The following is a 72,089-nucleotide window of genomic DNA, read 5'->3' on the forward strand; positions in this document are numbered from 1 at the left end:
TTGATTTCTGGGCCAAGTAATGTGAAAGGGAAAGGACCCCTGAAACCCCTCAAGGTTTTGTACCACAAGGAAGAGGTCAAGGATGTGGCTAGTGAGATATCATCATTTCCTAGTAAGAGCATTGAGATATCACCTTGGATTTCCAATCCTCATGACATATAGCCAACTTCTATAACCTCTGATTCAAAACTCGTTGGTGGTTCCCAAGTCTCTCAAGCCAGTTCCACAACCTTACCCACCCGGGTATGACCCAAATGTGCAATGTGGATATCATGCTGGATCAGAAGGGAATTCAACCGAAGACTGCAATGCTTTCAAAGCCAAAGTATAACAGTTGATTGACAACAGGTACATAGCCTTTCAAGAAGGAAGCTTGTTGGTAAACGTTAACCCATCGGCCGGATAAGTGCGAAGATCTCAATGGGTGTCCCCCTAAGTTAATGGATCAAGTTTGAAGAAGTCATTCCCTAAAGATGGCAATCATTTGGTTGTTTCAGCATCTCTTTTGGAGTTTCCTCGCATGTTGATTGTTAGTTGCTTTTAAGCATTGTTGTTTTCTTTGAATTGGTAAGATTAATGAAATGTTTATGCATCTTTTGAATTAATCCATTCGTATTCACTCGTTTTTCATTCATGTTAAAAACAAAAATACTCCTCTCATTCAATTTTGTTTATCAAACCGTTGTGCTAACAAAGATTGGAAGGAGGATGATGAAAACGAAACACCTGAAATTATTGTGGTATGCTTTTGAGTAAAACCTTGTTGATGATGTAAGGCATTGTTTCAAATCCCCAAACACTGAAGAGATAAGGAGTTAATCCCTAGTCAACCACTTTGAGCCTAGAAGTTGGTGTTTATTTCGGATCTAAAACACTTAATCTTAACCTGGGGCAGAGTAGTTGTGTTCAGATAGTTTGACCATGCATTCGATCTTTCAAAAGAATTCGTCCATATGTACACCCTTCAATGAGGTTCAATCACATGTTATCCTTCACACACATGTTGAAGTTTCGAAGAAGTTGAGAAAAGCTAAAATTAGTGTTGGTTGATCCTCATCCACCAATAACCTGGCATTCAACACGAAAAAAACAGAAAAAGTCCGCTAAGTCAAACACCACAAAATGACTTAGGCAAAAGTCAGGGCATCCCGATGGACCGAAAGCTTCAAAGAAGCAGTCCAGGAAAAACTAGGGATAAAGAAAATCAATCAAAAGAGGTCATTAAATCCTCAACAAAAAAATAAGGTGACTGCCATTTCAAGAAAATCTCACCTTGAATCCTCATTTTCACTTTCGCACCTTCGAGGTCGAATGCGTGTATTGAACTAACTGAACATAGGAACTGGAGATCATCAAGAAGAAGGGGTGGGTAAAAATAAATTTTGAGCCTTATATCCTTTTGTTTCAAAAAAAAACCGTGAACCAGACCACGTTACAAACCTTAAAAGACCTAATTGAGACAGGGTCTATTTTGAAAGCATACTACAACAAGGTTGTGTTAACCTGACTCCAAATGATCTTTGTTAATCATTTGATCGCCCAACTTGCATACTGTGAATGACTTGATCACCATTGTGTTCTTATCAACGACTCGTTCACTGTATTTCACCCATTCATATCAATAAACTTTGATTTCAAATTTTCGCATAAGCATTGAATTAAAATTACCATTTTTGAATGAACAATCTTATTTGCGAGTCAACACTTAGCATCAAAGGAATTCCAAATACAGTTGAGGAACTTGATAAAGTGAAAGAAGTCTAGTCAGGGGCAAATCACTTTGAGCATCAGTTAATTCGAGCTAATCACCCTAAGGGTCATCTAGCCAAAAGTAATTTGCTTCAAGACTCAGACCGGGGCAAGCCACCTCAGAGCTCAATAAGTCCAAAGGAAGTCAATCAAGAGTCTACCATTCTAACATTTGGTTAGTCATGTTCAGACCATTGCAAGTTTCAAACACTTGGGGCAAGCCATCTCGAGGTAGTCTCATGGCAAGTTGTTTCCAAACTCACTTTCAAGGTGAACATTTCCAAAGACCCGACAGACTGGGGCAAGATGAGCCACAGAGGGGCAAAACCTCTTTCTTCATGCTTTCAAACTGCTCAAACAAATTCTGCCATACGTCAACAACTATTGAGTTTAAGACGAGTGCCCGAAAGTTATGCTAGCACGATTCATTAATCCTCCGAAAAGATCCATTTGGCTAAGTTGTGGCCTTCAAGATTGATAGAACTCTCCTTTGACAACATCTATCACAAAATATTTGGTTGATTTCTCGGTGTTGAGGAATCATGAGCTTCCATAAAAAGCCTCTACAACTCCCAGTCCACTCAAGTGTCAGCATTCTCATAGTCATGATCATTCACATATCATGCATAAAAGAATTCAAATCATGCATAGCCGAAATGTACTTCGTGCTCATTTTGCATTGACCCAGGTCTTGTTGTCGATCCTATATCCTTTGACCTTTAATTCCAATTTGTATTTGGTGCCCTTAAACCATCATCCGGTTTTCCCAGTCATTTTCAAGTCCGACTCAGTTGGCAATTTTGTCCAGGAGGTTCAATTTCTTTTTTGGATTATCCGATGAATTTCCGGATTACTCCTTTGTTTATTGATGTATTTCCATAACTTGTCTGATGTGTTTCCAGATGTTTCCCCACCTATCGAATGTATTCTCGAATATGTTTGTTTTAGATTCTGATGTATTTCCATAATTTCCTTGATGTATTACCGGATGTGTCTGTATTCTGATGTATTTCCAGAATGCCACTTATAATTCTGATGCATTTCTAGAATTCGTTTCTTTTACTCTCTGATGAATTCCCAGACATGTCATTTTTGTTCTGACGCACTTCCAGAACCCTTGTGTCACTCCCTGGAATCATCTCAAGACTCATTGGTGTCTCCTAAAACCCCGTTGTCACTAGCATTATTCCAAGCTCAGTTGTTACTAGAACTCACTTTAAACCCAATTTTTATTGGCATCATTGTCACTCTGTTTATAAATACAATTGTAATTGGTATCTAATTTTGGTTTTCACCAACCTCATTTCAAGTCCAATTGTTATTAGCACCAATCCGTCAAGCTGGTTGTAACCCATTGCTTTCGGTCAAAGTCCAGTTGTTGTTGGCAAGCTGGTTGTAATCCATTGCTTATGGTCAAAGTCCAATTGTTGTTGGCAAACTCCGTTAAAAGCTGGTTGTAATCCATTGCTTTCGGTCAAAGTCCAGTTGTTGCTGGCAAGCTGGTTGTAACCCATTGCTTTCGGTCAAAGTCCAATTGTTGTTGGCAAAATCTGTTAAAAGCTGGTTGTAATCCATTGCTTACAGTCAAAGTCCAATTGTTGTTGGCACCAATCTGTTAAAAAGCTGGTTGTAATCCATTGCTTACAGTCAAAAGTCCAATTGTTGTTGGCAAAATCCGTTAAAAGTTGGTTGTAATCCATTACTTACGGTTAAAAGTCCAATTGTTATTGGCACGTACAGAGAGTTTAATTACCCTGTCTTTCCTGATGGTTCCGTGAAGGTCATGTATGACTTATCATCTTGAGGAATTTCCAGAAGCTTGGAGGTTTTTCGTGTTAGAAAACTCCAATGATGTTGGTTTTGTTTGATTTCTTTGTAAAGAATCATCATAGCCTTTTGCACGGATGATCTACTTATAAGAAGACTCCTGCTTATCTTTGTTTTGCATAAATTCCCTATTAGGAATCTCCAAAATCTTTGATTGGATGAATTTCTTGTGAGAAATCTCCAGAATTGTCAGATGTATTCTAAAGTGTCAGGTCATGTATGAACCTATTGATGAAACTTGATATGTTTGTTCTTCAGTATTTTCAGGTCATGTATGAACCTATGTGTCGCAACCTGAAAAAAGGAATGCGAAAAAAACAACCGGCGAGAAAAGAGATGACAGAAGAGTCGCCATCGTGCGTTATTTATCCCAAAGGAGGGAAAGGAAACGCTCGAAGTAAACCTGAAAAAAGGAAAGGAAAAGACAAGGTCTCGCAACCAAATCTTGGGTTCGAGAGCCGATTATGCGAAGGGAAGGTATTAGCACCCCTACGCATCCGTAGTACTCTACGGGATCCACTTTTGTTGTTCTTGTCTGAAGGGTGCGTGTATATCTAATGTACTACTTACTAAAAGGGGGGTCAAAAGAAAATGACTCGCACGGATGTCGCATCCACTGCATACGTATCTCATCTGAATATGAGAATCAGAGTCTTCGTAGCTCGGCTACCTAGGGGTTAAAGAGGAGTGTGCTCGCTAAGACATCGCGTCTTATGCCTACGTATCTCATCTGGAATGAGAATCAGAGCAAGCCGTAGTTCGGCTAACTACGGGTTATGGGTTGTGTTTTTGGGTGAACGACGTTACTACGCAATCTACCAGATGCTCGACCTTTGGAGACTTACTCGCCTGTAGTAGAAGGAGTTAACGTGTTCTTAGGAGAAGAAAAATCAATGAGTTTGTTTGTGTTTTAGGAATGCTCATGCAAAAAAGGAAGTCCTAGACGAAGGAACAGTGCTACCTTAATTGACATGCAAATGAGAGACTGTACGAAGCCTAACAATCTTATGGGGAAACGATCACATCACACAAAACATGTATCTTAAAGTAAACGCGCCAACAGGGGGGCTCAAACATACATGGGTAGGGCTTTAGTCAAGAGGGGTCATATCAACCTCGACAAACAAGCCATGGAATAGGTAATCAAATGGGCTCTTAACCACTGACATTGAACGTCAGGGTGAGCAAATCAAAAGGGTAATGAGGATAAGACCTCATAGCTCTTAACCCTGGACAAGGTGAGCTCATGACAAAAAGTGGGGATTCAGAAAGGTGGAACCCTCTCCACTGACTGACCGGACAAAAGATTTTGGGCTTTTGTTCTGAAGCATCGACACGTAGTGCGAGCATAAAGAACGACACACTGAATAACGGGGGATTGATTACTAATCCCTTTTATCCGTCAATTGCCTCTGCATGGAGGTCTTTGGGCACAAAAGTAAACAAACAAAAGAAAAAATTGCCTCCTATTGAGGTCTTCTAGCTAAGAAAGCGGTAAAATGCGGGAAAGATAAAGGGATCAAGAGATCTACCACACCGATAAAGATCCGAAGTAACAACAACTCAAGAAATAAGAAACCCAGAGATCTCTCAGGCTAGCACCATCAAAGAAAACAAGTCAGCAAAGCAATCAGAATAAATCTCCAAATGGTATCCCACAAATAAAGGGGAATACCAAGCAAGCTATCTCTTCAAGGTTCATGTGAGTCCTCACAAAAAAAAAACTCGACAAACAGGTTAGAATAACAAGGTGGGGCGCAATCAAGAGTTGCCCCAAATCAAAATGTAACCACATGAATCATTCCATTAAAATTCACAAAAAGAGCTCACAAAAAGCAACCAAGTGTAGGAGGCCTAAACCTCTTGTTAAACACATGCATCAAAAGGGTATCAAAATTCAAAGTCAGGGGCAAGGATCCACACATCAAGACATGACATACATACTAAAACATGTGCCCACATGCAAAACCTAACGATAATACCTCATACATTCAGAGCATTCAAATTGAAAGTATAGAGTAATGGAAATAGGGCAAACCTGATTGGAGAGATCGAATGAAATTGAATTTCCCGGTTGGGTTTGCAAAGCAATCTGAGGGTTATATGAGAAGGAATTGGCTCTTTGCAGATGAGTTCCTTTCAGTCTCCGGAGGTTGCTCTAAACTCTGTTAGCTCTTCTCTCATATCTTTTTTCCAGGGTTTTTTGGGAGATGGAAGTCTAGAATTTATAACCTGATTTTTGTGACTTTGTGGGCTCAAAAGAGAGAGGTCCAAGTCCAAGATTTTTCTGTTATATTTTATTTATTTATTTATTTATTTATTTATTCGTTTTTATTTTTATTTTTATTTTGTTTTTTTCGTTTTTTTTTATCAAAACGCGTGGGCTTCGCCTAGCGAGCATGATAGTTCAAGAAATTCCTCTGAGCGTAGGTGATTCTGGTGGCTTTTCTTGGGACTCGCTAGGCGACCCATTCTGCTCGCCTAGCGAGCATGACAGCTCATGAACAAACTTTTGCTCCTTCAAGATTAACGTTTTGACTGATGAATAGACCCCATTTGAACATGTTGGAAGTATCTCAAGTCATTCCCTTGTGTTGACTGATCACCCAGATAGGACCCACAAAGTGTCTTGGATGATATTCAAGCTTCTTGGATCTAATTCTGATTGACATGATGAAATGCAATATGAAATGTTAAATGACCTAAAAATGAATGCATGAATGAGGGGGGGGGGGGAAATTTTGAGGTATTACACTATGGTTGAAGTTTTCTTTGTGTTTTCTAGTTTGCCAGGTCACGTCTGAACCTGTTATTAAATTCTTTGACTTTCTCCAGAATCGTCAGGTCATGTCTGAACTTGTTGTTGAAACACTTTGAATTTTCCAATGTTGTCAGGTCATGTTTGAGCCTGTTGATGGAACTTTTGTTTGTTTATTTTCTAGTATTGTCAGGTCATGTTTGAACCTGTTGATAAAACCTTTTGATATCCCCCAACATTATCAGGTCATGTTTGAACCTGTTATTGAAACTCGTTGAATATTCCAAATGGTCAGGTCATGTATGAACCTATTGATGAGATTCTTTGATTTTTTTCCAGTGTTGTTAGGTCATGTATGAACCTGTTGAATAAAGTTTCCTTGATATTCAAGTTGTCATTAAGTCATGTATGAACCTGTTGGTCAAACCTTCCTTGTATGTTCCGAAATGCTGCCAGGTCATGTTTGAACTTGTTAATTGAACACTCATTGAATATTCAAGTGTTGTTAGGTCATGTTTGAACCAGTTGTTGGAAATTCTTTGAATATTCAAGTGTTGTCAGGTCATGTTTGAACCTGCTGTTGAAAACTCTTTGAATAGTCAAGTGTTGTCAAGTCATGTATGAACCTGTTGTTGAAAATTCTTTGGATGTTCCTGTTTTGTCAGGTCATGTATGAACCTGTTTTTCAGCCTTTATTCCAGTATTACCAGGTCATGTCTGAACCTGTTTTGAAGAATCTTTCTCTATGATTATTTCAGTGTTCTCAGGTCATGTATGAACTGTTGATATACTCGTTTTGAACTTTTTCTGATTTTGTTAGGTCATGTTTGAACTTGCTGTCAGAACCGTTCTTGGTATTCCCCAGCATTGTCAGGTCATGTATGAACTCGTTGCTGTTGAGCCTTTATTCCAGTATTACCAGGTCATGTTTGAACCTGTTTCGAAGAATCTTTTCTTTGATTATTCCAGTGTTGTCAGGTCGTGTATGAACCTGTTGCTGAACCTTTTGTTCCAATGTTGTCAAGTCAGGTATGAACTTGTTGTGGAAATTTTCTCAAAATGTTCAAGTTGGTCATCAGGTCATGTATGAACCTGTTGATGTACTCTCTTTTGAACTTTTTCTAAGTTTGTTAGGTCATGTTTGAACTTGTTGTGAGATCTTCTTGATATCCCCCAGCGTTGTCAGGTCATGTATGAACCTGCTGTCGAGCTTTCATTCCAGTATTACCAGGTCATGTATGAACCTGTTTTGAAGAATCTTTCTCTATGAGTGTTTCAGTGTTATCAGGTCATGTATGAACCTGTTGTAGAATTTTTTTTCTTATTCGGGTTTAGTAAGTCATGTGTGAACTCACTACCGAAATCTCTTGTATTCTAAATGTCGTTCATCGAATTTCACTTTGAGTGCTCTCTAGTATGCGTCCGATTCTCCAACAGGATTGTTTTCCCCAGAGAGTTGGTTTTTACCATTTGTCTGTCTCCCTGTGGACCGTCAGCATCCCCCACAGATCTTTGTTTCATTTTGTATCTATCATAAAGCATCATGTTAGGGTTTATCTTATGTCTGATCATATCCCTAGAAAATCAAATAAAAAAAAGTCATTCATTCCGGCATTCATCTCATATCATATCCTATCATTTGCATTTCAGGATCAAAATCCGGGTCTTCTTAGTATTTAACTATCTCCCACTATGATCATATGAAGAGTGTCCTGCTTCATATTCTCTAGTTGAAGATACTTAAATAGGGGCAACTGTCATACCCTAATTCTGACCCTGAATCGTTGATTCAATACATTCATCATAGTTATTGCATGTCTACATAGCATACCATGCATTCCATACCGCATAGTGCCTAAAATATCAGTCGAAACAATTTTTTCGGATCTACAAACAAACCGGTTGAATTAATCAACGGATGTGCGTCAAATCAGTGGACGAAATTTTTAAAAATCAAGCCTCTTGACATCAATTTTATTAATCTATGTTTCGCGTAGTTTAATCTGGTATGCTCGATTTATTTTTCAGCTAATTTTTCGACCACTTTTTTATCAGCTCAAGCCTGTTTAACCGGTCAAAATTTATTTCAAAATTAAAAGAAATGTTGTATTTTTCCAATAAGTTTATTTCGCACTAATCATTTTGGTGCATTCATGTTAATTTTTCAAACATTTTTGTGTCCGACTTTTATTTATTTTGAGTCCTTTTATATTTATTTCTTTGACTAAATTTTCAAAATAATTATTTAGAATTAGTTGTAATGTCATTTCGGTTTTGTTTAGATTATTTTAATATGTTTGATTTTATTGACTTTAATTATTTATTTTATTTTATTCTACGCTAAAATTATAATAGATGGTCCTTTTCGTCATTTATAAAATTAAGAAACCCTAGTTTAAGTAGTATATATAGTTTAGGATGATTGAAGTTAGGTGGAGGCCGGTCCAAGGACCTAGCAGCCGCCCCCATTTAGTTCTCTCCTCACTCAAATTTTCGAAAATGAGAATAATAAGAGGAAGAGAATGACCACAAAAAGAGGCATCACATGACCGTTAAGGGGGATTTTCTTCTTTCCTCTTCTTCAGTGACCAAAAACCCACATCCGTTTTCTTCTTCTCCTTCACGCCTCACTTCCACCGCTCACAAACCACATCATCTCCGCCGTCGACAACCCTTAACCCACCGTCGCACCTCCACCCAACGACACCAAAAATCCGGCGAGCAAACCCTCAGCCGCCGCAAACCCACCATCTGCCGTCAAATCCACCACCACTAGAACCACCACCAGATCCATAACCCCTCTCACCACCTCTCATCTTCCACAAATCGAACCAACAACCCTCCGTTTTCGTCCTCAACCGTAACCCTCACTTTCTCCATTTTCCTACGCTGTCGACGCATAATCGATCGAGAGGAGTTCGCGAACTTACTTCATTCAAAAGTGAAGAATCAAGAACGAAGGACGACTTTGCATTCAGCCTTATCATCGAGTCATAACTCAGAAATCACTAAAAGACTTGTTTTTTAGTTGCGCACGGAATCGGGGTGGAAGAGCCATGGATGAAGTTGATGGTTGAAAGCAAAAGACTTACTGAAACATATTTTTGATGCGACGATTTCAGGTTCCCGACTCTTCTCTTCTGATTTCCTCTTTTGTTACGCGTTTGTGAATTCTCTTTCTGTTGTGTTGTTGTTCTGGTTCGCTCTCCTACAAAGTCGTATTGCGAGCTGGTGCAATTGTTGGTCGGTTGGAAGAGGTTAGTTTTGTTTGTTGTTATGCGGTTCTTTTAGTGATTCCTCCGGTGGTGGTTTTCCATTGAAGGGTGTTGTTGGTTGGTTGTGGGAAGATTGAGAAGATGGTGGGGATGATTCTGCAGGTCGCAGAATGATGGTTGAGTTGGAGAGGGTTATGGGTGGCCGAAAATGGAGCTCTCTTAGAAGAAGGAAAAGAAAGGTGGTTCCGAACTGGAAGATAAAGAGGGAGGATCTATCAGTTACATGAAGCTGGAAGTTGTTATGAGTTTTGGTGTAGGTTGGCTCGTTTGGTTCTTGAGGAGGGTAATGATTTTTGGTTATTCGGTAGTTCTGTTTCTATTTAGTTGGTTGAGCACCTTTTGGAAGAAGGTTTTTTTTTAGGTTCTGTTACGGTTCAGTTGTGGCTTGTTATTGTTTTTTTATGCCGTTTCTGTTGCGGTTTTCTTATTTATGTTGCAAATGAATGGTAAGAGAAAGGAATAGTGGTTTGTAATTCCATCCAGTTAGAAAGTTGGGAGTTCACTTGGAGTTAGCTAAGGAGCTTCAAGTTGGAATTCGATTACGGCGGGTCGAGTTCTGTTATGTGAATGAATTGTAGTTGGTTTTGTGTAGGTTTTTTATGCAGGCTTCTTTTCCGCTGGTTTCTTCTCTCCCTTGGGCACCATAGCAGACGAAAAGATTGAAACGAAAGAAAGGATTTCTGGAAGAAAGATTGAAAATGAGAAAGAGATAATTGGAGGTGATTTTAAACCATCCTCGGTGATCCTTTCGTGCACTGAAGACATCGAGTGATTCTTCTTAAATCAAATATAATGTCAAATATGTTTTCTCAAACCAAACGCAATATTAAAACCTTTTTTTCTTAACAAATTTGGACTAAAAAAGGACCGTTGGAATCTAGCATTCCAGTGTAACCCTTGAACAATTGAGTCCAAAGCACATGTCTTGTTCTTATTGAGCTTTCATTTTCCATTAAACCATTTCAATTTCGACTTCAAATCATTTTTGTAACCAAGCCAAACTGTCTCAAATCATTTATGTGAATCCATCCTCGATCACATATCGAGAGATTTTTCTTAAAATCAAATACAATGTCCATTAAATAATTTTCTTAAATAATCCGAATAAAAAAGGACCATTGGAATCTAGCATTCCGGTGGAACCCTGAATTTTTTATCTTAGGGCTTATGCCTCATTCTTATAAATATTCGTCTTCCAAACTCAAAAAATACTTGATTCCTACCTTAACACTTTTTCAATAAAAATGGAAATGGAACATGGTGTATACCGTGCACTCCTGAGATTAAGATTCAAGGTGGATGCCTTGCCCATCTTAGCTCTCGCTATCGTCTAAAATTGTCAATGCGGTTTCTTCAAACCCCTTTCTCAATCAAACCTAAAAATACTTAATCTTTATTAAACACTTTTGCCAATAAAGATGGAAATGGAACATGGTGTATACCGTGCACTCCTGAGACTAGGATTCGAGATGGATATCTCGCTCATCCAAGTTCTCGCCATTACTCAAAATAAATCCAACCAACCAAACTCTTTCTCGCCGCCGTGCGACTAATCAAAAATCTTTTCATAAACGAAAGACATATTGTCTTAAGGTGATGCAAAGCAATGTTTCGGCCACGATTGTTGAGTCGAGATAAGTGACGCTTTTCCGAATGTAGATTTGTAAATCCATTCGATGTGTGGTATATGTCCGCTCCTCATCTGTTTTGGGTAAAATAATGTTTTTCATCGATTAATGCAATATAGATTTCGCTAAAATCGACCAACAAACAAACATTTTCTACCCAGAACTACGTAATCTTTGACTTCTCTATTGAGATACGTAGGAGCAGGATTCGTAAATCTTGTCAGGCCCACTAATAAAAAACTTAGGTTTAGTCCTTCGTCAAAAATCCAAAAACATTTCTTCTCTCTTCTATTCTTTATGTCCCTCATTATAACTTGAGAAGACTAACATAAGCTAACATTCAAAACGAAACTAACTAAACGGTTCCCGTTGAATACAACGGACGTGAGGGGTGTTAATACCTTCCCCTTGCGTAACCGACTCCCGGTCCCTGATATTGGTTGCGACGACCATAATCATTGTCGTTTTGTCTTGGGTTTTATCGATATTTCCCCTTTCCTTGTTAGGAATAAATAAAGTTCGGTGGCGACTTTGTTCAGTCCATCAATGCGAGCGTGCGATTGCGCTTCGCTTAAAGTCGTAACCCCATTTTTCGAGGTGCGACAGACACCCATTGAGACCGACGAAGATGTCAAGTCGATGTTTTAGTGTCATATAAGATTATCTCAATTACCCACCATTGAGATATATGTTCGTCTAGTCGAAAATCTTGAAGAACAACCGAGTCACAATGAAAATATTGAAGAACAACCGACTCACAATGAAAATCTCTATTATCCAACGCAATCTGTACAGTCACACGACTATGGAATGAGTCAAGCCATTGACGAAGAACCGACTCAAAATAATGAACCTTTCATACCAAATGAAGAGGTAGGCGAGAATAGTGAGGATGATCTTGAGGAGGTTCGATTTGAAGATCTATTTGGTGTTAGCGGTGACGATGGCAATGAAGACATATTCGACACACCGACCGTTGCACTAAGAGCGCAACCAATTAGTTTGTACAACCCACCTGTGCACATGCAAAACATAAGTTTGGATGATGTTGAACCAATCTCCATTTTCAGAAGTCTCATACCAACTCACAATGCTGACGAAATAGAGGAGGGCATCGAGTACGAAAATAAGGAAGAGTGTGTTCTGGCGTTGCAACAATGGCATATAAAATGCAGTCTAGATTTTTCTGTGGTTAAATTTGACAATGTACGTTTTGTCATCAAATGTAGAAATTCAACATGCAATTTCAAATGCAGGGTCTCTTTGCGTAAGGGAATCTCAAGGTGGAAAGTTGGTAAGTCTGGTGGGCCTCATACGTGCACAACCACTTCCATGTCACAGGGCCATACAAAACTCAGTTCACAAATGATTAATAAGAGCATAATGGAGCTTGTAAATCGGAATGCTTCTCTTAAGGTGAAGGTTATCATCGCTCATGTTGCCGAGAAATACAGGTATATCATATCCTACAAAAAGGCATGGATTGCAAAGTGTAAGTCAATTGAGTCGCTCTATGGAAATTGGGAGACATCTTATAACGATCTTCCGTAGTGGATACTGGTAATGAAAACATATCTACCCGGTACCATTATATAATTACAATCATTACCTGTGATTTCAAATGATGGTTCATACTTGGGTGACCAAAGGATGTTTCATCGTCTGTTTGGGGCGTTTCGACCATGTATACATGGTTTCGCGTATTGTAAACCTATTGTGCAGGTTGATGGAACATGGTTGTATGGCAAGTACAGAGGGACTCTGTTGATGGCTGTGGCACAGGATGGGAACGGGAACATATTTCTGATAGCATTCGCATTGGTTAAAAGTGAGACAAAGGAAGCTTGGAGTTTCTTTCTTAAGAATTTAAGAATACATGTTACCCCTCAAGCAAATCTATGCCTAATATCAGACAGGCATGAATTGATAAAGAGTGCATATAACAATCCGGAAAATGGATGGCAGTATCCTCCATCATCACACGTCTATTGCATTAGACACATCGCACAAAACTTCATGTGCGAGATTAAAGACAAGGATCTGCGCAAAATAGTTGTTAACATGGGTTATGCGTTAACAGAGGCAAAATTTAACTACTATCGGGGGGAAATCCGAAGAACAAACAACGACGCTTTATCATGGATAGACAACATCCCTCGGGAGAAGTGGGCAAGGGCATTTGACGGAGGGCAACGCTGGGGTCACATGACAACTAACATAACAGAAGAAATGAACTCGGTGCTAAAAGAAACCCAAAACCTTCCAATCACTGCATTGGTCAAATCTACGTACTATCGTTTAGGATCACTATTTGGTAGAAGAGGCCATCAATGGACAAAAATGTTAGCCTCTGGGAAGGTTTTCACTAATAACTGCAACAAGGGGATGGCTGAGGAAGTCATCAAAGCTAACACGCATAACATCATGCAGTTCGATCGCGAGAGATTTTATTTCATGGTCCAAGAGAAGATTAATCATAACGACGGCCGACCAACCGGAACATTTAGCGTTGATCTGAGAAAACAACACTATGACTGTGGGAAATTTCAGGCATTTCACTTACCTTGCTCCCATGTAATTGCAGCATGTTCGAGCATACGCTAGGACTACTCCATTCACATTCCAGACGTCTTCAAAATTCTTAACGTCTTCAAGGTCTATAAGGAGAGTTTCCTAGGACTTCCCCATGAGGAGAATTGGCCAAATATAAAGGATTTACTCTTTGCCACGACGACTCTATGAGAAAGAGGAAGAAAGGGCGCCCAAACAACACCAGGATTAGAACCGAGATGGACGACATTGAGAAGGAAAAGAGAAGGTGTGGAATTTGCCGTGAAATAGGACACATGCGTAGGAAATGTCCTAATGTTGCAGGACCGACCCAGCGACCATCCAGATGATTATGTTGTTATTTTAAATATCCGTCCAGATGATTTGTTTTTTTAATTATTAACTACTATGTACGTACTATATATAAACCATTGTGTATTTCTAATGTCTTTTGGGAACAAACAATTATGAAATACATTTGATAATCAAAGGCTTCTGGTTACAAAGTACGACCACATTAACTAAACAACAACAACAACCAACACAAGTGGTAATTAAAAAACTAATCAACAACAACAACCAACACAAGTGGACCTTCAACTCCTCTATTAACTTCACCACTATGCGCCGAAAACATACACTGAACATCTTCATCATTTTCTATATGATCCAGGTAATACATGTACGTACCATCGGGGCTTGCATCAGTCAACGTTATGTATGGACAATGATACTCTACTTTCCTCACCTTCATACGACGCCCGCCCAACTGTTGGAAGCCAGTGTGGATGGCTGAAATCACTGTTCTGAAATTCCATTGCAGATCAAGGCAAACACTGGTTTTTTCACCTTGTCCATAAAATACAAGACCCCAAACAGACATTCTTACCAAAAGAAAGGATTTTGTGATCTGAGTTACATTTCTACAAGTTCTGCCATTTATAGAAAATTAATACTTGAATACTCGGCCAATCATTGGCCGAGACAGTACAAACAATAAAGCAATTGCTCGGTCATTAAAATTTTGGAGGGAAACATATCATTCCCAAAAAATTATTGAAATTTTGGAGGGAAACATATCATTCCCAAAAAATTATTGAAATTTTGGAGGGAAACATATCATTTTTATTATTAATATAAAAAAAATCATTTTTATTATTAATATTATAAAAAATAATCATTTTTATTATTAATATTTTAATAAAACAATATTAAAAACTATTATTTGTATTTTATAAAAATATTATTATTATTTTAAAAAAAATCAATTATATTAATTAAATATAGAATTAATTAGAAAACTATTTAATAATAATTTTAATAAAGTTATTTAATTATATAATAGTTTTTAAAATTAAAAAAAATTATAAAAAAAAATTAATCCCTTCACTAGCTCGGCCAATGAATGGCCGAACCTACCCAGCAAAAAAAGGCCTTCAGCAACTCGCCCAATGAATGGACGAGCCCAAATAAGAAAAGGGGGCAGTTTGGGAATTTTTTTTCAAAGTGGAGTATTGTGGGAATATTATTTCAGCATTGGGGCATTGAGGAAAAAAAAGTCATTTTTTTATAGTCTCCTACTGGATTTGACAGTACATCAGTGTTTTTTAATAAACATGACCTAGGGTATGCAACTTTTACCATAGCGAGAGTTTATAAAAAAACTGCTAAACAAAATAGCAAAATGTACTTTGAAATATGTATTGAACTTTTCCTTATATATCTTGTCAATATCCTACTTGCCTGTCAATTCCCTTGCCACAATATCGTACTTGCTTGTTGTTGAAAAAGTCATTATTTCCTTATTATTTGGATGGTCATTGTTTTCTTATTATTTAGAAGTAAATGGAAGATGTTACTACTTTATAGGAACCGTAATGAATGGGTTACGGATGATGCATCCAATGTTTTGGCTATATAAGATGTAAAAGCCAAAACAATATTCATTCCAACATTGAGAGCATTTTCAATAATTAGAGAAATACACTCGTGAGAGAAATTCTTAAATACAATGTGTATTTTATCTTTCCAATAAATAAAAAGTCTTAGCAACTTTGTGTGTTATTATTCCGCATTTATATCGCTATTCCATGAATCTGACTATGAGGAAATGTTGCGTAGTTTCCTAACAACTGGTATCATAGCCGGTTAGTTCTTTCCGTTTTAGAAGCGATCCAGAGGAGTCAGATTCGAGTGGGAGCGATGGCGGCAAACGAAGGAAAGGTAAAAATTGAGAAGTTCGATGGTGCGCACTTCAGCTTTTGGAAGATGCAAATAGAGGATTATTTGTATCAGAAAGGTATGCATGAACCTCTAACGGGCACGAAACCAACAGCAATGGAGGACGGTGTCTGGACCCTTCTCGATAGAAAAGCTCTTGGAGTCATTCGATTGAAGTTATCTCATAATGTTGCTTTCAACATTGCAAAAGAAAAGACTACGGCTGATCTTATGAATGCTCTTTCCAGCATGTACGAAAAACCGTCGGCCTCAAATAAAGTTCATTTGATGAGGCGGTTGTTCAATTTACAGATGACAGAAGGTGCGTCAACAGCGCAACATCTGAACGAACTCAACACTATTACAACTCAATTGAGTTCAATTGGAATCGACTTTGATGGAGAAGTACAGGCTTTGATACTCTTGTCTTCCCTGCCAGAAAGTTGGAATGCTACAGTCACAACTGTAAGTAGTTCATCGGGAAGCAACAAGTTAAAATTTGATGATGTACGTGATTTGGTTCTCAATGAAGAGATCCGATGGAGAGAGTCGGGTGAATCATTAACCTCTTCAGTATTGCATACAGAGTCAAGAGGTAGAAGTTCAACTAAAGGAAGCGAACACAGTAAATCAAAGGTGAGACGATCAAAGTCCAGAAACAGCTCAACGACTATCGAGTGTTGGAATTGCGGGAGGACCAGACACTACAAAAATCAGTGCAGGAGTGCACCGAAGAACAAGGAGGCGAAAGATGAGGCAAACATTGCTTCAACCTCAGGAGGAGGTGATGCGTTGATATGTTCTTTAGAGAGCAAGGAAGAGTCTTGGGTGTTAGACTCTGGAGCATCCTTTCATGCAACTTCACAGAAACAGTTCTTTGAAAATTATGTTCCCGGGAACCTCGGTAAAGTTTACCTTGGTAATGACCAATCTTGTGAGATTGTGGGAAAAGGTGTAGTGAAGATCAAGTGGAACGAGTCTGTTTGGGAGTTGAAAAATGTCAGACACATTCCTGACCTGACGAAGAACTTAATCTCAGTAGGCCAGTTGGCCAGTGATGGATACACAACAATCTTCCAAGGAGATCATTGGAATATTTCAAAAGGTGCAATGACACTTGTTCGTGGTAAAAAGTGTGGTTCTCGTTACAAGACAGCTGGACCATGTCATTTGATTGCAGTTGCATCAAATGAAAGTTCCAATCTATGGCACCAAAGACTAGGCCATATGAGTGAGAAAGGGATGAAAGTCATGCACTTAAATGGAAAACTATCGGGTCTTCAGTCAATAGAAATTAACATGTGCAAAGACTGTATACTTGGAAAGCATAAGAGAGTTAGCTTTCAAACAAGTGGGAGAACTCCAAAGAAGGAAAGACTCAAGCTTGTCCACTCTGATGTTTGAGGTCCAACTACCGTCTCATCTATTGGTGGGAAGAAATACTTCGTGACTTTTATTGATGATCATTCCAGAAAGGTATGGGTATACTTTCTGAAATATAAGTCTGACGTATTTGAGGCTTTCAAGGTGTGGAAAGCGATGGTAGAAAATGAGATCGGATTGAAGATCAAAAAGCTCCGAACTGACAATGGTGGTGAATATGTAGACACCAGGTTCAAGAAGTTATGCTATGAGCACGGAATAAGAATGGAGAAGACTGTGCCAGGTACGCCTCAACAGAATGGTGTAGCTGAGCGTATGAATCGAACATTGACTGAAAGAGCCAGAAGCTTACGCATGCATTCAGGCTTACCGAAGCAGTTCTGGGCAGAGGCAGTCAACATATCAGCTTACTTAATCAACCGAGGTCCATCGGTACCATTGGAGCATAGAATACCATAAGAGGTATGGAGCGGAAAAGAGGTAAAACTCTCACATCTTAAAGTTTTCGACTGTGTAGCATATGTGCACATTAGTGATCATGGCAGGAATAAGCTTGACCCCAAATCAAAGAAATGCACTTTCCTCGGTTATGGTGAGGATGAGTTTGGGTATCGCTTATGGGATGATGAAAACAAAAAGATGATCCGCAGTAGAGATGTAATCTTCAATGAAAGAGTGATGTATAAGGACAAACAAAATACATGTGCCAGCAACTCAGATTTGAGTGGGCTAGTTTATGCAGAGGTGGACGATGTCTTAGAAAGTCCTATAGTTGATAATCATCAGCTAGAGGAAACAATTGAACAAGGCAGTGAGCAGCAGCCTGACATATCAGAGCCTCTGAATCCAACTCCTGTATTGAGAAGGACTTCTAGAACTCATGTTCCTAACAGGAGATACATGGACTACATGTTATTGACAGATGAAGGGGAGCCTGAAGATTATGCAGAAGCATGTCAGACAACAGATGCTAGCAAGTGGGAACTTGCTATGAAAGACGAGATGAAGTCTTTGATCTCCAATCATACATGGGAACTTGCTGAGTTACCTATGGGAAAAAGGGCACTTCACAACAAATGGGTGTATCGGGTGAAGGAAGACCATGATGGCTCCAAGAGATACAAGGCCCGACTAGTTGTCAAAGGATTTCAGCAAAAAGAAAGAGTTGACTACACTGAAATTTTTGCGCCAATTGTGAAGCTCAATACTATCAGGTCTGTGTTAAGTATTGTTGCCAATGAAGAGCTCTACCTAGAGCAATTGGATGTGAAGAATGCGTTTCTTCACGGAGACTTAGATGAGGAGATCTACATGCATCAGCCAAAAGGTTTCTTAGAAGAAGGCAAACAGAAATTGGTGTGCAGATTAAAGAAGAGCTTGTATGGTCTAAAACAAGCTTCAAGACAGTGGTATAGGAAGTTTGAAAGCTTCATGCACAAGGAAGGTTTCCAAAAGTGCAATGCCGACCACTGTTGTTTCTTCAAAAGATATCATTCAAGTCATATCATTTTATTACTTTATGTCGATGATATGTTAGTAGCAGGTCCAGATATTGATGAAATCAGAAACTTGAAGATGCAATTATCAAAAGAATTTGACATGAAGGACTTGGGTCCAGCAAAGAAGATTCTTGGAATGAAAATCACGAGAGATAAGCAAAGAGGAATTTTGCAGTTATCTCAGGCGGAGTACATTAACCGTGTTTTACAAAGATTCAACATGGACAATGCCAAACCAGTTAGCACACCTTTAGCTAGTCATTTTCGCTTATCAAAGGACCAGACCCCAAAGACGGAGGAAGAAAAAGAATTGATGGCTAAGATTCCATATGCTTCAGCCATTGGAAGTTTGATGTACGCAATGGTATGCACGAGGCCAGACATTGGCCATGCAGTGGGAGTTGTAAGCAGGTTTATGTCAAATCCAGGTAAAGCTCATTGGGAAGCTGTGAAATGGATTTTGAGGTATCTACGAGCCACTAAGGAGAAATGTTTGTGCTTTAGTAAAGGTGAATTAAAATTACAGGGCTATGTAGATGCAGACTTTGCTGGTGAAGTTGATCATCGAAGAAGTACCACAGGTTACATATTTATTGTTGGTACTACAGCTGTTAGTTGGATGTCGAGGATACAAAAGATCGTTGCTCTATCCACTACAGAGGCTGAGTATGTAGCAGTAACATAAGCTAGCAAATAGTTGATATGGCTTCAAGGATTATTGACAGAGTTGGGGTTCTGTAAGACCCCAATTTTGGCCCTAAGATCCCTCATGGCCCATATCATCTATCATATCATGGCCTCAAGGATCATTGCATGCCCTAGTTTCCCTCCTAGTGGGTAGATTGCCTTGTGAGTGTGGTTCTTGATCACCAAGCATGTATTGCATTTGTATATCTTTGCTTTTCATATGTTTATCATTCAAAAAGTACAAAAATATTGTCAGTCTAACCTTGTTGCTTGCAGTTGAAGCAATCATCAGCAATTAGGTCAAAGACAGTCAACAGTCAGTCAAAGCAGTGGATGGTGGCCATTCTTGCAGAATTTGGGCACCATGATCAATAATCAAGAGCTCATATGACTTGGGACATCATTTGGAGTCAAGGTCTCAAGGAATTAGGGTTTGGAATTCATCAGAAATGCTTCAATCATGCAAAACCCTAGAAAAGTCAACAAGAAGTCAAACTTGGTCAACTGTGGATTTAATCAGTGATTTGATGGATAGAATTGATTTGAAGGAGCTCATTCATGTCTATACAAGCCTCATATATCATGTCAAATACCATCATGGAAGAATTTGAAGCAAAATCAGAAATTTCCCAAAATAGAAAGTGGACCTGTAATTTCAACTGCCAAAAATGGAAACTTCTTGATCTTAAACTTACATCATGATACAAGCTTCAAATGAATTTTTGCCCAACATGAAAGTTGAAGATCTTGTTCTCCCATTTTCAAAAAGTCCAAGAACTCTCAAATCCCATGTATGGTTGGCAAGATATGATCAATTCATTTTCACAAAATCATGAACTTCAAAGGGCCATATCTCATGAACCATTTGGCCAATTTTGGTGGGGTTTTTTCCTACAAACCACATTTCATCTCCTCTTTCCAAAAATATAAATTTCATGTACCAAAAATCTATGGATCAAAATGGCATTTTTGGACTTGTTTCATTTAAATTCAAGTTTGACCAAAAGTTGACTTTTGAAATTAAACATTTTCACTCACTTTGGCCATTTGGGATTTGTTTTAATTGATATTTGAAACATGTTTGGGGCCCAAATTCGTGCAGAACCTTACACCTCCATGTGCTTATGTTGAAAATTAGCAATTTTGGCAATTTGGTTCATTTAAGTTAAACAAGCTTAGCATTTCATTAGCCAAGTTAAAACAGACATATAAAACCTCATTTTCTGCACATTCTAAACCTAGCAGCCATCAACCAAGACAGAATTCTCTCATACTCTCTCAAATCCATTTTCTTCATTTTCAAAAATTCTGTCAAAAACTTCAAAGGACCACGAGCTGCTTTGCTATTCCCTCAACATATCATCGCTTGTGAGCCATTTCCAAGCTTCATTTTCCTGCTGTAACAACATCTCATGTTCTGTTTTCACCAAGCTCCAACAATGGCAAAACTCGATCTGAGTATTTCCAAGGGTTATTGAGCTACAAGCCACTCTCCATTCATCATTACAAGCTTGGACCTGCAGCTGTTTCAGCACAACAACATCAATCCATCACTGTTTTCATTTTTCTTCAAAAACAAGTAAGGTTTCGACCTTAACCATTTACTATGCCATGCTATGTTTTAGATAGCTCTTGTTATGCTGATTTTAATGAGCTTTGGATTGCATGAAATGGTCAAGTATTCCTTGAGATATGCTGTTTTAAAGTTTATGGATGCATGAGTTCTTTGCTCGATTCTTGGATGTTGGTGTGTTTTAATGATTATGCTTGCTGGATATATGATGCTTGTTGTTTGTAGATTCGATTGCCATGCTCGATTTTATTTTCTGGGGAATTTGTTCATGATCGATTGTTGATGATGCAGCCACTGTAGCTTAAACCCTTAAACCTGCCCAGAAAATTCGCATGAAATTATGTTTGGTTTGTTGCTATCTGTTGTTGCATGAGTATCACTGCCATGTTGTTTTTTTGCTGTTGGAATTTCATTTTTATGATGATGATGATGAAGATGGAGCACTGTTTTATTCACAAACCCTAATCCATTTTCCAGAAAAACAATTTGCTGTTGGTTTGAATTTTCTGCGTGTTGTTACTGTTCTATTGGTGATAGCCAATCAGAACATTTTATTTCCATCCCCTGTACGCCGCGTTTTGATAAGTGAGGGCGATAATCACAAAAATGCCACTTGGTCAACTTGGTTGACTTGTTAATCCATGTTATTTTGTTCATTTATTCCAAATTGATCACTCAACTTACAAAATTCATAACTCGTGCATTTCAAATCCAAAAATCATGGAATTTTTTGCATCATGTCCTGTTGAATGTCTACTATTTTATCATGATTTTTGCTGAATTTTTGGTTGGCTGGATTTTAAATGGCTCTAGGTTTCTTGTCATGTATGCACATTTTGTATCTTTTGCCATTTCTTTTGTGAAATGATGATGATATATCCAATGCCCCTGAAATTTTTTGTGGTTATTCTACACTCACTCATGTTTGTTTTGATGTAGAGTTTTTGAATTTATCATATGTGGTTTGTGGGATATGAATTTTTGAATTAGGGTGTGACAATTTGTGTCACACCAATGATATGCTATTTCATGATTTTTGTTGACATGCTTCCTGACCTCCAATTAATGTGAAATTTTGCATGATCCTTCTCTTATATGTCTAGTTCACTTGTGATTTTTCTTGGAATTAATTATGGCATTTCCTAATTGTTTGAGATTTTTCTTCCCTGTCTAGTCAATTGTTGACTTTGTGTGACACATCTTGCCAAATCCTTTGTGAAACTCTCATACCTTATTGGATGATCATGAAATTTTACATGTGCATACTACACATCTTGAGCTTTGCATTGGTGTTGATCCCATTCATTTCTCATCTGTTTTCATTTAATTATGATTTTTTGAAGTTGACCCATGAATGTTTGACTTCTTTGTGCATGCTTGAAATTGTTTTGACTTCCTGATTTTAATTGACCATCTTTCCATGATCCAATTGAGCTGAAATTTTATATGCATGTCATTATGTGGATTGTGATTGACCCTGAATTATTTGATAATTTTTTGGAATTGATTATGATTGCTTTTGAGCTAAGTCTTGCTGTTGACTTCATTGAGCATATTCAAAATTGTTTTGACTTCATGATTTTCATTGACTGCCTTCCACTTGTCCAATTGTGATGAAATTTTACATGCTTACCATGCTAGGTGTTAGGATTGATCATGAATTATTTGGTGATTTTTGAAAATGATTGAGTTGACTTTTGAGCTAAGTCTTGCTGTTGACTTCTATGTGCACCAATTTGCCATGCTTTGCCTTCTTTTGTCTATAAAATCATGATGATGAATGATATGCATGTGGGAACAATTGAGTTTGCTTCTTGATTGTTTAAACTTGATTTTGGTTGACTTTAATTTGCTGTTTTGACTTTCTCATTTATTTTTGACCCTAGGCTAGTCCTAGTGGTCCTTTTGGCTTATGATTGAGTTCATGTTTCAGGTTAAGCCACAAGTGCTTCAAGGAAACTTTTGCAAGTTGATTGGGTTTATCTGTTTATCATGTGCTAACCTTTGTTTTGTAGGTGGTTTGACTCATATGATTTGAGTCTTGTGCTTTGCACATTTGTCTATCTGTTTGACTGTTGACTTCCCAATTCCTTTTGCTTTAGACTGTTGAACTGTATACTGATTTGTTTGACTATTTCAGGTACCATTTAGTTGCTTAAGTTCTTTGAACTTGCTTTGCTTTGCTATTTAGCAATTTTCCTTGAGGTAATCCCTCTTTCTTCATGTAGTCTGGAGACCCGGCCTGTTATTTGGCCGGGCAAACTGTCTGAAGTCCTCCTTAAGAGGCAATGCTTGTGTGTGTTTAATTTTGTCCCAAGCAGGAAAAGTCCTTCAAGTAAGGCAATTGGTAGATCAAAGGGATAAGCAACCTATCCCCTACTATTCAGTGAGTCTTCTCCTTGCTCCCATTACATGGTTGTAGCATTGAGATCAAAACCCAAGATCAATCGAGTCAATAATATGTGGAGAGAGTTCCTACTTTCTGAACTCCCACACTTTCTGATATGCTCTCCCTGATCAGGGATAAGAGCAATGAGGCACACCCCTCATCTCCTTTCATCTGCTTCACCTTAGCCTCTCAATGGCAAGGTTAAGAGCAACTTTTTACCCTATTCCAGTTGGCCTCAGTGCCTAACCCTCTTGTGTGAGCCTCCTTGTTTGGCTATAGAGTGTGCTGTTTGATATTGATTGATTGATTGATTACTTCATATGCACATGTTTGCTTGTATGCTTCATGCATTTATCATCATCATTAATTGCTCATTAATGCACAATCATCTCATTTGTCTTTGTGATATTGTCATTGTTGTTTACCCATTGAGGACAATTGTAAGTCCATTTCTTTGGCCATTGCTCCTATGATATGGAAGGATAAAGTGTAAGACCTCATTGGTCACTCATATCTTCTGTTGTTTGCTTGATTATATGTGAGGATGCAGTTATAAGTCCCTGTAAGTTGGCATCTGCCTTCCTGTGATCATAAGATGTTTTGTCTGATTGTATGTGAGGTTGCAATTATAAGTCCCTGTAAGTCGGCATTTGCTTTCCTATGATCATATGTTGCTTTTGTTCTTGTATGTGAGGATCCATTGTAAGTCCCAGTAATGTGGCATTGGTATTCCTATGATCATATGTGGAGTTAACCTAAGTCCAGATAGATTGGCAGTTGATTCCCATGTTTCATCTTTGTTTTCTTTTGAGGAGATTAGTGCAAGACCATTGAGTGGCTTCTGATATCCATTTCTGTTTTAGGAGACTGGTGTAAATCCATCTATTGGTATCCGGTATCCACCTTTTATTTCTTTGTTTGAGGAGATTAGTGTAAGACCATTGAGTGGCATCTGATATCCAGTTTTATTTTAGGAGATTGGTATAAGCCCAGTGATTGGCATCCGATATCCGCTTTTGCTTTCTTCTTTGTTTGTTTATTATTACTCATTACCATTCCAAAGGACACACTTGAATCATCTCCTATATGATTTCAAGAGGTGAACCTCCTGAGAAGTTTTACTTTCCATCTTCATCCATTCATCCCCATTGTGTCCTAAACCTTTTCACACTTTGATTTCAAACTTGACATTGATATTGTGCAAACATCTTCATGTTTTCAAACTAAAAACCTGGACTCAAGTCCTTGACCTTTTTCAAACTCATTTTCATAACACTTCTTTGAATCAATCTTAATCATACTTTGACTTCATTTTTCATAATCACAATCAATTAACTTCACTCATTCACTCGTTTTGGCTTTGTCCATTATTAATCTTTTCATGCATTAGCCATAGGTTTCAATTATCATTGTGGTTGATGTAAATCTTGCCTATCCTTAGTGAGTCGACAGTAAGACTTCCGTACTGAAAACAGGGTTAACCCCTCTAGTACGTCGAAGCTATCCTCGCATGGTGGATGTTGTTTTTGGTCGAGTGCTCTCCCATTGATAATGAAAAGCCTCAGTGCTTGTGTTTAAAACTGAATCCACCAACTTTTGGAAATCTTTTAGCCGAACTACGGCGTTTTGATCCTTACCTTTGATGGAAGGTACGTAGGCAGCGGGTTCATCCGTTCAAACCCAATAACTAACTTGTATATTCTTTTCTCATCATCCCAATCATGTTTGCACAACATTTATGTCATAACAAATAACAATCTTATACAACAAGTGTGAAAAGGGCTCTCTAGGAGTACCTAGGACGTAGTGGGTGCCTAACACCTTCCCATTGCGTAATTTACCCCTTACCCAGACTCTCTGATCTTTTTATTAGTTTTCTACGTGTAAAACTTCTTAGGCTTTTGTTCGCTTTTTAGCCAATCCTTTGGATAAATAAAAGTGCGGTGGCGACTCGAAATTTCAATGTATCTCTTGCTTATGATTTAATCGATAGATCATATAGCGACGAATACACCGCTACAGGTTCATCCAAGAGAGGAGTGTTTTGCACAGCGACAGTCAGAGTGCAATACATTTGGCTAAGAATTCAGCATTTCATTCTAGAACGAAGCACATTGATCTTCGTTATCACTTTATCAGAACTCTGCTTGAGGATGAGATACTAACGTTGAGGAAGATTCTCGGAAGTAAGAACCCATCAGACATGTTGACAAAGGTGGTAACTATTGATAAACTGAAGTTATGCTCAACTTCAGTTGGCTTGCTAGAATAACATACCAGAGAAGGTTGTTGCATGATCGCGATGTGAAGACCGACTGAAGTCAATCTTCAAGTGGGAGATTATTGAAAAAGTCATTATTTCCTTATTATTTGGATGGTCATTGTTTTCTTATTATTTAGAAGTAAATGGAAGATGTTACTACTTTATAGGAACCGTAATGAATGGGTTACGGATGATGCATCCAATGCTTTGGCTATATAAGATGTAAAAGCCAAAACAATACTCATTCCAACATTGAGAGCATTTTCAATAATTAGAGAAATACATTAGTGAGAGAAATTCTTAAATACAACATGTATTTTATCTTTCCAATAAATAAATAGTCTTAGCAACATTGTGTGTTATGATTCCGCATTTATATCGCTATTCCATAAATCTGACTATGAAGAAATGTTGCGTAGTTTCCTAACACTCGTCAATTCCCTTGACACAATATCGTACTTGCTTGTCAATTACCTTGCCATAATATGGTACTTTTTGTCATCATGAACTCCAAGCAAATAATGTCATTCATTATCTTTTCATGTCTGAAAATAATATTGACACTTTTTGAGCAATAATTTTGATCTGAGGTACACAATCCTACCTAGCTATCAGTTTAAAGTAAAGTAACTTAGTTCCAAATAAATTTAAAATGGCTTAGTTCCATTCATTTGTAGCTATGATATCCAACACTATACAATATTCAATATTAGCTTCTCCCAACAGAGAGATTTGAACCTTTTTCATTCAAACATATTTTGTAAAAAAATTCCATAACCTCAATTGGCACTATTTTTTTCTTCTACGCTATTGTATATGTGAAAGCTTCTCAAAATTCCATGGGTGATTTGACAATATTGATAATTCTTATGTTGTTTTTTCATTGCTATTACAAGTTTTTTTTCCTACAATTAACAAAGAGAATATAATACCTACCATTGCAAACATGTCAGGTATACCAGCTATGTTTTTAATCTTAATCTTGACTGCTACATCCATTCTTTTACTGATAATATGGACATTACATTTTATTTTCAGTTCCCCCCATGCTAATAATGTAGTTGTTTTTGTTCCTGACATTGTTAATGTTTTAGACTTAAGGTTCCCTTGACCCCATTCATACAATTATTCATCATACTTAAATTCTCATCATTGCGTCCTACAACTATATGCTCCACATCTGAATAACAACCATCTATTTACTATGTTTCACTTAAAATGCAAAGTCATTCCCTTTGTCATGGTAATTTCTCCCCTTTCTGTTCGGTCTATGACGTAAAGTTTATATTCTTAATACTATTACTCTACCAATACTTCTTTCATTGTCTTGCACCATTAATGCAATTGGCCTATCTTAAAAAATAATCTTTACAATGTCTATCAACACATTATGTGAAGGATTATGATTGCATTTAAGCTTTATTTCTTAATGTTTTAACCACTAACTTACATTTATCAACAAACTTTGTAACAACTTTGTTATACATTTGGGTATTTTATTATTTATGCATATTGTATGACACCATTTCCCACTGCCTTCTTTTTCAACTACCTTTACCATGAAATTTCATCCTTATAGTTTATTGTATGTTGCATTTTGATGGTCCTGATTTTTATCTAATATTATGTAGATGAAATGGCACGAGACTTAATGCGATAATATGATTTATGATAATGAATAGGTAGTTGTTATGCAATGGCACACTTCTCATTCTAATAAAGTGATGGATTGCAATGACTAGGTATTTTTTTATAGTCTCCTACTGGATTTGACAGTACATCAGTGCTTTTTAATAAACATGATCTTAGGTATGCAACTTTTACCATGGCGAAAGTTTATAAAAAACTGCTAAACAAAAAAGCAAAATGTACTTTGAAATATGTCTTGAACTTTTCCTTACATGTCTTGTCAAATCCCTTGCCACAATATCGTACTTGCTTGTCAATTCCCTTGCCACGATATCATAATTTATGCCATCATGGACACCAATCAGGTAATGCCATTCACTATCTTTTCGCGTCTAAAAATAATATTGACACTTTTTTAGTAAAGATTTTGATGTAGTGTTTTTTAATGTAGTCTTTTTATTTCCTGTCATTGTTTCACTGTGTTTTTCCTATTAATGGTTGTTGTTTTTTAGTCCTGTTACACCATTTGTTCCTTTATATGTATCGTTTTTGTAAAAATCTCTATAACCAAGACAGTCTATAAAGAAAAAATAGTGTGATATTTTTTCCTTATTTACCCTTAGTTATTCATTACTCAGTCTAGCATTTTTCTTTCCAAGATACTCCACATTTAAAGCCAAGATTCCACTTATTACACAGACAACATAGCTTCTCCATTTTTCTTCACTTTTTTTTCACAGAAAAGTCTATACATTTTTTTTCTTTTTTCTTGGTAGACTTAAAATTCAACTTCCCTCCAACTTTATTACTCCATATTTCATGATACACTTGAAATTAAACTTCCCGCCAATTTTATTACTCCAAATTACATGCTTCCCACCAAAAAGAATTAAAATCACTAATACTTGAATTGAAGTGTATATATACTTTGATATTATACTCCTTCCGTTCCTTTTTAACTGTCATTTGTGCAAAAAGTATTTGTTCCTATTTAATTATCACTTTAAGAGTGTAAGGTTGTAATTTGTCAATTTTACCCTTATTAATTTAAATAGGTGTACTTACACAATTACTCATAATTACTCCACCACTTTGAAATTGACTTATCAATTCCAATGTCTGAGATTGAAGTAACGTGCATATTACTACATGTTACAGCCAATGAAATTTCAAGAGGTTCACTTCTAAAAAACACTAAGGAAGAGTTTCAATATTTTCTCTCTTTAAATAAGAGCTCTTTAGGCCGAGTTCCTCATGTATGTAATGGAAAAAACAAAAGAATTCATGAAAGAAGAAATAATGGAAGATTCATTGGGAAATAATGAAGAAGAATCATTAGAGGATTCATTGGGCAACAATGAAGAACAAATAGTGGAAGACTCATTGGACAATAATAAAGAAGAAATAATGGAATACTCATTTGACAACAATGGAGAAGAAACAATGGATGACTCCTTGAACAACAATAGAGAGAAAATAGTGGAAGACTCTTTGGACAACTATGAAGAAGAATGAGAAAGACTAATATTGGATTTTGATTTAAATGAAGATGCTGAATATGAAAATGATTTGAATAAATTTCCAGAAGAAGGAGAAGAGTTTTTCCAAGTTGCTGAGGAGTTTCGTCCGGTGATTAGAAAGATGCTAAAAAAAATTCTTTCTAAATTTCATTAAAGTCTTTGCAATGTTTAATTCTATGATGCAGAAAGAAGTCCTTCCTTCTTCATAAAAATATTGTGATAGCTTTTTTTGTTGTACTTTTTTATTTTGAATACAAATGAACGATGTTGTTGTTTGTAAAAATTCGGTTGGTTTTTTGAGTTATTTTCTCTAATCTCTTTTTTAGAATTTGTTTGGTTTTTTTTATTAAACTATTTTTATGATTTGATTCAATATGATTAAAGTATTTAACATAATTTATAAATGCTTTTAAGATATTCCTAAATTAATTTTTCTTTTCTTTATTATTTTGTTAAATATAAAATATCTTTTTTTTATGTGAAGTACATAATCGATTATTTTGTGTAATCTTTTTAAATAAACTTTTTCATTAAGAAAGATTTATCATATGAAAGAAAAAATATGCTAAAAAATTAAAAGAATGAATTGTGCTCTTGTTTTTTTTTAATTGTGTGCAAGTGACTACAACTCAACCACAATAAATTTTACTCGGTATTTAGGTACTTGAAAACTTCTTATACTAAAATCGGATCACACTTCAATTTGTATGTGCAGCCATAGACAACCACTCTATTAGAGTTATACTTTATTTGTAATGCAATTTCGACAAACATGAATGTTGTTGTTAAAAGTCATCATATATAGTGTGTTCTTGAATTAACTATTATGATGTTTCTATTCCATCCGTTCCTATGATCAATAGTTAATGTTTTAGACTTAAGGTTCCCTTGACCTCCTTCATACAATTATTCATCATACTTAAATTATCATCAATGCTTCATGCAACTATATGTTCCACATTTGAATAGCAACCATTTATTTACTATGTTTCACTTAAATTGCAAAGTCATTCCCTTTGTCATGGTAATTTCTCCACTTTTTGCTTGGTCTATGAAGTAAGGTTTATATTCTTAATACTACTACTATACGAATACTTCTTTCATTGTTGCGCACCTTTAATGCAATTGGCCTATCTTAAAAAATAATATTTACAATGTCTATCAACCCATCATGTGAAGGATTAGGATTGCATTTAAGCTTTATTTCTTAATGTTTTAACCACTAACTTACATTTATCAACAAACTTCGTAACAACTTTGTTATACATGTGGGTATTTTATTACTTATGCATATTATGTGACACCATTTCCCACTGCCTTCTTTTTCAGCTACCTTTACTATGAAATATCATCCTTAAAGTTTATTGTATGTTGCATTTCGATGGTCCTGATTTTTATCTAATATTATGTAGATGAAATGGCACGAGACTTAAGGCGATAATATGATTTATTTTAATGACTAGGTAGTTGTTATGCAATTGCACACTTTTCATTCTAATAAAGTGATGGATTGCAATGACTAGGTATTTTTTTAAAGTCTCCTACTGGATTTGATAGTACATCAGTGTTTTTTAATAAACATGACCTTAAGTATGCAACTTTTACCATGGCGAAAGTTTATAAAAAATTGCTTAGCAAAACAGCAAAATGTACTTTGCAATATGTATTGAACTTTTCCCTACATGTCTTGTCAAATCCCTTGCCACAATATCGTACTTGCCTGTTAATTCCCTTGCCACAATATCGTACTTTCTGTCATCATGAACTCCAAGCAGGTAATGTCGTTCATTATCTTTTTGCGTCTGAAAATAATATTGACACTTTTTGAGTAATAATTTTGATGTGAGGTATACAATCCTACTCAACTGTCAGTTCAAAGTAAAGTAACTTAGTTTCAAATAATTTTAAATGGCTTAGTTCCATTCATTTGTAACTATGATATCCAACACTATACAATAGTCAATATTACATTAATGAAATATTCTTAAGCTTATTAAAATAATTTCTGCAGAACCATATTTAAGCTTTACTCGTTGACTTTTATCATTTTTTGACAACCCAAAGTCAACCTACTTTTCATTCTCATGAACATGCTTGAAAACAAATAATCTGATATTCCATTTTTAGCTTCTCCAGACATGGAGATTTGAGCCATCTTCATTCAAACATACTTTTTAAAACTTTTCCATAACATCAATTGTCACTTTTTTTTTCTTCTACTCTATTGTATATGTGAAAGCTTCTAAACATTGTCATGGATGATTAACAACATTTATAATTTTCATGTTGTTTTTTCATTTCTATTACAGGGTTTTTTCCTACAATTAACAAATGGAAGATAATACCTACCATTACAAACATATCATGTATACCAACTATATTTTTAATCTTGACTGGTACATCCATTCTCTTACCGATAATGTGCACATTACATTTTATTTTCAGTTCCCCTCATGCTAATAATGTAGTGTTTTTTAATGTAGTCTTTTTTATTCATGTCATTGTTTCACTGTGTTTTACTTGTTAATGGTTGTTGTTTTCTTTTCTCGTTACACCATTTGTTCCTTTATATGTCTCGTTTTAGTAAAAATCTCTATCAAGAAAGAATATTGTGACATTTTTTTCTAACTTACCCTTACTTATTCATTACTCAGATTACCATTTCTTTTTCCTAGATACTTCACATTTAAAGCCTAGATTCCACTTATTACACTGATAACATAGTTTCTCCATCTTTCTTAACTTTTTCTTCACGTAAAAGTCTATACATTTTTTTCTTTTTTCACGGTAGACTTAAATTCAACTTCCCTCCAACTTTATTACTCCAAATTTCATGATACACTTAAAATTAAACTTTCCTCCAATTTTATTACTCCAAATTTCATGCTTCCCACCAAAAAGAGTTAAAATCACTAATACTTGAAGTGTATATATACTTTTATATTGTATTCCCTCCGTTCCTTTTTAACTTTCACTTTTGCAAAAAATATTTGTTCTTATTTAATTGTCACTTTAAGAGTATAAGGTTGTAATTTGTCAATTATACCCTTACTTTATAAATTAGGTTTACTTACCCAATTACTCATAATTACTCCACCACTTTAAAATTGACTTATCAATTTCAATGTCTAAGATTGATGTGTGTGCATGTTACAGCCAATGGAATTTCAAGAGGTTCACTTCTAAAAAAACTAAGGAATAGTTTCAATATTTTCTCTCTTTAAATGTGATCTCTTTAGCCAGAGTTCCTCATGTATATAATGGAAAAAACAAAAGAATTCATATAAGAAGAAATAGTGGAAGATTCATTGGGAAACAATGAAGAAGAATCAATATAGGATTCATTGGGCAACAATGAAAAAAAAATAGTAGAAGACTCATTGGACAACAATAAAGAAGAAGTAATGGAAGATTCATTGGACAACAATGGAAAAGAAACAGTGGAAGACTCCTTGAACAACAATAGAGAGGAAATAGTTGATGACTGTTTGGACAACAATGAAGAAGAAGGAGAAAGACCAATATTGGATTTTGATTTAAATGAAAAGACTGTAACGGTTTCTTATTTTTATTATAATAATTATTAATAAGATTTATTTTGGTTTTAATGTAAATTGATATGACCATTTAATTGGGTGGTAATGAGTTTTAATGACTTTAAATTCTTGATGGTAGAATAATAATCGCGTGAGCAGTAATAAAATTATTTTTCTGATCCATAGCATTCATGAATGCTACCGCTGGGCTGCTTTGTTAAACATGTATTTTGATTCTGTTCATATCTATATGATTTTATTTTTACTGATCATTATGCCTTATTATTTAATCTTTGAATTAAATTTGTGCATAAATTAAAATTGATTTATAATGTTATTATTTTGTTAAGCAATTGTATAAGAGATCTTATTTATTTAATTTTGTTCTCTCATATAATTGAGTTACTATGTCTAGTGATCGTTATAATTTTGATTAATTTGGATTAGCCACAACATCTTTAAATTAATTGAGATTATTTTTTTAAGTTTTGAGATCACATAAATTATTATACATAAAATTGTAATTAATTATACGTGGTATAATGAATTTTATCCTACATGAATTTCTATTATATTTGTATGATTAATTGGGATAAAATGTCAAAATATTTTCATAACTTGCCCATAGGAATTATGAATGGGTACATAATTTGATAGTTTTATCATAAAGTATTAATTTTGGATAGAAAAACAAAATTATAGCATGCACGTAAAGTGTGAGGTTTGAAAAATCTATCGCAAATTTATTTTTAAATTTGATTACATTAAAATTTAGCCCACAGGTAATTTTTATGTTGCAAGATTTATTTTATGGTATGTTTATATTGATAATACATACAATTTGGATAATATTTATGCCTCAAATTTTGACATCAATTTAGTTTAACTTTTTAGCTTCTCAACCTGCTAATTTTTCTGATATCCGATGTGATATTCCCGAGCTCAGAGGAGATACCTATAAGGTGTGGAAGGAAAGAATTCTCCTCCATCTAGGATGGATGGACATAGATTATGCTATTAGGAAAGACGAACTACCTGGAATTATAGATGAAAGTACTCCAGCTGCAATTGCACTATATGAACGGTGGGAGAGATCCAACCGGCTCAGTGTGATGTTCATTAAGACTAAGGTCACAGGTGGAATACGTGGTTCTGTCGATCAGCATGAGAATGTCTGTAATTTGCTGAAAGCCATTGACGATCAGTTCGTCACTTCTGAAAAGGCTTTGGCAAGCACATTAATTATGAAATTTTCCTCCTACTGACTCACCAGTGTGAAAGGTGTGCGTGAGCACATAATGAAAATGCGTGACATTTCAGCTCAACTTAAGAAACTTGAGGTTGATATGTATGACTCCTTCCTGGTGCACTATATTCTGAACTATCTTTCGGTTGAGTACGGGCCTTTCCAGATCTCCTACAATACACATAAAGACAAATGGTCAATCAATGAATTAATGACCATGTGTGTTTAGGAAGAAAAAAGGCTTATAATGGAATAGAGTGAGAATGCATTGCTGATAAGCACTCGCGGGAAGAACAGAGCTTTCAAAACTGACAAGTCACAAGCCAATCAGAAAGGGAAATTCAAAATACCACCGCAAGGTGATATCAAGAAAGAAGTAAAGTGTTACTTCTGTAAAAAGGGAGGACACGTGAAGAAGGAATGCCCTGGATTCAAAGAATGGCTTGAGAAGAAAGGTAATTTATTCTCATTTGTTTGTTATGAATCTAATATGACCAATGTTAATATTAACACCTGGTGGATTGATTCTGGATCAACAATCCATATAACAAATTCCTTACAGGGTATGCAAAACCTAAGGAAGCCAGTGGGAAGTGAGTGGACTGTCCTATCAGGAAGCAGGATGGGCTCACATGTGGAAGCTATTGGAACTTGCAATTTAATTTTGAATAATGGTTTTGTTTTGAAATTAGAAAGGACCTTTTATGTACCAAGTTTCTCACGAAACTTGATTTCAGTTTCTAGACTTGTACCTTTTGGGTATTCCTTTAATTTTAAAGACACTTTGTTTGAATTATTTTATAATTCGGAATATGTTGGGAATGGTATATTGTCTAATGGTCTTTATCGTGTTAATTTATAAATCGAATCCATTTATAGTTCAATGCATGTTCAAACTGGCACTAAGCAGTGTAATATTAATGAGAATTCTTCTATGTTATGGCATCGGAGATTAGGACATATCTCCATAGAGAGAATTAAAAGGTTAGTAAAAGATGGGGTACTTAATACTCTAGATTTTGCTGACTTTGAAACTTGTGTTGACTGCATTAAGGGAAAGCAGACCAACATGTCTAAGAAAGGTGCCAATAGAAGTTCAAGTATATTAGAAATAATTCATACAGACATATGTTGTCCTGATATGGATGCACATGGTCAGAAATATTTCATTACTTTCATAGATGATTACTCACGATATATGAATATTTATTTGCTTAACAATAAATATGAAGTATTGGATGTCTTCAAAGTCTTTAAGGCTAAAGTTGAGAACCAGTGTGGAAAACAAATAAAGATAGTGCGATCAGATCGGGGTGGTGAATACTATGGTAGATACACTGAGAATGGACAAGCACCTGGTCCATTTGCTAAGTTTCTTCAAGAACATGGGATTGTTTCCCAATACACCATGCCCGGTTCTCCGAACCAAAATGGTGTTGCAGAAAGAAGAAACCAAACATTATTGAACATGGTGCGGAGTATGCTTAGTAACTCTAATCTTCCTAAATCATTATGGAATGAAGCACTAAAGACGGCTGTGTATATTCTAAATCGGGTTCCATCCAAGGTTGTCCCAAAGACACCATTTGAGTTATTTATTGGATGGAAGCCGAGTTTCCGACATATGCGCGTTTGGGGATGTCCGTCTGAGGTGAGGATTTATAACCCACAAGAAAAGAAACTAGATCCGAGGACCATTAGTGGGTATTTCATTGGATATGCCGAAAGGTCTAAAGGTTATAGATTTTATTGTCCATCTCATACAACTAGGATTGTGGAGTCAAGAAATGCAAAGTTTCTTGAAAATCATTTGACTAGTGGGAGCGATCAAATCAAAAATTCAATTTATGCGCATGATCATATAGAGTATGAACCTTCCACTTCAAGTAATAGATTGGTTACTATTTACAACACCCCTCAAGTTCAAATGGATGTTGATCAACCAATCATCGAGACTCCACAAGCTACTGATGATCCAGTAAATCAAGTTGGTCATCAAGATGATGAACAATTAGTTGAACAACAAGATCCACAAGAAAATGTTGATCAAACATTAAGAAGATCTACTAGGACAAGAAAATCAGCTATTCCTAATTATTACATTGTGTATCTATAAGAATCTGACTATAATGTTGGAGCTGAGAATGATCCTGAGAGCTTTAGACAAGCCATGAGTTGCAAAGAGTCAAATTTGTGGTATGATGCCATGAATGATGAAATGAATTCCATGAAAAACAACGATGTATGGGATCTTGTAGAGTTACCTAATGGGGCAAAGGCCATTGGTTGTAAATGGGTCTTTAAAACCAAGAAAATTCATTAGGCAACATTGAGAGATACAAGGCCAGACTCGTTGCTAAGGGATTTACTCAAAAGGAGGGAATCGATTACACTGATACTTTTTCTCCTGTATCAAAGAAAGATTCTCTTCGTGTCATCTTGGCATTAGTTGCACATTTTGACCTTGAGTTGCATCAAATGGATGTGAAAACAACCTTTCTTAATGGTGATTTAGAGGAGGAGGTTTATATGAAACAACCTGAAGGTTTCTCTTCTAATAATGGTGAGCATTTGGTTTACAAGCTTAAGAGATCCATATATGGGTTAAAACAAGCCTCTCGTCAATGGTGTCTTAAATTCCATGAAACGATATCCTCATTTGGGTTTATTGAAAACCCCATGGATCAGTGTATATACCATAAGGTCAGTGGGAGTAAAATTTGTTTTCTTATTTTGTATGTGGATGACATACTACTTGCAACCAATGATAACGGTTTTCTACATGAGGTGAAACAATTCCTCTCTAAAAACTTTGATATGAAGGATATGGGTGAGGCATCTTATGTCATTGGCATTAAGATCCACAGAGATAGACTTCGAGGAATTTTGGGTATATCACAAGAAACCTACATCAATAAAGTTTTAGAGAGATTTAGAATGAAAGATTGTTCATCAAGTGTTGCACCCATTGTCAAGGGAGATAGATTTAAATTGAATCAATGCCCTAAGAATGATTTTGAGCGGGAACAAATGAAGAACATTCCATATACTTCTGTTGTTGGAAGTCTTATGTACGCTCAAGCATGCACAGGGCCCGACATTGCATTTGCTATTGGAATCTTAGGAAGATATCAGAGTAATCCAGGTATGGATCATTGGAAAGTTGCAAAGAAGGTGTTGAGATATCTTAAAGGAACAAAAGATTACATGCTAATGTATAGGCAGACGGACAATCTTGATGTGATCGGCTATTCAGACTCCGACTTTGCTGGTTGTGTTGGTTCTCGCAAATCAACATCGGGATATATTTTTATGATGGCTGATGGAGCTATTTCATGGAGAAGTACTAAGCAAACCTTGGTTGCTACTTCTACTATGGAAGCCGAGTTTGTCTCCTGTTTTGAGGCTACTTCTCATGGTGTATGGCTTAAAAGTTTTATTTCTCGGCTTAGAATCATGAATTTTATTTCTAAACCTCTGAAGATTTTTTGCGATAATTCAGCAGCTGTCTTTATGGCTAAGAACAATAAAAGTGGAAGTCGAAGCAAGCACATGGACATAAAGTATTTATCCATTAGAGAAAGAGTTAAAGATAAAATAGTAGTTATTAAACACATTAGTATTGATTTAATGATCGTTGATCCTTTGACTTAGGGCATGCCACCAATAAAATTTAAGGATCATGTAGAGAACATGGGACTTGGGTCCTCCTTATGATTGTATACATACAGTTTATTAATAAAACTCTTATATTATGATGTTTTCTCATTTTCATGCGCACATCAGTTTGAGAAAATATGTTACATCTGGACCAAGAGTAAACATTGGTTTATTCATCAAGTTAGTTACCACATTACAGATATATACTTGAAAATAGACATGTTGTAATACATAGATGAGATTACTCGCTTTAAGAGGGACTATCTCTATGATTCACATATTTATTTCTTGAGTAAGTTTTCCATGACTCATTTATGCCAATAATCAGTTCTATGGACCAAGTGGGAGAATGTAACGGTTTCTTATTTTTATTATAATAATTATTAATAATAAAAAAAAACAATTTTAATGTGGTCCATAGTTTTGGGATTTTGGTTCTGAAAAGGGTATGATTTATTTTGGTTTTAATATAAATTGATATGACCATTTAATTGGGTGGTAATGAGTTTTAATGGCTTTAAATTCTTGATGGTAGAATCAAGCTTATAAATAGTCTTTGGTCCCCAAAGTTTTCTCTCATCAGAAAAGAATTACACCATCTATATTGAGAGAGCAAGAACTTGGAAGAATCAAAGGCAGTGCACTCACAACACTGCAACAATGGTTGGAGGTAACACCTCTAATTCTATTTCCGCATTTTGTTTTATTGATCTTGTTGTTCTTTTGTTATCAAGAACATAGGATCAATATATATATATATATATATATATATATTAATCTAACAAAGACTGAATATGAAAATGATTTGAATAAATTTCCAGAAGAAGGAGAAGAGTTTTCCCAAGCTGCTGAGGAGTTTCGTCCAGTGATTAGAAAGATGTTAAAAAAATTCTTCCTAAATTTTATTAAAGCCTTTGTAATGTTTAAATGTATGATGCAAAAAGAAGTTCTTCCTTCTTCATAAAAATGTTGTGATAGCTTTTTTGTTGTACTTTTTGATTTTGAATACAAATGAACAGTGTTCTTGTTTTTCAAATTTCGGTTGGTTTTTAGAGTTATTTTCTCTAATCTCTTTTTTACAATTTATTTGGTTTTTTTTCATTAAATATTTTTTTATGATTTGATTCAATATGATTAAAGTATTTGTCATAATTTATGAATGCTTTTAAGATATTCCTAAAATATTTTTTTCTTTTTTTTATTATTTTGTTTAATATAAAATCTCTATGATATGATACACGATTTTTCTTAATTTTTATGTGAAGTATATAATCTATTATTGTGTGTAATCTTTTTAAATAAACTTTTTCATTAAGAACAATTTATCATATGAAAGAAAGATATGCTAAGAAATTGAAAGAATGAAACTTATAAGTTGTGTTCTTGTTTTTTTTCTTAATTGTGTGCAAGTGACTACAACCCAACGACAATAAGTATTACACGGTGTTTAGATATTTGAAAACTTCTCGTATTAAAATTGGATCACACTTCAATTGAACGGGTAATTGTCCTTCTCTTTCTAGTCTTTTCTTATTCAAATATGGAATTTTATATTTATTAATAAGATGATCTAATTATTAAGTGTAATCCAATTTTAGTACAAAAAGTTTTCAAGTATCTAAACACCGAATAATACTTATTGTGATTGGATTGTAGTCACTTGCACACAATTAAAAAAACAAGCACACAACATATAAGTTTCATTCTTTTAATTTCTTAGCATGTTTTTCTTTCATACGATAAATCATTCTTAATGAAAAAGTTTATTTAAAAAAATTACACACAACAATAATAGATTATGTACTTCACATAAAACTAAGAAAAAGCATCTATCATATCATAGAGATTTTATACTAAACAAAATAATAATAAAAAAATTAAGAATATCTTAAAAGCATTCCTAAATTATGAAAAATACTTTAATCATATTGAATCAAGTTATAAAAACATTTAATGGAAAATAAAAACCAAATAAGTTGTAAGAAAAAGATTATAGAAAATAACTTTAAAAATCAACCGAATTTTCAAAAACAAGAATATCGTTCATTTGTATTCAAAATCAAAAAGTAAAACAAAAAAGCTACCCATAATATTTTTATGAAGAAGAAAGAACTTCTTTCTACATCGTAGATTTAAACATTCCAAAGATTTTGATAAAATTTAGGAAAAAAAATTTTTAGCATCTTTCTAATCATTGGATGAAACTCCTCAGCAGTTTGGGAAGACTATTCTGTTTCTTCTGGAAATTTATTCAAGTCAAATTCATATTTAGCCTCTTCATTTAAATCAAAAATCCAATATTGATTTATCTCTTTCTTCTTCATTGTTGTTCAAAGAGTCTTCCACTATTTCCTCTTTATTGTTGTTCAATGAGTCTTCCATTGTTTCTTCTCCATTATTGTCTAATGAGTCTTCTATTATTTCTTCTCCATTGTTGTCCAATGAGTCTTCCATTGTTTCTTCTCCATTGTTGCCCAATGAATCCTTTATTGATTCTTCTTCATTTTTTCCCAATGAATCCTCCACTATTTCTTCTTTCATGAATTCTTTTGTTTTTTCCATTACATGCATGAGAAACTCTGGCTAAAGAGCTCACATTTAAAGAGAGAAAATATTGAAACTCTTAGTTTTTTTAGAAGTGAACCTCTTGAAATTTCATTGGTTGTAATAGAGGTGTTCGCGGTGCGGTTTGGGCGGTTTTGACGATAAAAATCATCTGAACCGCAAGAGAAAAAAGCATGCGGTTCGGTTTGGTTCGATTGATTTTTAGAAATAAAACCAAACCAAACCAAACCAATGCGGTTTGGATTGGTTCGGTTGGTTCGGTTTTTTACAATATTTTTATTGAGTCATACATACACCTATAGAGAACAACGTGACTTTGTATTTAGTCATTCATACATTACTAAATAACATAAAAACTTATCATATTTAGACAAAAACTTCGCATTCAATATACACAAAATTAGATTAGACAAAAATGGAATAAAAAAATATATATAATAGTAGAATATAATAATATCAAAGACATTATAATAAAACATAAAAAACATATGAGATGAGAGATTAGAGAAGATGAAAAAAAGAACATATGAGATGCGGGATTGAGAAGAAATGTGCGATAAAAACGTAATTGGAAGAGAAAATAGTAACATAAAAGATAAAAAAGAAAGAACATAAGAGATGAAATATTAGAGTAGAAAAAGCGAAACGTACATGGTAAAGAAGATGAGAAGAATGTGCGATACTATTGAGAGAGATTTAAGAAGGTTGAAATTGATATCCTAAGTATGAGTAAGAGAAAATCGTTTTTAATTGTAAGGTTAAGGCATACTAAGTTTGAGTTTTGGATTGGATGTGGGATAATTGAAGTTTGAGTTGTAATATAATGCGGTTTGGTTTGGTTTAGTTCGGTTTGAAAAATACAAACCGCAAACCAAACCAAACCGTACGGTTTTGTTAGAGAATGACTCAAACGGATCCGAACCAAATGCGGTTTTTTGCGGTTTTGGTTTGGTTTGGTTTGGTTTGCGGTTTTCTATTGGGTTGGTTTGGGTTTGAACACCCCTAGGTTGTAACATGTAGTATGTAGTAATATGCACGCTACATCAATCTCAAATATTGGAATTTATAAGTCAATTTTAAAGTGGTGGAGTAATTATGAGTAAATATGTAAGTAAGCTTAATTTAAAAAGTAAGGGTATAATTGACAAATTACAACCTTATATTTTTAAAGGGATAATTAAATAGGAGCAAATATTTTTTTGCAAAAGTGACCGTTAAAAAGGAACGGAATGAGTATTATGTATTACGTGTAGGTGTTGTTCATTTGTGACACTTTAGCGTTTCTATTTTGTATTGTCGGGCAATTTTTCCTCATTCTGCAACAATGTTGGATGTGCAATTTTTCCTCATTCTGCAACAATGTTGGATGTGCAATTTATCTGTATATTGACATTGTTCTATAGATATTCATATATCATGTTTTATGTTTTTCAACAATTTAGTTATCTATCTTGCTGCCATCACTTGATTTTATTTGTCTTTTGTTTCACGGTTATATTTCGTATATGAATGAAAACGGAAAACTAACTTCCACAGTATAGCACGATTATATCTTAATAATTGGTGGTTTATGACTTATGAGTCATTCAATTTGAGGAGTTTTTCAACTAAAAGAGCGAGATTGCGAAGATTCTGCATATTAAACAAAACAAAAAAACAAAGTGCATTAAACACGATATTACTACAAACATCACTAACACCAATCGAATTCCCCTTTCAGATATTATTCTATTAAGTACAAGCCAACAAGTTATGAACAAAATTGTCTCTGATGATGGACAACGCATAGATGCCATCTTGCAACAAACACAATCCACTGGGTCGACACAATTTCAAACTCCTCCAAATTTATTTAACCGAACAAACATTTTCTCTAAATTCTCCATAGTGGCCACTCGAACGGGAATTGAAAATATAAATCCAAATGCACTTTTTCCTAGAGAAAACGCTGCAACGTTTCAACCAATTTACGACTGGAATGTAAGACTTGCTAAGTCTTAACCTACTTCTGTTGTGAAATATTTTTCTTTAATCATGTTTCCATTATTTGTACAGTAGTGGAGTTTTTCAAAACAATATCAGTCCACCACTGCCTCTTAAACAAATAATGGGGTCACCCGAATAAGGGTCTTGGAGCGCCAGATAGAGTTTACAACCTTATGAAGAAGGACCAACCAATTCATATTCTGCACAAACCAACAACTATACAACAGACACTCGTAAGATCAAACTAGTACAATAACCATTAACAAACACTTATTATGATAATCCTTGTTACATACTAACGTGGTACCACTGTTATTCACAGTTCTAATCATTATTTATCCATATCACTTGCGGAAAAGTCAACAATAACTTCATCCACAACACCTGTAACTTGCCCGGTTTTTACATCTACAGTAAATTTGGATTTTGAAAGTGATGGTGATGATGATTCGGACTACGACCGGTTCTTAGGTATGCACCGTAATTCTTTGTTGTCCATCAATGTCAATGGGTGAAGTTTAAGCATGCACTATTAAACACGTATTTTTGAATTCTTAATTCAAAGTGAATACTTTTTTTTGTTCAAGCATCAGCACATAAATATTCACTGTTAAATACATTTTTTTGTTCAAGCATTTTTTGTTTAAGCATTATATCAACACATCGATTCATCATGACAATGGCATCATATCAGCACATAAATACTCATTGTTCCACACTTTTTATTTCACTTTTTAACATTCAGATGGCTTCTCATGGAAGCTTTATAGACCGTTCTACTTTTTAATGCCCCTTTAAGTAATACATATATACTATATACTATAAGTAACACATAATATATAATAGTATAAAATACATACATACAATATTAGCATTATCTCTTTTTAATGCCCCTTTAATATAGTAAGTTACTTGGATTTTAAAATTATAGTCAAAACTTTGAGGTTATGTAAAGGGTATTAAATAATTGGTCTGTTGAGTTATTTCATCCTCCTTTATTCTCTTGCTATTTAGTTCTCTTAATGTCCATTGTTTCTTTAGTTCTAACTGTCTGAAAAATATTAGCCTCACATATCTCTGTTACTAAAGTTTCTAAGCAAGAGGGTTTAATCCCCGTGGATGATAAAATCTATGGTATTAAATCGATGATGTTTTAGCATTTTTTCTAACTTCAAATATGATGCAACATGTAATAGATTGTGCTAGACTATATGATCATGTTTGATTGAATTCGGTTCATTGAAATTATATGATCATACTTTATTAAATATAATCTGACAAATGGTATGAATTTTTTAGTATTTATTAATGTTTTGACAAAAAAAAAATTAATTAGCACAAGAATCTGAAGATGATTCAAGTTTGAAAAATGACGACAACTCCCCACCATTTTCAAGAAGAGACGAGTCTGAATGTAACACTCTAGGTAAATATATATTAATATATAGTTATAAGTACTTTTACCTATTCTAGCATTATCAATGAATTTCATTTATTATGTCCAGGCTATTACGATTTGGATGATGCAATGATTGAGTGTAGACATTGCAAGGAATTAATGTGGCATTAAGAGAGAATGGACAAATATAAACATAAACATGACAAAGGTTACTCACTCTACTGCAGATCATGTCAACAAAATTATCAGAAGCTTACCCAAGAGATGGAGGTCTATGGTAACTGCAGTGAAACTATCTAAGGATCTGAACAACACAACTCTTGAAGAACTTATGAGTTCCTTGAGAAGTCATGAGATAGAGCTTGAAGAGGATGAGCCCCAAAGAAAAGTTAAATTCGTGGCTCTGAAATCCATGGGAAAGTCTGAAAATACTAAAACCTTTCAAGCTGAAGAAGAAGAGGATTCTGAAGAAGACTCTGAAGAAGAAGATCAATTGCTTCTTCTTTCCAGAAGAGTTAATCTACTCTGGAAGAAAAGACAAAGCAAGTTTAGAGACTCCAGAAAGACAGGTGGTTGCTTTGGTCTACATCTGGACTGAAGAAGTCAAGTGTTGGCAAAGACGTTATCTACTTTGAGTGCAAGGAGTCAGGTCACTACAAGAATGAGTGTCTCAAGCTGAGGAAATACAAACCAAAAAAGAAAGACTTCAGATGGAAGAAGAAATGTATGATAGCTACCTGAGATGACTCTGAATCCTCAAAAGATGGCTCTGAGGAATAGCAAGCTAATGTGGCGTTGATGGCAAGCACAAAAGCATCTGATGAAAAGATCCAACCAGAATCTGAATCTGAGTTAAATTCTGAAGAGCTATTTCCTAACTTATTTTGCTCTGAATTAGAATCTTGTCTTTCTGAAATTCTGGAGAAATATTATGAGCTTCATAACAAATACAAGGATTTGTAACAAGTCCAAGTATCTGAATCTGAAGCTCATAGTAAGCTTAAAAAAGATTTTTCTACTTTGAACGAAAAGAATTTTATTCTGAAAAATGAAAATTTTGCTCTTCAAAGTAAAAGTTCTAAACTTGAGGAAGAAATGTTTTCAGAAGCTTCTGTGGATTCTAAGAATGTCATAAACAAATATGACAAATCTTTTCAGACATTTTTGCCTAGAAACATAGATAGAAGGAAAATGGAAGATGAGGAATTTGTTATGTGCCTAAAGAAAAACCTATTTGAAAATCTAAGGCAAAACCAAAAGCTCTGATTTCCCATTTCTCTTATGCGTATACACAAAATGATTATTCTGCACAATGACCCAAGTTCTCTAAGAACTCTGGGAGAATTAACCAAAAAAGACTCAAAATATGTGGGTACCTAAGGACAAGATAATATATGTTGCAGACATCCTTAGCAGCTCAATTGAAACACCAATCATGATACGCAGATTCTAGGTGCTCACGACACATGACATGAAGAAGGCATATGTTCCAAGATTTGAAACTTAAGTCAGGTGGCTTTGTAGGTTTTGGAGGTGATTAGAAAGGGAAGATCATAGGCTCCGGAACTATTGGTAACGGCTTTCTCCCTTCGTAGATTTTAGGAACAAAAACAACATCGGTCCCATCATCGTACATAAACTATCAAATATGTTGTACACATATAACACACATGCCAAGAGTTTCCTCATGACAAGACAGAGACTCAATCAAGTGAATTTCCACAACTTGAAACTTATATTTATTACTAAAAAAAATAGATATATAGATGGAAGATTGTACAACCTGTTGGTGTAAGCCCTAGAGGTCAATACTTTTGGTACTTGTATCGAATTATTTATTAATAATAAAAAAAAATTCTTTATTATGTTTGTTTAATAAAGTCCCTAGAATAGTTAGTCCGTTTAACGTATCAAGTGTGACTTAATCATGAGATCCCATTCAACATAAGGGCATTATTCTTAAAGTATCTGTAGTCGAGCTTTGTTATAAAGTGGGATAACATTAAAGCATTAAGATTATTATGTATATAGACTGATGATCACATCTCATGGATCATAGATAAGGAGTTATCGAGTCTTAAACATAGGTATGAATATTAAGAGTAATATTTATACTGGATTGATCCGTTATGAGAATACTTTATAGAATGTTATGTAAAGTGTCATAAGTTATTCTCATGGTGATAGTGGTGTATACCACCCTTCGACCTGAAACCACTATGGACCCTAGATGTAGAGTCGAGTGTCTTATTATTGATCAAACATTGTCCGTAATTGGATGACCATAAAGACAATTGATGGATACTCCACGAAGTATGCTGAGGGACATGAGTGACCTAGATGGAATTTGTCCATCCTGCGTAACATGATAAATGTCTACGGGCCCAATATTGAATTGGACAAGGATGACACGGTCTATGCCTTGTGTTCAATATAGACATATGGGCAAAAGGGTAATTATACACATAAGTATTATCACAAAAGGATTTGTCATATCACATGACATTTTCGTGTCTCAGGTAGCAGTGATGTGTTGCTAGATACCGCTCATTGTTTATTATGTTAAATACGTGATTTAATATAATTGTTAATGTCGCAAAAACCTACAGGGTCACACACAAAAGGACGGATTGATGAGAGATAGAGTAACTAAGGAACACCGTAAGGTACGGTGTGTAACACCCCAAATAAAGAAAAAAGAATTATTTAATTAAGTTGATAATATAATTATTAATTTAATTAAATAAATTGGATTATTGGATTATTATTATTATTATTATTATTATTATTATTTTGGAATAATAATAATTGGAATATATATATATGTGGGAATAAAGAAAGGGTTTCATATTTTGGAACAGAAGAGATTTCACGTGAAACTCAGAGAAGCTGCAGAGAAGAGGAAAAAGGGCAAAGAGCCGAAAAGCACGGTTGAGGAACGGAAAAGCTAAAGCTTAGAGAATTGCCGGATTATCTCAGGTAAGGGGGGTTTATCGTCGGTTAATGGGTATTATAGATTAACATGTCATGGGTAGTGATAAGCCGTTAAATTAACCCTAATTGGGACTGTATATGCTGAAATTGACGTTGAATAAACCGTGTTAAAAACTGTAAATTGAATTGATAGCTGTGTGGGTCGTAAATGTTAGACTATGGCACGAATCCCGATTAAAAACTTGATTCGGCACTACTAAATTAGAGACAAATTAGGTTTTCTTAGAAAGGGTTTAGATGCGGAAGCGGCCGGAAAACCTGATCTGCGTGAAGCTAACAGAACTTTGGAATAACTCAGAAAAACTGAGTCGGCGCGCGAGCGGTCGACCATAGGGTCGGCGTGCGCTGACCCGTGGGACATGCGCCGACTGCATGCGTCGACACAAGGCATTTTGGCGTCGACCCGTGAGTTAAGCGTCGACCCCATGCGTCGACGCAAGGGGCCTTTGCGCCGACTCCCTCCAGTTGAGCAGAGTCTTTGCAGAGTGGAAAATAGTTAATCTTTTTATGTTGTAAATGTGATTAGTGATTGAACCATTGTAGCTAATCGTGAGGAATAATTTTGTTGGGTTTTATGTTGTGAAATGTTGATGCAAATATGTGATAAGTTGTTTTATTGAAAACTCTGAGTTGTAGGCTGATGAGCCAAAGTTGAATATAAGTTGTTTCGTTGAAAATACTGAGTAGTAGGCTGATGAGCCAACGTTGATTTTAAGTTGTTGTTGTTGAAAAAGCTGTTGTGTTGCTGTTGCTATTATGTTGTTAAGGTTGCAAGTCGTACATGCCATATACATTCATATGCATTAAGTCGGAGCTTTGTCTCACACCACGTTGGCCTGGATTGGCAAAATTATGGGGCTTTTGCTCACACCACGTTGGCCTGGATTGGCAAAATTATGGGGCTTTTGCTCACACCACGTTGGCCTGGATTGGCAAAATTTTAAGTTGAAAGTTGAAGGCTTATGCCTTGATGCCCACTAAACTGGCAGTGATTTTAAGTTGGGAGTTTTACTCCAAATGGTACCACATGCATGAAGAGTCGAGTCTCATCGAGTTGCATTTTATGTTGTTATTGAGTTGCCCTTACGTTGTGGTTGAATATGATAATTGAGTTGACTGTGCCGTTGCCTAATGCATGATATAATTAGGGTGATTAACGTGTAGAATTACTTAACATAACATGATAAATTATAATATTTGTTATATCGATTGAGGAACTCACCCTTACAGCTATATTTTTCAGGTAACGAGCAGTGAGTCGAATAGAAGCTAGTGCTTGAAGTCTAGTGTGGTTAGAGGGTCATGCTCTGATAGATGTAACATCGGGACGGGATGTTTGAATTGTTGAATAAATGTTAATTTTGATGAATTACAGATGTTGAAATATTTTATCCGCTGCGTATTGTTAAAGAAGTTTTATGCTGAATAAAATTGAGCATGACTGATTTTATGTTGACTTTTGTGAAGAAGTTGTTATGTGACACCCTTGAGATGCATGATTACTCTGATATGTATGATTTAATTGTTGTTGCTTTATTATTAAACATTTGGGGTATTTTAGAAGGGTGTTACATTAGTGGTATCAGAGCAGGTCGGTCCGTCCGGCCAGTTGTCGTGTCGTTTTGTCTAACAATTGTGTATTGTTACCAAGCTAACTTTAAGTTGTGTTGTATTGATAAGTTGAAATGGCTGGAAGGAATGACGCTGCAATGGCTGCCGCAATGCAAGCAATGGCACAAGCCGTGCAGAACTTGCCAAATGCTGGTGGAGATGCTGGATCACGTAGCTTGGCGACTTTTCAGAGAGAGAATCCGCCGGTGTTTAAAGGAAAGCATGATCCAGATGCAGCCTTGGGATGGTTGAAAGAGATTGAGAGAATCTTCCGTGTTATGGATTGTACTCCAGCTCAGAAGGTTCGGTATGGTACTCACATGCTAGCAGTCGAAGCTGATGACTGGTGGCTAGAGACTCACGAGAGGTTGACCGCGGCAGGTGAAGTCGTTACTTGGGATGTATTCCGTAGGGAATTTCTGAGGAAGTATTATCCAGAGGATGTCCGTGGTAAGAAGGAGATTGAATTCCTTGAGCTGAAGCAAGGGAACATGTCTGTCACGGATTATGCTGCGAAATTTGTGGAGTTGTCCAAATTTTATCCTCATTACACTGGTGCTGGTGCTGAATTTTCAAAGTGCATCAAGTTTGAAAATGGATTGCGCTCTGAAATTAAGAAGGCTGTTGGGTATCAGAAGATACGCATTTTTACTGAGTTGGTTGATAGCTGCAGGATATTTGAAGAGGACAATAATGCTCATTATAAGATTGTCAGTGACCGCAGGGGAAAGCAGCATCAAAACCGTGGCAAGCCGTATGATGTTCCAGCTGGAAAAGGGAAACAAGTAGCTGCTCCGGCTCAGAGGACTAGTAGGGGAGGTGCTCCTACTGGTATAGTTTGCTTCAAATGTGGTCAGGCTGGTCATAAGAGTAATGTATGTACTGCTGAAGTGAAGAGGTGTTTTCGCTGTGGTAAGACTGGGCATGCAATAGCTGATTGCAAGCACAAGGAAGTGATTTGTTTTAATTGTGGCGAAGAAGGGCATATTGGAAGTCAGTGTCGGAAGCCGAAGAAAGGGAATCAGTCAGGAGGCAAGGTCTTTGCTTTATCGGGTTCTGAGACTTCTGCAGATGATCGTTTGATCCGAGGTACGTGTTATATTAATGGCTTTCCTCTTGTAGCTATTATTGACACAGGTGCGACTCATTCCTTTATATCCTTGGATTGTGCTGTGAAACTTAAGTTAGAGATATCTGAGATGTTTGGTAGTATGGTAATTGATACTCCTGCGAAGGGCTCAGTGACTACTACTTCGGTTTGTTTAAGTTGTCCTTTGAGTATTTTTGGTAGAGACTTTGGGATGGACCTAGTGTGTCTTCCACTAGCGCAGATTGATGTTATTCTGGGTATGAACTGGTTGGTGTTTAACCGAGTTTCTATCAATTGTTTTGATAAGACGGTAGTCTTTCCTGAGATTGAGGAAGGAAAGAGTTTGTTTCTATCAGCAAGGCAGGTGAATGAAGAAGTAGCTGATGGGGCAGAGTTGTTTATGCTGTTAGCAACTTTAGAGGCCAAGGATAAGATGGTGATTTGTGATCTAGCCGTGGTGCGTGATTTTCCTGATGTGTTTCCTGAAGAGGTGAATGAATTACCACCAGAACGCGAAGTGGAGTTCTCGATTGATTTGGTACCTGGTACTAGACCGATATCGATGGCTCCGTACCGTATGTCTGCTGTTGAGTTAACTGAACTGAAGAGTCAGTTGGAAGATCTGTTGGATAAGAAATTTATTCGTCCGAGTGTGTCACCGTGGGGTGCACCGGTGTTGTTGGTTAAGAAGAAAGAAGGTACTATGAGGTTGTGTGTGGACTACAGGCAACTGAATAAAGTGACGATCAAGAATCGGTATCCGTTGCCGAGGATTGATGATTTGATGGATCAGTTGGTTGGTGCAAGTGTGTTCAGCAAGATAGATTTGAGATCTGGGTATCATCAGATACGTGTGAAGACTGAGGATATTCAGAAGACTGCTTTCAGGACAAGGTATGGACATTATGAGTATTCTGTAATGCCTTTTGGTGTGACTAATGCACCTGGAGTATTTATGGAGTATATGAATAGGATTTTCCATCCATACCTAGACAAGTTTGTTGTGGTATTTATTGATGATATTTTGGTGTATTCGAAATCGGAAGAAGAGCATGCTGAGCATTTGAGAGTGGTTTTGGAAGTTCTACGAGAAAAGAAATTATTTGCTAAATTGTCCAAGTGTGAATTTTGGTTAGAAGAGGTAAGTTTTCTTGGTCATGTGATTTCAAGAGGTGGTGTTCCTGTTGATCCTTCCAAGATAGAAGCGGTATCTAAGTGGGAAGCTCCGAAGTCTGTTGCTGAGATTCGAAGTTTTCTTGGTTTGGCTGGTCATTATAGGAAGTTCATTGAAGGGTTTTCTAAGTTGGCGTTACCGTTGACGATGTTGACTAGAAAGGGGCAAGCATTTGTTTGGGACTCAAAATGTGAAGAAGGTTTCCAAGAGTTAAGGAGAAGGTTAACTACTGCTCCTATTCTGACATTACCGAGTTCGTCGGAACCATTTGAAGTTTACTGTGATGCTTCATTGTTGGGTTTGGGTGGCGTGTTGATGCAGAATAAACAGGTTATAGCTTATGCTTCAAGACAGCTGAGGATTCATGAGAGGAATTATCCGACGCACGATTTAGAGTTGGCGGCTGTGGTGTTTGTTCTGAAGTTATGGAGACATTACTTGTATGGGTCAAGATTTGAGGTTTTCAGTGACCATAAGAGTTTAAAGTATTTGTTTGATCAGAAAGAGCTGAATATGAGACAGAGGAGATGGTTAGAGTTTCTGAAGGATTACGACTTTGGTTTGAATTACCATCCGGGTAAAGCAAATGTAGTGGCTGATGCGTTGAGTCGGAAATCATTGCATATGTCTATGCTAATGGTTAAGGAGTTGGATTTAATTGAACAGTTTAGAGATTTGAGTTTGGCGTGTGAGAGTACTCACAATAGTGTTAAATTGGGAATGTTGAAGTTAACAAGTGGTATTCTGGATGAGATCAGAGAGGGTCAGAAATCTGATGTGCTTTTGGTTGATAAGTTGACTCTAGTGAGTCAAGGTCAAGGTGGCGAATTCAGAATTGATGAGAATGGTATTTTGAAATTTGGTAGTCGGGTGTGTGTTCCGGATGTTACAGAACTTAAGAAGGGTATTCTTGAAGAAGGACATCGTAGTGGGTTGAGTATTCATCCTGGAGCTACGAAGATGTATCATGATTTGAAGAAGTTATTTTGGTGGCCGGGAATGAAAAGAGAAATTGCGAGTTTTGTCTATTCTTGTTTGACTTGTCAGAAGTCAAAGATTGAGCATCAGAAGCCGTCTGGGCTAATGCAACCGTTGGCGATTCCAGAGTGGAAATGGGATAGTATCAGTATGGATTTTGTTTCTGGTTTACCGAGGACAAGTAAGAATTTTGAAGCTATTTGGGTGATTGTGGATAGATTGACGAAGTCGGCTCATTTCATTCCGATCAGAATGGATTATCCGTTAAAGAAATTGGCTGAGTTGTATATTGAGAAGATTGTAAGTCTGCATGGTATTCCGTCGAGTATTGTTTCGGACAGAGATCCTAGATTTACATCGAAGTTCTGGGAAGGTTTGCAGAAGGCTTTGGGAACTAAGCTGAGATTGAGTTCTGCATATCATCCGCAGACTGATGGTCAGACGGAGAGGACGATTCAGTCATTAGAGGATCTTTTGAGAGCTTGTGTTTTGGAAAAAGGAGGTGCTTGGGACTGTTATTTGCCTTTGATTGAGTTTACCTACAACAATAGTTTTCATTCGAGTATTGGTATGGCACCGTTTGAAGCTTTGTATGGTAGGAGATGTCGGACACCGTTATGTTGGTGTGAGTCCGGTGAGAGTGTTGTGATTGGACCGGAGATTATTCAACAAACTACGGAAAAGATTAAGATGATTCAGGAGAAGATGAGAATTGCTCAGAGTCGTCAGAAGAGTTATCATGATAAGAGGAGGAAGTCACTTGAGTTCCAAGAGGGGGATCATGTGTTTCTTCGTGTCACTCCGATAACAGGTGTTGGTCGAGCTTTGAAGTCGAAGAAGTTGACACCGCGATTTATTGGTCCTTATCAGATTTTGGAGAGGATAGGAGAAGTAGCCTATCGTATCGTTTTACCGCCGTCACTTGCGAATTTGCATGAGGTTTTTCATGTGTCTCAGTTGAGGAGGTATATTCATGATCCGTCGCATGTGATCCAAGTAGATGATGTACAGGTGAGAGATAACCTGACTGTTGAAACATCGCCTATGAGGATTGAGGATCGAGAGTTGAAGCAGTTGCGGGGTAAAGAGATTGCCTTAGTGAAGGTAGCTTGGGGAGGACCAGCAGGTGGCAATGTGACTTGGGAGCTGGAGAGTCAGATGAAAGAGTCATATCCAGAGTTATTTGCTTGAGGTATGTTTTCGAGGACGAAAACTCTTTTAGTGGGGGAGAGTTGTAACACCCCAAATAAAGAAAAAAGAATTATTTAATTAAGTTGATAATATAATTATTAATTTAATTAAATAAATTGGATTATTGGATTATTATTATTATTATTATTATTATTATTATTTTGGAATAATAATAATTGGAATATATATATATGTGGGAATAAAGAAAGGGTTTCATATTTTGGAACAGAAGAGATTTCACGTGAAACTCAGAGAAGCTGCAGAGAAGAGGAAAAAGGGCAAAGAGCCGAAAAGCACGGTTGAGGAACGGAAAAGCTAAAGCTTAGAGAATTGCCGGATTATCTCAGGTAAGGGGGGTTTATCGTCGGTTAATGGGTATTATAGATTAACATGTCATGGGTAGTGATAAGCCGTTAAATTAACCCTAATTGGGACTGTATATGCTGAAATTGACGTTGAATAAACCGTGTTAAAAACTGTAAATTGAATTGATAGCTGTGTGGGTCGTAAATGTTAGACTATGGCACGAATCCCGATTAAAAACTTGATTCGGCACTACTAAATTAGAGACAAATTAGGTTTTCTTAGAAAGGGTTTAGATGCGGAAGCGGCCGGAAAACCTGATCTGCGTGAAGCTAACAGAACTTTGGAATAACTCAGAAAAACTGAGTCGGCGCGCGAGCGGTCGACCATAGGGTCGGCGTGCGCTGACCCGTGGGACATGCGCCGACTGCATGCGTCGACACAAGGCATTTTGGCGCCGACCCGTGAGTTAAGCGTCGACCCCATGCGTCGACGCAAGGGGCCTTTGCGCCGACTCCCTCCAGTTGAGCAGAGTCTTTGCAGAGTGGAAAATAGTTAATCTTTTTATGTTGTAAATGTGATTAGTGATTGAACCATTGTAGCTAATCGTGAGGAATAATTTTGTTGGGTTTTATGTTGTGAAATGTTGATGCAAATATGTGATAAGTTGTTTTATTGAAAACTCTGAGTTGTAGGCTGATGAGCCAAAGTTGAATATAAGTTGTTTCGTTGAAAATACTGAGTAGTAGGCTGATGAGCCAACGTTGATTTTAAGTTGTTGTTGTTGAAAAAGCTGTTGTGTTGCTGTTGCTATTATGTTGTTAAGGTTGCAAGTCGTACATGCCATATACATTCATATGCATTAAGTCGGAGCTTTGTCTCACACCACGTTGGCCTGGATTGGCAAAATTATGGGGCTTTTGCTCACACCACGTTGGCCTGGATTGGCAAAATTATGGGGCTTTTGCTCACACCACGTTGGCCTGGATTGGCAAAATTTTAAGTTGAAAGTTGAAGGCTTATGCCTTGATGCCCACTAAACTGGCAGTGATTTTAAGTTGGGAGTTTTACTCCAAATGGTACCACATGCATGAAGAGTCGAGTCTCATCGAGTTGCATTTTATGTTGTTATTGAGTTGCCCTTACGTTGTGGTTGAATATGATAATTGAGTTGACTGTGCCGTTGCCTAATGCATGATATAATTAGGGTGATTAACGTGTAGAATTACTTAACATAACATGATAAATTATAATATTTGTTATATCGATTGAGGAACTCACCCTTACAGCTATATTTTTCAGGTAACGAGCAGTGAGTCGAATAGAAGCTAGTGCTTGAAGTCTAGTGTGGTTAGAGGGTCATGCTCTGATAGATGTAACATCGGGACGGGATGTTTGAATTGTTGAATAAATGTTAATTTTGATGAATTACAGATGTTGAAATATTTTATCCGCTGCGTATTGTTAAAGAAGTTTTATGCTGAATAAAATTGAGCATGACTGATTTTATGTTGACTTTTGTGAAGAAGTTGTTATGTGACACCCTTGAGATGCATGATTACTCTGATATGTATGATTTAATTGTTGTTGCTTTATTATTAAACATTTGGGGTATTTTAGAAGGGTGTTACACGGTGCACTTAAGTGAATTGTAAAACATCGTAAGATACGGTGTACTTAAGTAGAATACGAAATATGGTAAGGTACCACGCGCTTAAGTGATTTTGGCATATCATAAGATATGGGTCACATACACTTAAGTGGGGTTTTTAGCTTGCAACCCACACAAGTGGTTCTATAAATAGAACCCTTGTGCAGAAGCATTTGTGCAGTTGTAATTTTGTTTCTCTCTCTCTCTCACTCAAAGCCTTCATTCGTAGCAACTAGCACTGAGATTGAAGTAATATGTTCGTGTGGACTTAGTAGAGGCGTTGTCACCATTCAACGTTCGTGATCGCTCCGTAGATCTGCATTAAAGGTTTCAATTGTCACAAGAGGTAACGTTTCTATCACTGATCATGCCCATTCGTAAGGATCACTAAAGGAGATTTTTTTTAATTCCGCTGCATTTTGGATCGCTCTTCTCCTTCACAACCAACCTACTGTTTTTGAGGTTGCTACTTTTGTTGGTTCTAGGTGTTGGCAGCAATTTTGGTAAAACCAAGAGTGTTCACAAGTTGTCACATGTGATGTCTTAACATAAGATATCTTGTACCTGCTGGATGTTTAATGATAACATGAAACTATATCACATTTTTAGACTTGATTTAATTAAATTATATCGTTATTTGATTCAATTTATTTTATATTATTCGATATTACTCGGCATTTTCTTATTATTTATTTCAGGTATCATTATTTAAAGCACATGTGAAAAAGAAAGAAAAGGGGTGCAAAAAGAAGGTTTTCTAGGAAATGCAGCAAGCTGAAGCACCAAAGCCCAGCCCACGTTTGGAACAAAAAAATTGTTGTCACGACCGCAACAAGCACGTGCCGATCGCCACGTCCTAAGACCTAGTGTTATGACCGTAACACATAGTGTGACGGACATCACACATTCCACTCCTATATTTTGGGCTTTACGTGCGTGACTGAGTGGACGGTTTCCCCTAAATTCTCTCATGCACTCGGAGACGCTTTGAACCATACTGAAGACACATTCTAGGAGACGGTTATCTTGGGAGGTTAATATAAATAAACCTCACAAAATCCAATTAAAGCTCTCTCTTCTCCGTACAATTTCTCCAACATTCTAATTTTTCAAGCAATTTATTTCTTTTTTTTTCTAGTTTAATTTCTGAAGCATACAATTTACTTTCTCACGATAGTTTCTACACCGGAAACTATTGTGTAATTTTTACTGGATCTAACCTTACGTTAGATCATAGTATTTTATTTCCTTGTTTTTACTTTCCTATCTGATCGAGAATTGTGAATAATAAATCCAACCGACTTGTGGTGGAGTGTTCGAGCACCGAAGCGTAGGAGATAAAATCCAGATTTCTAGTATTTTTCCAGGTTCATTAATTAATTGATTTATCGTTTTAATTTACATATGCTTTGTTCCGCTGTTTATATATGTTGTTTGTTTGATATGGTCGTATTTATGCATGATTATTGTTTATGCATGTTCATCATGTCTGGCTAATTAATTTAGATATCGGTATGTAAAGTAAGCGGAATAAAGGAATCCAAATTGAGTTGGTTTAAATTTATTTCAGAATATAGTCACTTCTTTTCTGGTCTCAATTTACAAAGTTAATGCCAAGGTTTTTGTACGAGAGTAAAAGACATAAAGAAGTTAAAATCAATAGAACGACGGTTTGAGTTTTTAACTGGACAGTGTAAATTGAACATTAACTTTAAATCAGGGCGAAAGCAATTTTTAAGGTTAATTAAATTCTAATTATTTTCAAAAATTATTTTTAAACGTTAAATGTGAGGACGAGAGTTAAGCATTTAAGTTTAATCATATAATCTAAGTCAACAGAGCAAGAGTTTAAGACGAGGGCGTTTAAATGGTTAGTATTTTCTCAAAAGGAGTTTCTATAGATTCTATTATTTTCAAAAGTGATTTTAGACTTAACGAAATAATGAGAGCGTACGTTAAAATATAAAGTCATAGTCTAATTCAACAGAGCGAGAGTTTGAGGAAAAGACTTTTAATTAATAGTGTCTACTGAAAAGACTTATTTTAAAATTAAGAAAAAGACCAACGAAGATTTGATTCCCCAAATACGACGAACTACATACTGATATCCATATTATTTGATATTTTATCTAGATCCAAATTTAGTTTTACTTTTCTCCCCTAATCATTAAAGTATCATCCGCCTTAGCTTTACGCAGTAACCCTAGAAAAATGGTAGATCGATTCATTAAGTCCCTGTGGGATCGATATCTTTTAAAACTACGCGATTAGACTGTGCGCTTGCAGTTAGTACCCCGATAGACTCATAAAGTCGCGACCAAGTTTTTGGCGCCGTTGTCGGGGACTTTTATTTAGTCGATATCGTAACTCTTCTGTTACGCTGTAGAGACTAAGGAAATTTTTATTTTTTTTCCCTTTTTCGTTGATTTGTATGCCACACACTCGCTCACAAGGCGAGTCGTACTACTTAAAAATCAACGGCGTTGAACAATATCACCGATTATTACGACGAATTCGGGAGTATCGTGCTAGAAACAATCTTCCTCCAATCGAAGTTCCTGATCTCAAAAATCTCCTTCCTTTAACGATACCAGCGATGGCCGAACCAGCTCGTGCTCTTCGAGATTACGCTGCTCCATCGCAGGATGAGCTGCATTCGAGTATTGCTCCACCCGCAATCGAAGCGAACAACTTCGAACTTAAACCTTCGCTGTTGCAGGCAGTGCAACAGAATCAATTTTCTGGAAATCCTACCGAGGATCCAAACCTTCATTTATCCGTATTTGTCCAATACGCTGACACTGTTAAAGCTAATGGTGTCACTTCATAGGCAATTCGACTTCGTCTCTTTCCTTTCTCGTTAAGAGATAAAGCTAGAAGATGGCTTCAGTCTCTTCCTTCCAACTCAGTCACCACATGGAATGAGTTGAAGAAAGTCTTTCTTGCCCGATATTTTCCTCCAAGCAAAACAGCTATGTTGAGAGCTCAGATAAATGGATTTAAGCAAAAAGATAACGAATCTCTTTTCGAAGCATGGGAAAGATACAAGGACATGATGAGATTTTGCCCACACCATGGTTTAGAGGACTGGTTAGTAATTCACACCTTCTACAATGGTCTCTTGTACAATACAAGGTTAACAATAGACGCCGCCGCCGGTGGTGCGCTTATGGATAAACCTTACACCGACGCTTATCAACTTATCGAGAGCATGGCCCAAAATCATTATCAGTGGGGAAGCGACCGAACAGTGGTAGAAAAACCTCAAACAAAAGGTGGCATGTACGATGTAACACCCCAATTAAAATAAGATAATTATTTAATTTAAATTAATATTTTATTTATTAATTTAATTGAATAATTGGAAGTTTGAATTATTATTATTATTATTTTGGAATAATAATTATTGGAATAAAAATAAGTTGGAATAATAAAAAGTCCCATTTTTGGTAAAAAGGGTTTTCACGTGAAAAGGAAAACAGAGAGAAGCGGTTGAAAGAGGAAAAAGGGCAAAAGGCAGAGCAAGAGAAGAGGAAGAGCTTGAAGTTGCAGAATTTGCCGGATTTACTCAGGTAAGGGGGGTTTATCATCAATTAACGGGTATTATGGGATGATATGTACTGGGTAGTAATAGACCATTTGTTTTACCTCTGATTGGATGATATATGCTGAATTGTGGAACTTTTGAGATGAACGAAAATTTGATTATAATTGACGAAATTCGTAGGAATTAGAGGTAGAAAGGTTAGAAAATTGTGAAATCGAAAGTGTATGATTCGTGTTAGATGATATGAATGAATTGTGTGTGAAATTTGGACTGTAGAAGGTTGAATCGGATAGGTCTCGTAGCAGAGAAAGCCATTGCAGATCTGAGAGCTCTGGTCTCTGGTCATACGCGTATGGCACTAGGCAATACGCGTATGAGATGTTGGTACGCGTATGGGGGGAAGCCTTACGCGTATGGGTGGAAAAGATGGCATTTTGAACGTGAATTGGTCTCTGTTGGTACGCGTAATGGGAAGTTGTTACGCGTAGCGTACGCGTATGGGATAGGTGGTACGCGTATGAGTTGGGCGAGGAAATGCGCAATACGCGTAAGAGAGTAGGCATTACGCGTATGGAGTTGGCCAGGTTTGGGCAATACGCGTATGGCATGGGCAGTACGCGTATGGGCAGAGTTGGGATTTTCCTGAACTGTTGTTGTGCAGTTTTTGGTTGTTTAGGCTGAGTGATGTACTTAGCTGAGATATGATGTTGTAGGGATCATTTCCCGTTGTTTTGAGTGGTATAGGTATTAGTAGAGCGGGCTAATACTGTGTTTGATTATGTGGCATGATATGATATGCTTTTGTGATTAATTATGTTGATAATGTGTGATGGTATACATGATGATGTGAATGTATACATTTGTGAATAGACTGTATTATGGCTTAGAGTGTGAGCATGTGTCTATTCTTGATTATTGTTGATGTTGCATTGCTAGGTGATTAGCATGCATATTGTGGCCTTCGGGTGGTAGCTAATTCCCATGGTGAGGAATTAGTGAGTTTAGTCATTTTTGGACTGTTGTTGATTGTTTGCATGCTAGGTGAGTAGCGTGCATTTCATGGCCCATTTGGGGTGGTAGCTAATTCCCATGGTGAGGAATTAGTGAGTGAGTCACTATGTCTCAAATGAGTGGGACTAGTGAGCTTGGTAGCCGTGCCTGGATTTGGACGGTGAGGTTGAACTATATGTTCACAAATAGTCGGTACCGCATGCATAGAGTCTCATTGCATAATGAATGTGTGGCATATGATATGATTGGATGTATTCCAGTATCATATGTGTGTTGTGTGTTGTGTTGTTAATGATTGAATATGATGGAGAATTGTACTGTTGAGTATGATGTTTGAATGGATATTACTGTTGCTGAATGCGTAGTCTAATTAGGGTGAATTAATGTGTTAATTACTTGGCATTACATGTTGTTCTATAATGCTTATTATATTGATTGAGGAACTCACCCTTACGCCTATTTTTCAGGTAACGAGAAGTGAGTTGATTAGAAGCTAATGCTTGGAGTCTAGAGTAGTTTCTTATGGGTCATGCTCTGATAGATGTAACATCGGGAGGGGATGTTTTAACTAAGTTGATATTGGTTGTTGAATGATTTACATGTATCGTGTTACATGTTTTACATTGATGTTGAATTTATTCCGCTGCGAATTATGCAAAGAATCTTATTTTAATTAAATGAATGAGCATGACAGGATAATCTGATGAATGTGGTGAAATGTTTGTGTGACACCCTTCGGGGCATAATTACTCTGATGAAAATATTGTTATTTTAAGTATAATAATTTGGGGTATTTAGAAGGGTGTTACATTAGTGGTATCAGAGCATAGTCGGTCGAGTCGAGTCGTAATTATTCTGTTTCCCCTGTACGGGATAGGTGTTGTGTAACCCTATCAGTACTTATTTGTTTTAGTTGTTTGGGTTTTCAGAATAGAGATGGCTGGAAGAGGTAGAGATGATGCTGTAATTGCTGAGGCTCTGGGTATGCTAGCTGGAGTACTTGGAGGAAATCAGAATGTTATGGGAATGGGAGCTGCTCGTCAGTTGAGTGAGTTCCAGAAGAACAATCCTCCAATGTTCAAAGGAGCATACGATCCAGATGGTGCTCAGAAGTGGTTGAAGGAGATAGAGAGGATCTTTAGAGTAACTGAGTGTGCTGAGAATCAGAAGGTCAGGTTCGGTACACATATGCTGTCAGAAGAAGCTGATGATTGGTGGGTTGCTACCCGCACTGAGTTGGAAACTGCTGGAAATGCTGAGATTTCTTGGGCGGTGTTCAGAGAGAGATTCCTGAGGAAGTATTTTCCCGAGGATGTCAGAGGAAAGAAGGAGATAGAGTTTTTGGAATTGAAACAGGGTAACAGGTCTGTAACTGAGTATGCTGCTAAGTTCACAGAGCTGTCAAAGTATTATACTCCCTATAGTGAGGCTGCTGGAGAATTTTCAAAGTGTGTGAAGTTTGAGAACGGGTTGCGTCCCGAGATCAAGCAGGCTATTGGATATCAAAGGATTAGAGTGTTTTCTGATTTGGTTGACTGTTGCAGGATTTTTGAACAGGATTCCAAAGCCAGAGCAGAGAGCTATCAGCAGAGGGTTGATAGGAAGGGTAAGAATCAGGTTGATCTTGGAAAACCGTATGCAGCGGGCAAAGGTTTTCAGAGGCAGAGTGGGATGAAGAGGCCTAGTGGGGGAGATTCTAGTGCTCCTGCTAAGTGTTACAGATGTGGTCAGGCTGGGCATCGTATCCACGAGTGTACCAGTAATGAGAAGAAATGTTTTAAGTGTGGCAAGGGTGGTCATTTGGCTGCAGACTGCCGGTTGAAGACTGTGACTTGTTTCAACTGTGGAGAGTTGGGTCATATCAGTCCACAGTGTCCTAAGCCGAAGAAAGAGAATCAGTCAGGAGGCAAGGTTTTTGCTTTATCAGGTTCTGAGACTTTTGCAGATGACCGTTTGATCCGAGGTACGTGTTATATTAATGGCTTTCCTCTTGTGGCTATTATTGACACAGGTGCGACTCATTCTTTTATATCTTTGGATTGTGCTGTGAAACTTAAGTTAGAGATATCTGAGATGCTTGGTAGTATGGTGATTGATACTCCTGCGAAGGGTTCAGTGACTACTACTTCGGTTTGTTTGAGTTGTCCTTTGAATATTTTTGGAAGAGACTTTGGGATAGACCTTGTGTGTCTTCCGTTAGTGCAGATTGATGTTATTCTGGGTATGAACTGGTTGGTGTTTAACCGGGTTTCTATCAACTGTTTTGATAAGACTGTAATATTTCCTGAGATTGAGGAAGGAGAGAGTTTGTTTCTATCTGCAAGGCAGGTGAATGAGGAAGTGGCAGATGGGGCAGAGTTGTTTATGCTGTTAGCGACTTTGGAGGCTAAAGATAAACTGGTGATTGGTGATCTAGCAGTGGTGTGTGATTTTCCTGATGTGTTTCCGGAAGAGGTGAATGAATTGCCACCAGAGCGTGAAGTTGAGTTCTCGATTGATTTGGTACCTGGTACTAGACCGATATCGATGGCTCCGTACCGTATGTCTGCTGTTGAGTTAGCTGAATTGAAGAGTCAGTTGGAAGATCTGTTGGATAAGAAATTTATTCGTCCGAGTGTGTCACCGTGGGGTGCACCAGTGTTGTTGGTTAAGAAGAAAGAAGGTACTATGAGGTTGTGTGTGGACTATAGGCAACTGAATAAAGTGACGATCAAGAATCGGTATCCTTTGCCGAGGATTGATGACTTGATGGATCAGTTGGTTGGTGCGAGTGTGTTCAGCAAAATAGATTTGAGATCTGGGTATCATCAGATACGGGTGAAAACTGAGGATATTCAGAAGACTGCTTTCAGAACAAGGTATGGACATTATGAGTATTCTGTGATGCCTTTTGGTGTGACTAATGCGCCTGGAGTATTTATGGAGTATATGAATAGGATTTTCCATCCGTATCTAGATCAGTTTGTTGTGGTGTTTATTGATGACATTTTGGTGTATTCGAAATGTGAAGAAGGTTTCCAAGAGTTAAAGAGAAGGTTGACTACTGCTCCTATTCTGATATTACCGAGTTCGTCGGAACCATTTGAGGTTTACTGTGATGCTTCGTTGTTGGGTTTAGGTGGTGTGTTGATGCAGAATAAGCAGGTTATAGCCTATGCTTCGAGACAGTTGAGGGTTCATGAAAGGAACTATCCGACGCATGATTTAGAGTTGGCAGCTGTGGTATTTGTTCTGAAGTTATGGAGGCATTACTTGTATGGGTCAAGATTTGAAGTTTTCAGTGACCATAAGAGTTTAAAGTATTTGTTTGATCAGAAAGAGCTGAATATGAGACAGAGGAGATGGTTAGAGTTTCTGAAGGATTATGATTTTGGTTTGAATTACCATCCGGGTAAAGCAAATGTAGTGGCTGATGCATTGAGTCGAAAATCATTACACATGTCTATGTTAATGGTTAAGGAATTGGATTTAATTGAGCAGTTTAGAGACTTGAGTTTGGTGGGTGAGAGTACTCACAATAGTGTTAAATTGGGAATGTTGAGATTAACAAGTGGCATTCTGGAGGAGATCAGAGAAGGTCAGAGATCTGATATGCTTTTGGTTGATAAGTTGACTTTAGTGAATCAAAGTCAAGGTGGTGAATTCAGAGTTGATGAGAATGGTGTTTTGAGATTTGGTAGTCGGGTGTGTATTCCGGATGTTACTGAGCTTAAGAAGAGTATTCTGGAGGAAGAACATCATAGTGGTTTGAGTATCCATCCTGGAGCTACGAAGATGTATCATGATTTGAAGAAGCTATTTTGGTGGCCGGGAATGAAGAAAGAAATTGCGAGTTTTGTTTATTCCTGTTTGACTTGTCAGAAGTCGAAGATTGAGCATCAGAAGCCGTCTGGGCTAATGCAACCGTTGGCTATTCCAGAGTGGAAGTGGGATAGTATCAGTATGGATTTTGTTTCTGGTTTGCCGAGGACAAGTAAGAATTTTGAGGCTATTTGGGTGATTGTTGACAGATTGACGAAGTCGGCTCATTTCATCCCGATCAGAATGGATTATCCGTTAGAGAGATTAGCCGAGTTGTATATTGAGAAAATTGTAAGTTTGCATGGTATTCCGTCGAGTATTGTTTCGGACAGAGATCCTAGATTTACATCGAAGTTCTGGGAAGGTTTGCAGAGGGCTTTGGGAACTAAACTGAGATTGAGTTCTGCATATCATCCGCAGACTGATGGTCAGACTGAGAGGACGATTCAGTCATTGGAGGATCTTTTGAGAGCTTGTGTTTTGGAAAAAGGAGGTGCTTGGGATTGTTATTTGCCTTTGATTGAGTTTACCTACAACAATAGTTTTCACTCGAGTATTGGTATGGCACCGTTTGAAGCTTTGTATGGTAGGAGATGTCGGACACCTTTGTGTTGGTATGAGTCCGGTGAGAGTGCTGTGGTTGGACCGGAGATTGTTCAACAAACTACCGAAAAGATTAAGATGATTCAGGAGAAGATGAGGATTGCTCAGAGTCGTCAGAAAAGTTATCATGACAAGAGAAGGAAGTCACTTGAGTTTCAAGAGGGAGACCATGTGTTTCTTCGTGTTACTCCGATAACGGGTGTTGGTCGAGCTTTGAAGTCGAAGAAGTTGACACCTCGATTTATTGGTCCTTATCAGATTTTGGAGAGGATAGGAGAGGTAGCCTATCGTATCGCTTTACCGCCGTCGCTTGCGAATTTGCATGATGTCTTTCATGTGTCTCAGTTGAGGAGGTACATTCATGATCCGTCGCATGTGGTCCAAGTAGATGATGTACAGGTGAGAGATAACCTGACTGTTGAAACATCACCTATGAGGATCGAGGATCGAGAGTGGAAGCAATTGCGGGGTAAAGAGATTGCCTTGGTGAAGGTAGCTTGGGGAGGACCAGCAGGTGGCAATGTGACTTGGGAACTGGAGAGCCAGATGAAGGAGTCTTATCCGGAGTTGTTCGATTGAGGTATGTTTTCGAGGACGAAAACTCTTTTAGTGGGGGAGAGTTGTAACACCCCAATTAAAATAAGATAATTATTTAATTTAAATTAATATTTTATTTATTAATTTAATTGAATAATTGGAAGTTTGAATTATTATTATTATTATTTTGGAATAATAATTATTGGAATAAAAATAAGTTGGAATAATAAAAAGTCCCATTTTTGGTAAAAAGGGTTTTCACGTGAAAAGGAAAACAGAGAGAAGCGGTTGAAAGAGGAAAAAGGGCAAAAGGCAGAGCAAGAGAAGAGGAAGAGCTTGAAGTTGCAGAATTTGCCGGATTTACTCAGGTAAGGGGGGTTTATCATCAATTAACGGGTATTATGGGATGATATGTACTGGGTAGTAATAGACCATTTGTTTTACCTCTGATTGGATGATATATGCTGAATTGTGGAACTTTTGAGATGAACGAAAATTTGATTATAATTGACGAAATTCGTAGGAATTAGAGGTAGAAAGGTTAGAAAATTGTGAAATCGAAAGTGTATGATTCGTGTTAGATGATATGAATGAATTGTGTGTGAAATTTGGACTGTAGAAGGTTGAATCGGATAGGTCTCGTAGTAGAGAAAGCCATTGCAGATCTGAGAGCTCTGGTCTCTGGTCATACGCGTATGGCACTAGGCAATACGCGTATGAGATGTTGGTACGCGTATGGGGGGAAGCCTTACGCGTATGGGTGGAAAAGATGGCATTTTGAACGTGAATTGGTCTCTGTTGGTACGCGTAATGGGAAGTTGTTACGCGTAGCGTACGCGTATGGGATAGGTGGTACGCGTATGAGTTGGGCGAGGAAATGCGCAATACGCGTAAGAGAGTAGGCATTACGCGTATGGAGTTGGCCAGGTTTGGGCAATACGCGTATGGCATGGGCAGTACGCGTATGGGCAGAGTTGGGATTTTCCTGAACTGTTGTTGTGCAGTTTTTGGTTGTTTAGGCTGAGTGATGTACTTAGCTGAGATATGATGTTGTAGGGATCATTTCCCGTTGTTTTGAGTGGTATAGGTATTAGTAGAGCGGGCTAATACTGTGTTTGATTATGTGGCATGATATGATATGCTTTTGTGATTAATTATGTTGATAATGTGTGATGGTATACATGATGATGTGAATGTATACATTTGTGAATAGACTGTATTATGGCTTAGAGTGTGAGCATGTGTCTATTCTTGATTATTGTTGATGTTGCATTGCTAGGTGATTAGCATGCATATTGTGGCCTTCGGGTGGTAGCTAATTCCCATGGTGAGGAATTAGTGAGTTTAGTCATTTTTGGACTGTTGTTGATTGTTTGCATGCTAGGTGAGTAGCGTGCATTTCATGGCCCATTTGGGGTGGTAGCTAATTCCCATGGTGAGGAATTAGTGAGTGAGTCACTATGTCTCAAATGAGTGGGACTAGTGAGCTTGGTAGCCGTGCCTGGATTTGGACGGTGAGGTTGAACTATATGTTCACAAATAGTCGGTACCGCATGCATAGAGTCTCATTGCATAATGAATGTGTGGCATATGATATGATTGGATGTATTCCAGTATCATATGTGTGTTGTGTGTTGTGTTGTTAATGATTGAATATGATGGAGAATTGTACTGTTGAGTATGATGTTTGAATGGATATTACTGTTGCTGAATGCGTAGTCTAATTAGGGTGAATTAATGTGTTAATTACTTGGCATTACATGTTGTTCTATAATGCTTATTATATTGATTGAGGAACTCACCCTTACGCCTATTTTTCAGGTAACGAGAAGTGAGTTGATTAGAAGCTAATGCTTGGAGTCTAGAGTAGTTTCTTATGGGTCATGCTCTGATAGATGTAACATCGGGAGGGGATGTTTTAACTAAGTTGATATTGGTTGTTGAATGATTTACATGTATCGTGTTACATGTTTTACATTGATGTTGAATTTATTCCGCTGCGAATTATGCAAAGAATCTTATTTTAATTAAATGAATGAGCATGACAGGATAATCTGATGAATGTGGTGAAATGTTTGTGTGACACCCTTCGGGGCATAATTACTCTGATGAAAATATTGTTATTTTAAGTATAATAATTTGGGGTATTTAGAAGGGTGTTACATACGAGATAAGTAGCCTTGATCATGTTAATGCAAAAGTGGATGCTCTTGCCCAGAAAATTGAAAGTTTAAATGTATCACCTCCAGCCACCGTGGTTGCCGTAACTCAAAATTGCGAGGTCTGTAGAATTCAAGGTCACACTCCTACAGATTATCAACTCCTAACAGGAATTCAAACAGATCAGGTGAACTATGCTCAAGGAAATCCTTACTCGAATACCTATAACTCAAACTGGAAGAACCATCCTAATTTCTCGTATAAAAGTAACAACGCTTTATACGCACCAAGTCAAGCTCCAGCTGTACCACCTGGATATCAAAAGCCGACCCCATCTACACCTAACAAAAACGTTCCTAGGAAATCCAACTTGGAAATCATGATGGAGAACTTCATAGCTTCTCAACAGCAAACCAATAAAGAGTTCTTAAACCAGAATGTACACACTAGCGAACAGATTAAACAACTAGCAAGTAAAGTAAATGCCCTGGCTACCCATAACAAAATGCTTGAAACACAAATCTCGCAAGTAGCTCCATAACAAGCGTCTACTGCTGCCCCAACTGGTACATTTCCTGGACAGCCACAACCTAATCCGAAAGGCCACGCTCATGCAATTATATTACGAAGTGGTACATAGGTAGAAGGACCATCTGACCCAAGGATTGAGAACCAAAACTATAAAAAGTCAACTGAGGAAGAAGGTAAACCTAAGGAAAAGGAATAGTGTAATAAGGAAACCGTAGAGAAAAAGAACCTTATGTACCTCCACCACCTTACAAACCACCTATCCCTTATCCTCAAAGGCTAATTAAAACCACAAACGCGGGCCAATTTAAAAAATTTGTTGACCTACTGAAACAATTAAACATCACAATTCCTTTTACAGAAGCTATTACACAAATGCCCTCATATGCTAAGTTCTTAAAAGAAATTTTATCTAATAAAAAGAAACTTGAAGATAACGAAACCATTACACTCACTACTGAGTGTAGCGCAATAATCCAAAATATGCCTCCTAAACTTAAAGATCCTGGTAGTTTTTCTATACCCTGTCATATAGGAAAATTTGTCATAGACAAAGCTTTATGCGATTTAGGAGTCGGTATCAGTGTTATGCCCTTGTCCATATGCAAGAAACTTGAAATGGGAGAATTAAGACCAACTAAAATGTCTGTGCAATTAGCAGATCGTTCCGTTAAATATCCCGTAGGAATTCTTGAAAACGTTCCCGTACGCATAGGTCAATTCTACATTCCCATCGATTTTATAATTATGGACATAAGAGAAGATGAAGTTACCCCCATTATATTGGGAAGGGGTTCTTAGCAACTGTCGGTGCTATCATAGACGTAAAACGAGGACGACTCACTTTCGAAGTAGGAGAAGAGAAAATTGAGTTTATTCTTTCCCAATTTTTGAAAGCACCTGCGATAGAAGACACATGTTACTTCATGGATATCATCGATGAATGCATAAAAGAAACAGAATTCGAAAATGACGATTTGTCCGACTATCGTGTAGAAGACAGACTGAACCAATGTTTAGAAATAACATCAGATCCTACGCAATGCCTTAAGAAACCAACCCTCGACCTGAAAACACTTCCCAAAAATCTGAGATATGAATTCCTAGACTTAGAACTTGAACGACCAGTAATAGTCAATGCAGACCTAGGAAAACTTGAAACCGAAAAATTCCTGCATATCTTAAGAAAATATCCAACCGCATTAGGATACAACATCACCGATCTTAAAGGGATAAGTCCTTCTATTTGTATGCACCGCATCATGCTAGAAGAAGACTGTAAGACTTCTAGGGAACATCAGAGGAGACTAAACCCAATCATGAGTGAGGTAGTGAAGAAGGAAGTAACAAAGTTATTAGAGGCAGGTATCATATATCCTATATCCGATAGCAAATGGGTTAGTCTTGTACACGTAGTACCAAAGAAAGGAGGTATAACAGTGATTGAAAATGAAAAAGGAGAAACTATAACCAAACAAATTGAATCGGGATGGAGAATGTGCATTGATTATAGAAAGCTAAACAAAGCAACCCGAAAAGATCATTTTCCTTTACCATTCATAGACCAGATGTTAGAACGACTAGCCAAGCATTCTCATTTCTGCTATCTGGACGGTTACTCAGGTTTCTTTCAAATACCAATTCATCCTGATGACCAAGAAAAGACAAAGTTCACATGTCCTTTTGGTACCTTCGCTTATCGACGAATGCCGTTTGGCTTGTGCAATGCTCCTGCAACTTTCCAAAGGTGCATGATGGCAATATTCGCCGATTTTCTCGAAAACATCATGGAAGTCTTTATGGATGACTTTTCCGTATACGGGCAAAGTTTCGAAGAATGTCTTGAAAACCTAGAAAGAGTTCTAGAACGATGTGTAAAAGTAAACCTAGTACTTAATTGGGAAAATGTCACTTTATGGTACAAGAAGGAATTGTTTTAGGACACATCATATCAAATAGAGGAATTGAAGTAGACAAAGCCAAAATATAAGTAATCGAAAACCTTCAACCTCCGAAAACGGTGAGGGAAATACGAAGCTTCTTAGGACATGCCGGTTTTTACCGACGATTCATTAAAGATTTCTCTAAAATAACTAAACCTTTAACCGAATTATTAATGAAAGACGTTGAATTCATCTTCGACAATAAATGTTTAGAAGCATTTCAAACACTTAAACAAGCATTGATCTCCGCGCCCATAATGCAGACCCCGGATTGGAATAAACCTTTCAAAATAATGTGTGACGCAAGTGACTACGCCGTAGGCGCTGTTTTAGGACAACGAAAGGATAAAAAACTTCACGTCATATATTATGCGAGTAGAACTCTAGATGAAGCGCAAATGAATTACGCCACGACCGAGAAAGAACTTTTAGCATTAGTATTTGCACTAGATAAATTTCGTTCCTACTTGGTCGGAGCTAAAATAATCGTTTACACTGATCACGCTGCCATTAAGTACCTCTTAACAAAAAAGGACGCTAAACCTAGACTCCTAAGGTGGATCTTGTTGCTACAAGAATTTGATTTGGAAATCAAAGATAAAAAAGGAACTGAAAACGTAGTAGCAGATCACCTCTCTAGACTCGAAAACCTGGAACCGGAAAGAACATCGATCAACGATGATTTCTAGTACGATAAACTTATAGCTAATTTGGAAGAAAATAGAGCTGACAAACAGGTAGAGACCACCTTGGCTGTATGCGTTACACCATGGTACGCTGATTTTGTCAATTATTTAGCCGCCGGAGTGGTTCCACTTGATTTATCCTACCAACAAAAGAAACGGTTCTTCCATCACATAAAACATTATTACTGGGACGACCCTTTACTTTTCAAAAGAGGCTCCGATGGTATTTTCCGTCGCTGTATACCTGAAGAAGAGGTAGAAAGTATAATCTAACATTGTCATTCCGCTCCTTATGGTGGACATGTAAGTACATCCAAAACCTGCTCTAAAATCCTACAAGCCGGTCTTTATTGGCCAAACATATGGAAGGATGTACATACCGCTGTCAAGAAATGCGATAGGTGTCAACGCACAGGAAACATATCTAGACGTGACGAAATGCCACAAAAAGGCATTTTGGAAGTAGAAATTTTCGATGTGTGGGGAATAGATTTCATGGGACCTTTTCCACCTTCTTTTGGTAACAAGTACATACTCGTAGCGGTTGACTACGTATCAAAATGGATTGAGGCTATAGCTTCTCCAACAAACGACACACGAGTAGTAATTAAACTCTTTAAGAATATAATCTTTCCAAGATTTGGTGTCACAAGAATAGTCATCAATGACGGTGGATCTCATTTCATATCTAAAATACTCGAAAAATTATTGTTTAAGTATGGTGTAAAACATCGAGTAGCAACACCTTACCATCCTCAAACTAGTGGACAAGTGGAAGTGTCTAATAGAGAAATTAAACAGATATTGGAAAAAATTGTCGCTACATCGAGGAAAGACTGGTCGTCAAAATTACCCGAAGCTTTATGGGCATACCGAACCGCTTACAAAACTCTCATAGGAACAACCCCATTTAAGCTTATTTATGGTAAATCGTGTCACCTCCCAGTGGAGTTAGAACATAAGGTCTATTGGGCTATTAAAAATTTAAATTTAAACTATAAGGCCGCCGGTGAAAAGCGAATTCTATATATAAACGAATTAGAGGAACTTAGACAAGATGCATACGAAAATGCTAAAATCTACAAGGAAAGAACGAAAAAATGGCATGATAAACGTATATCAAGGAAAACTTTCAAACAAGGCGATGTAGTCCTATTGTTTAACTCTAGACTTAAGTTATTCCCAAGAAAACTACGCTCTAGGTGGTCTGGCCCTTTCAAAGTCACTAATGTCTTTTCTAGTGGGGTTGTAGAAATTAAAGGAAAATCTATTGAATCATTTATCGTAAACGGGCAGCGTCTAAAACATTATCATTATGCTGAAAACAATGAAGACTCGCAAGTCCTGCACTTAGATGTATTGTCTCCAAAATTAATAGATTAACATTTAATAGTTTTCTATCGAGCTTGCGACATTAAACAAAGCGCTTCGTGGGAGACAACCCACAAATTTTTATTTTTCTTTGATTATTCTTTTGATTTTATTCAGTTTTCATTCTTCATTTTCTTTATTTTATTAAATTTTTCTTCTTTTCTTCTTTCGGCATCTGGCCAAATCCTGACTAAAATTCTTGTTTTTCTTTTCTTTAGTTAACACTGACCTGATGGCACATATTGATCACATGGGTATTAATTTCCGAGGGAGAGCTCAGAGACAAAAATTTGAAGAACTTGCTGAGAGAGAGATGCATCCAAATTTTTATGTTGATGATTGTGCAATGACCGTACTTGGGCTAAGAGATAGTCTCCTATATCTGCTGAATCAAATAGGGTGGGAAACCACTCCTATTCGGAGACAATTTGTTACTTACCGGAGGCTAACTCTAGAATCCCTTAGCTCCCTGATTTATTTACCGAACCATGGAAAAGGAATAAACCGAGGTTTCATTCAATTCAGGATGTTCAATATGGAGTATCAGTATAACATTAGAGAATTTACTAACCTCTTAGGGTTCCATACTTCTTTTGACACATTCACTATGAACCAAGAGGACCTCTTTGAATATCGAGAGCTTGAGCATTTTTGGGGAAGTTTGACGGGAAATGACGAACCCGAGGAACATGAGTTTCTTTCTGGAAACATACATAACCCAGCTTTTCGTTATTTCCACAAGATCCTAGCACACACTCTTTTTGGGAAAAGTTCAAACATTACCACAGTATCACGTGATGAACTTTTCATAATATTTTGTGCTTCCCAGAATCGTCCAGTGAATGGTGCCACTTATATGTTGGCGAGTTTTGAACTCCTTATTCAAGATGACCGCGCACCGATTCAAATAGGGGGATTGATAACTATGATTGCTAATGTTATTGGATTGCGTCAACCCATGCTTGATTTGAACCCTTTTTGCGGTATTCAGCCTATGAATATAAATTTCCTTTTCAACACTATGTTTATAGGAAACCTTGGACCTGAAGAGTTTGAACTATTAATTAACAACCAAGTTTTTTACCTATTCACCATGCCTAGCTCGATGACTAGTGTCCATAACCGAAATAATTGGCTCTACAACCTGGATGGAATGCCTTCTCCTGTTAGATCTGTTGAAACCATCCAAGATTATGAGATTCTTGACAACCAGATTCCTAATGTTGAGTCCGATCCGCAGACACCAACCGGTTACCATGATGTTGCCTCTCCACCTCATCTTATCCCGTCCGCAGAATCGGCAGTACCTGATTTTAGACATCATATGCCCGGAACTGATTATAATACCGTTATTCAAGCTTTGATGTCAGAACAAGATGCCATTAGAGAAAAGTTAACTATGATGGGACATGAATTTATGGAACACATGAGTAGAATGACAAATCAATTTCACAAGTTGCTACACCGTGTCAATTCCTTTGCTCCTCCGACGAGAGATTCTACAAGTGGCTAGAAGAATTGCAGTTAACTAGTTTTAGTCTTAGGAAATTTATAGTTTCGTTTGACAA

General features: G+C 36.8%; 1 protein-coding gene, 1 long non-coding RNA gene and 1 pseudogene across 2 annotated transcripts; 2 read left to right on the forward strand and 1 right to left on the reverse strand.

The window, feature by feature from the left end:
- Window positions 1-12,887: 12,887 nt before the first annotated feature.
- On the forward strand, window positions 12,888-13,841 carry LOC127131514 (uncharacterized). Its single transcript, XM_051060431.1, has one exon. It carries the CDS (start codon window positions 12,888-12,890, stop codon window positions 13,839-13,841), a length of 954 nt encoding a protein of 317 aa, XP_050916388.1.
- Window positions 13,842-41,778: 27,937 nt separating this feature from the next.
- LOC127127998 (uncharacterized) lies at window positions 41,779-45,033 on the forward strand. The gene is made up of 5 exons (XR_007805606.1): window positions 41,779-41,937; window positions 42,013-42,176; window positions 42,266-42,414; window positions 43,280-43,369; window positions 43,449-45,033. It is a non-coding gene; the product is annotated as an uncharacterized LOC127127998 (long non-coding RNA).
- Window positions 45,034-57,315: 12,282 nt separating this feature from the next.
- On the reverse strand, window positions 57,316-57,415 carry LOC127133033 (uncharacterized; annotated as a pseudogene).
- Window positions 57,416-72,089: the final 14,674 nt, after the last annotated feature.

This window comes from Lathyrus oleraceus, chromosome 3, assembly GCF_024323335.1.
Source record: "Lathyrus oleraceus cultivar Zhongwan6 chromosome 3, CAAS_Psat_ZW6_1.0, whole genome shotgun sequence".
NCBI lineage: Eukaryota > Viridiplantae > Streptophyta > Magnoliopsida > Fabales > Fabaceae > Lathyrus > Lathyrus oleraceus.

Bases quoted from the DNA above. Each gene is read 5' to 3' on its own strand.
- LOC127131514 (XM_051060431.1), top strand. From the start codon at position 12,888: ATGTTTCATCGTCTGTTTGGGGCGTTTCGACCATGTATACATGGTTTC.